The sequence below is a fragment of the Harpia harpyja genome, chromosome 1 (assembly GCF_026419915.1).
Source record: "Harpia harpyja isolate bHarHar1 chromosome 1, bHarHar1 primary haplotype, whole genome shotgun sequence".
In the NCBI taxonomy this organism is placed as follows: domain Eukaryota; kingdom Metazoa; phylum Chordata; class Aves; order Accipitriformes; family Accipitridae; genus Harpia; species Harpia harpyja.
This window is the reverse complement of record NC_068940.1, coordinates 80,751,890-80,823,978: the sequence shown is the minus strand read 5'-3', so window position 1 is coordinate 80,823,978 and position 72,089 is coordinate 80,751,890. Positions and strand designations below refer to the sequence as shown.

Genomic DNA, 72,089 nt, shown 5'->3' with positions numbered 1-72,089 from the left:
GGGGCTGTATCATTTGTGCTTCTGAGACCCTGCTAGTTCTTTTATTATTAGGAAAAAGCCATGGTTTGGGAATGAGAAATAAGGCGTTTTTTTCTCAAGAGACTTCGAGGCGGGCATGTATTTTGAGGTAAAGTACCACCTGGGTGAATACCTACAGAAGGAAAAGAATTTTCATTAAAGATATTTATTGAAAATACATTTGGATTAGAAATAAGACATGTTTTTTTTTTTTCTTTCTTCTTTCAAAAAGGATAAATTAACCTTTGGAAAAAAACCCAAAGAGTTACGGTGGCTTCTGCGTGACTTGTAGTTTTTCATGAAGATGCCTGCCTTTTCAAGGGAGATCTTCAGATCAAGCAGAGAATGAATGACTGATGCAGACATGACCAAATTATGTTGTATGGCTTGTGCTGTGCAGGAAATCAGAGCAAATGATTGCTGTTCTGGCCTTCAAATCTGTGTATTTGCAGTAATCTTTTTGTCAGTTTCATAAAAAAAATCCCGCTTTTTTTCCTCACGTGCTGCCAAATAAAGCCCTCATGGTTAATGAGCCATCACCCTGATTTCAGAATCCCTCTTTGATAGAAATGGGTGCATGACGATGCCTGGATTTGGGCTTGGGACTCTTCATCACTCGAAGGACCAGCAGTTAACCCTAGAGCTCTTTACAACAAGGTGTGCATGGCTGCCCCTTCCTTTTCCCCAGTCTCTATGGGGAACCCACCTGATACAAACCACCAACATGATCCAGGTCCTGCTAAAACCAACAGAAAGGGTCCCTCTTGGCTTCAGTGGGGGTAGATGGATGCTTTGTGTGCCCATGCTCCCTCTCCTCGTTCAATACCTGGAACCACAGAGCTGTAGCTTCTGCCTTAGCCTACCCATTTCGGTACCCAACCTTTAGATACTGTCCCCTGCCCTCTTTCTTCTCCATCCCACTTTGTTGGAGGATTCTGCTCCCATGAGTTGGACTTGAAATCTTTTCTTCCTCTGGCATTTGTTACTGATTTTAGGCAGATCAGGAATCCTTGTCATGCTTGCTGTTGCTCTTTGCCTCTACATACTTACAGCCTGGAGAAGGTATGGGGTGGACCGGTGAGCAGAGAAAGCCATCGCCCCGAAGCCTGTCCTCGGCCTTTTTGCTGTGTTATACAAGAGATGACAATTATCCTCTCTGGCTTTGGAAAAGAAGCTAGATAAAATGCAGAGATTATGAAGGGAGGCAGTCATATTACAACAATTCTGGGCAGTGAAATAATAGTTGTGGATGGAGTGAAAAGATGGTACAGTGTGATCCAAAGGCGCGCTGGTGCCAGTGTGAGTCTTTCCAGCCACAGTCAAAAGAACTTTATGCAGCCCTTTGTGTGCTTACACATCATGATATAAAAGACAAAATCCTCCATAGACCGAAGTGGCCAGGACGTCGTTAGTGTTATCTTACATAGGATTTCAGGGGAGATGGCTTCAGGTGTTTTAGGATCTCTATCAAAATCTGATTCTTCTTTTGGTGAAATAATAGGCGATGGAGAACGGTCGCAGCTTGAATGGAGCAGAGCTCCTTATTGAGGGCTTCACATTTAATCTTTTCCCACTAGGACTTCAGAAAGTAATGGAGTGTTAAAAAAAAAGTGACGATCCCATATTTCTGCACATTTTATTTTTATAATTGTAATACTATAGTGCTGTTTACTCAACCAATATAAGCCTGGTGCTCTCAGGAAATACTTACAATATGCGTGCTCCGAATTTATTCTTTGCAAAGCAGACTTTACACACCACAGATGAAAACGCTTCAGCCTCATTTAAATAGGAAATAAAAGGGATTGTATTACTTTATTTCTTTGCAAGCTGAAAAAAAATAAGTAAAAGGCATTGTCCTCTTTCAGAGTTCAGTTTTCATTTTCTTCAAATGAAGTTGCGGTGGTTAGATTTACAAAACCTCTATTCTTTTTTTTTTTTTTTTCCCCACAGATCTGCAAATTTCCTATCTTTAAAGTGTTTGCACAGAGTCAAAACGAAAACAATAGAAACACAAATCTTCAAGCCAAAAGTTCCAAGCTGGCATGAAAAATGGCAAGAACAAGATTTGAACACTTATTAATACCAGTGTAACCACAAAATTACTTTTAAATTCCTTTTCTCTGAAATTCTGTATTTTATTTATTGGGGCAAAACAGAGCATAAAGCAGAAAAGACATTTCTAAAGATTTTCTTAGACTGTTTAAAGCTATATCTGGAGACATATAGACTATAATAGAAACACATAGACCAAATTATTATTGTGTTTTACATTTTGGCATTTTTGCAAACTTCCATAATTATGTCATTTTAGTACATTAAAACAAACAGCAAGGAAATAGAAAATACTTCTTCCACAGCTGTGTTTACTACCTTAAATGTGTTTTTTTCTCAACCAGGCAACCAGTCTGAGATAAGAAGTTTCCCTGCTGTGTAACACAGCATAATCAGAAGCACACGCAGCTCCCACCTGGAGTATTCCAACATACAAGAGTAGTGGAAAAATTAAAGCAATAGAATGGAAAAGTCAATAGCTTTTTCCAGTGAGACACATTTGACATAGTAATAGACTTACTTTTTGAATATATGAATGTACAGAAGATCTTGGAGAATTTCTTTGAGTGAAAATCCTGTTTATACAGGGAAAAAAAGAATATTCAACCTTCCTTGAAGAAATCAAAATTTTAATTGAAAGGCTTTAAAACATACCACCATTTTACCATAATGTGAAACATGATTTTCCACTTTCTTTACTACTTTGGGGAGTGTATTTTACACAAATGAAAGCCTAATGACCTATTCCTAGTCAAATGGAAATATTTTGTCAAAATTGCAAATATCTGAATAATGTTATTTAGTCAAAATCAGCAGCACCTTCAGAGATTTCCTGAGGAGTTTCAATCTGCTTGAATATCTATTTAGAAATGAAATTGAAATTTTTCTTACCACCATTTTTATAGCAGAAATAAGTTGCAAAATCATTGTAGAAAAATATCTTTCCCTTGAAATTAGCAATATTGTTTTCAGCCATTGCTGATATGAGGTAACCACTTTTCAAAAAGCCCAAGCATTTTAGGTAGGATTTTATTTCACTGGAAAGTCTGATGGATCTTTTGAAAACTTATTTTGAATGATCACTCAATAATTATTCTGAATGTAGTAGAAATCAGAAATTCTGAAAAATTTTTGAGGTCATGTAAAACATACATTTTTCTTGACCTGAAATTAAATAGTTTACTTCAGCTTTGAGTGTTTCTTTAAGGTCTTTGGTTCTGTATAAAGGAAATGAAAGAAATTTGTCATCACAGAATGAAAATGTGTTGTAAAACACCAGTGTGGACTTTTTAGACTTCCATACTATTTTGTCTTTTTTTTCAGTATGGACAGTTGAAGGCAAAAGCCTCTCAAATCAAGTCATGGAATATTTTTGAATAACCAAATTTAGTTTTTGTTAAAAGACAACTTTGGCTGAAAAAAAGTAATCAGAACCTACTTTGTTATTTAAATCAAGCACTGGCAAATGTAGCGTAAGCCCCTACAGCAGACAGGCACTTAGAAAAATTCTTGTCATCAGCTGAAATTTCAGGCAAACTCTTTTGTCTTGTTTGAAGGTTCTATCCATGAACATCGGACACAGTCTGGTCGGTAAGCTTCATTAACACGGTCTTTGCAGCTCACCTTATTTTAGCTGCCTAAAATCCAGGTCTCAAGTCTAGGCCAGCATCCTCAGCCTCCAGTGCTGAGGTGGAGAAAGATGGGAGTGTCTTGAGGAGGGATCACTCTCTCCTAGGAGAGACATCATGGGACAGCTGTGTGGCTACATACCTGACCTATTGCTTCAACTAAGAATACTGTCAAACTCAAGTATTTAGGATGCTAAAATAAGCATTGCATGCTGTATGAATTTGACTTGTCAGGAGCACTTTCCAGACCATCTATAATAGAGTCTGAGTATTTAGTACTGTAACTGCATGTAATCCAGGAGATCCACTGAGAATCAGCAGATAAAAGTGGTTTCACTCTCTGTGTGCATATGCCATGAGTTTAATGTTTGACTCTTCAAACTCGTAGGTAACCAGAGCATCCCCTGGCATGGCTGCCACTCCAAGCACTATGGACGGGTATTCAAACACAGGGACAAGTGTAGTCCCAGGAGAAGCTGAAGTCAGAGTGCTCCAAACAGAAGCGATACCACTCCTTTTGAATAATGAAGGTAATTAAGCCTCAGACACCATAGTGAAGGTCATGGCAAATTCATCACCATTAGCAAATCAAGTCAAAAGTGTTTTGGAGTCAGGCTGCTCCCATTGGTGCCAGAGGGCTTCCCCAGAAGCCAAGTCAGGTCACCACCACGCCTTTGCAAATTCTCAGCTTACCGTGATGTTCTCTAGCTTAGTCGTTGGATGGGGCAGGGATAGGAGCCACCAGTTGGAGCTTTGTGTCTGTGCGCTGCAGCAGATGAGGCTGGCTGCTTGTTCTTGCAGCATGCTATTTCACCCTTTGCTATGTCCTCTGCAGCACTTGGCTTTAAAGAGGACTTTTAGAAGTATTTAGAAAGAGTTTTAGTTTTGAGGTAGCTTAGCAAAGCCTATGTTGCAGACTTAAGGTAAATGCAAAGTATTACCAAAGCTTGGGAGGTCAGTGTTTTACTCAGCTAGCCAGTTCACCTCCCTGGGGGGTTGACCCCGGCCAGCAGCTAAGCACCCACGCTGCCGGTTGCTCACTCCCCCTACCCAGTGGGACGGCGGGAGAAATAGGAAGAGCAAAAGCAAGAAAACTCCTGGGTTAAGATGAAGGCAGTTTAATAGGTGAAGGAAAGAGGAAAAAACAGCAAGGCAAAGCAAAGGCAATGACCCACCAATTCCCACAGGCAGACCGATGCCCAGCCAGTTGGTGAACATAGGCCACCTTGGAAACCAGCTCCCCACCCCTCCTTCTTCTTCTGCCTCAAGTTTTGGTGCTGAGCATGACGTTACATGGTAGGGAGGTGAACAGCTGCAAAATACAGATCCTTCCTGAAAGAGTGTGGGAATTTGTAGGCACTTGTAACCATTACAAGGTAGAAAAAATAGATACAGGGATAGATTTGTCCTACCTGTGATGCCTCAAGGGTCCTTTGTTTAGGATGGTATTACAGACATAGGGATGTGGGTTTATTTAAGGAGGATAACTGGATGAGAAGTGTTTTGTTTTTCCTTCTCTCAAAAGAGAAATGACTGTTTATTTAAGCAAACAATGCAATGAACCTTCCTATTCCATTTCAGAAGAAACCTGGAATTCTGACACTTAAAAAACACTTTCTGCAACACAAAGCACCATTCCGCTCACAGAGATACTTATAGAGGAAATTAGCACAACTTCTTGATAAATCTGTTGGATTAAAAAGTGATGCGGCTGGCAAACGCAGTTTCCCTTTTAAGCTGTTTGAGCATTTCTGTCATAACAAACATTGTCCCCAAATTGTGGCACCCTTTCCTCTCACAAATTTTTGAGTGGTGCTGGAACACACTCTGATATGATTCCCTTTCATTTCTGACACCGTTATGTCATTTTATGGATTTGCGCTGACAGCATTTCATTTCGACATCATTATAGCATCTCAACTGACTTTCCACACTGAGCACACCAAGAGAGTTTTGTGATGATACTATACTAAGAACAGTTAGAATGCAAAATAACCCTGCTGAAGAGTAATTATTATGCATGAACATGATCAGGTTTTCTTGCTTAGATTTTCAGCTGTTGCAAAGTTTGATATTTTCTTTCTTTTAAAAATGGCCAAGAGATTCAAGGTACAGGTGAATCTACCCCAAGGCTGGAGGATGCAGAGCCTGGTGGGTGCACAGCCTGCCGTTATGGCTAGCAAAGGTGGGCACAGCACTCACCAGGAGTCAGTCCATTGTCTTTGACCCCTCGGAAGTCAATTGCCTGAGCTGGGGCAGTGAGGTGCCCAGGTACCTCAGCTCCCATCACAGGCAGCAGAAGGAATCAAAGGGGGTTTGATCTGTCAGTGTTAGACCCGTCTCTTAAGACGTGATGAGATTTTATTGGGACGTGGTGGTCCCAACTGCAGCAGGAGCCTAGAGAAGTGAATTAGCGTCCCTGCCTAACTTTTAGGCAGTTAAAGTTAGGAGAACCTAGTGGCACCCACAGGGGAACAGAAAGGCAACTGGAGAAAAATACCATGGTAGAAGACACCAAAACCCTCGAAACACCCCAACACATCTCTTTTTATGCCTCTCAGTGCTATGTCTTATAGATTCATGCCTGTGCAAGCCAGGGTTTGCAGGGAGTGAGCTGCCTCTGTGGTGTGCGGAGGAGTCCCAGGTGACAAGTCAAAGCCAGGTGCTTCTCTGAGGCCTCTGTGATAAGGGGCAATTAATCCCACCGGAGATGCTCTTGCAGTGACATCCACGCAGGCCAGCAGCACGGCCACCCCAGGATCACACGTCTCCCTGTCTACTGCAGAGGGTGGCTCTGGTTCCCTGAACTCTGCTGCAAAACCTCCAACTGCACCTGACTCTTCCCATGCTCAGATCTGCTCTAAGCAAGGAAGGATACTCAAGCTTATGTACAATTACATTAAAAGTTAAAGAATATTAATTTAGTGGCAGCTCAAATACAGAAAACCTTGGATTTATCAACATGTACAATACTCAAAAAGTCTTCATTCATCTCCCTTACGGAAGTGTGTTCTAACACAGGCCCTAATTACATCATCAACCAATATATCTATATTTTTTAATTGGAACATTTGTGTTGGTGAGGATATCCAAGGCATGCTTAGGAAGTGAGATAAGTCAGTATTTTTACTGTCATTTTAAAATTAGTGATCCTCACCCTTAGCTACTGCATTTGGTACAAGAAGTAGAGTCAGTCATTTCTTCATGATCATTTGCAGGCGTGGGAATTTTCTAGTCTCTGTTGTATGTAAGTGCCTTACTAACCTTGATAACATTTTTCCTCAGGTGAAACAAGATAACGAATAGCATTACCTCCCCTGTTTGAGATGGAAAAATGAGACAGAGGAGACTTGCTGGAGTCCAGATTAAAGTCAGCTCTTTGGGCTCCTACATCCATCCCACCAGCATACACGCCACTGTCTCCACCTGTGTGTGCATGTCCTCAGGCAGACAGAAAACCAGGGCCCTATTTTCTTCTCCTTTACATTTTGTGTATGTTTGACAGTGTCACACTGTAATGAAGTAGTAGGTTGCCTGAAAACAGTGTGTAGAAAAGTAGAAAACTTCCTGATGTGCTTTTAGTCAGTTAAATCCTCAGTTAAATGTGCCAGCAAGCCCTGGCTGCATGGGACAGGGAGCAGGAGTGAGAGGAATCAGATGGGGAAGCACTGATCTGGGAATACAGCTCAAGACAGTGGCTGCATGTTTCTTATTTTATATTCATGGCTCAGCTGATGTAGATCAAAAAAGTTACCTGAGGGCAATTCCGATGAGAAAAGCCAGGTAAGTGTGAAAGTCTCGAAGCAGAGCACTGGGAGCTCAGCAGCCCAAGCCCAGCCTCAGCAGACATTCCTCTACCTGCTTTGGAGAGCGAGCAGCAGTAGGATGTATGACATGAGTGTGGAGTTGTGTGAGGGAAATGGGCATGTCACCTGTAGCCGGACTCATATAAGGCTTATATTTTGTCACACAATTATTTTTTTTGTAAGGGATGACATCGGCATATTACTAAAGACAAGTTCTGTGCTGTGGATGGCTCCTGTATTTGCAAGTGAGTTGATCGGTAAAACAGCAGGTGATGCTGCTGTGATCCTTAAACATGCCCCATGCATCTTACAGCCCAGAGGAAACCACTGCAGTACCTGTGGGCCCCCACTGAGCATCCTTCTGCTCATCTGGTGGAAAGGTTTGGTGGTCTAGATGGCCAAATGGGTCCTCAGTTACAGGGCCTCTCTGCCTACAGCACGTCTCGTATCTGAACTTGGAAACAGCCACAGTTGCCATCCATGGTTGTGAATGCCCCATCGCTGGAAGTGTTCAATGTCAGGTTGGAGAGGGCTCTGAGCAACCTGGTCTAGTGAAAGATGTCCCTGCCAATAGCAAGGAGTTGGAGGTGATGATCTTTAAAGGTCTCTTCCAACCCAAACCATTCTGTGATTGCTCCCCGTGCAAAAGTCTCCCAGGCCAGAAAGGGGTTTTGGTGTTTCCGTGAGCAAGCAAGAGGATGAGCCACTGTCCTCGTAGCTCCCATAGGCATTGCAAGGGAAGAATGTCATTTATCACAGCATCATCTCAGGTTATTCCTGAGCTACTTAAGCTTGAGCAGAGACATACTCATGGAATGGAGCTTGTCCTTTCAAATCCAAGCCCGCGCCTTTCAGCTGCCTCACCCCAACACAGATGTGCTGCGCCCAGCCTCCAGAAAACCTGATTCATGGCTTCATCCACGGCCCATTGCCAGCAAGCAAAAGATTTCCATTGACTTCACTCAGTTTTGTGGCCGGCCCCTGGGACTCAAAACACATTGCAGAAGGCCAGTTCTCTGCTGAATCTGTCAAGGGTCTCCTGTGTTGTTAGAGCCAGCGGAGCCTCGCTGGTTGCTGCCAGTGAGGAATTTGGCCTTACGTGCCATTTCTGGCACGGATGTCGCAAGCTGACTTCACCCTCCGTTCATCTTGTGCTACTTCTTTAGCTTGAGAAATGAGCTGTAATTGAGAATGTAGCTTTTTAGATATCAAAGCCCATTTACATTCATTAAGTTTATGAAATGATGGTTAAAAATAAAACCTAAAATGATGTATCTTGAGTTTTTGCTGATAAAAAATATGTTAGACTTTCTGGAAAACCCTACCTCTGGGATGACTGCCAAATGTTTGCTTCTCTATTGCTACCATATTTTGACCTCAAATGGACCCTTCTAACTACATCACAAATATTATTGTATCATGCAAATTAGGAAGCTGTTAACATAGTCCAGGATAAAATAGCTGAAAAATAACAGGCTGCAGCCACTTTTCATTACACTCTGAAGGCCTAAAAAGTTTGGAAGTATAAATCCTCAGTTTTGCCTCTTCGAGTATTGAAGAGCAGATTACCTCACAGCAAAGCAAGCTAGTTACTTAAAGAAGCTGGCTAATCCACGAGACATTATTTCTGTCCTCTTCTGTTGGCATCTTTTGTAATAGTTTATTAACAATGATTTGTGTCCTGTTGAGTAAGCTGTGTTTGTATAACACCATTGGCACTATATTAGCTGAGACCGAGGGTATTCTGGCTAGTTAGTCACAGCTATCAAATGCTTGGAACTTAATTTTCACTCTTCTCTGACTAAGCATCTTTAACAAATATTTTGCTGCAGGGTAGAAAAAGTTCTAAATAGTCAACAGCATTGTTTGCAGGACTGGATATGCATTTGCAGCCAGATGAATATGTTTGATGTGCTCTTGCGGTGGAAACACAATGACATCTACTGGCCAATGCAGATGGCTGTAGGAGTGTTTGCAGGAGGATTATATGCAGAAAACAGTGCAGATTCGACTCTGTGAGGAAAGGGGATGTCATCTGTCTGAAAGGCGGGATGATAAATCAGAAGAACATCTGCAGATATCTCAAGTAATACAATGGAAATTGCAAAACTGAAAATACAAGGTATTTTACTTATGTACCACTTGTTTATTGTTTGTTGAAAAACAAACAAGCAAAACACTGGCCAAATTCTGTGATGGTGCAAAGCTTCCCTATGGTCTTCAGGAGTGGCTGCCAGACGAAAAAAAGGAGTTAAAGCAACTTACGCTGGGTGTAACCAGCTGAAATCCACAAACAAGAACCAAAATGCACAAACACGCCTCCTCTGCTCTTGAAAAAGAGATACATGTAAGCAGGGGTTTCTGATAAACGACACAGTCCTGATTTCTGCACCGCACTGCTATTAGTGCATTTTTCTCTTAACATGATGCAATCTCTGTAAGTCTTCTGCAGAAAATTATACCTAATCAACCCCAAATGCACGGTGCTCTAGCAGTAAGGTACTTCTCTTGCAAATAGTGTTATTAAAAATAAATAAAGGAGGCAATCAAAACATGTCTGTTTCTGAAGATGTGAATGCTAACGATAGCAAAGAGAATAAATTTCCTACCAGCTAACACTTCTTATGTTTAAAGTGTATCATTTTGAAATCCCTTGTCTTCCATCAGCTCTGCTCCTATAACTTTTAGTTCTGTTGCCTCAACAAGATGACACAGATCAGGGGAACGAGCACCTCTGAAAATCATCATACTTGCTTTCTAAAATACAAGCAAATCAATCCAGAGCTGAGGGATACAGCATGGACTAGATCCAGTCTAGGGTTGTACAGGCTTCTAGATGGTGAGAAGAAAATCTAGGCTGTCCAAAAAGGGCCAATATTGTGCATGGAAGCAAAAGCAGCAAATTTATGAGCAATGCGTTGATATAAAGCTCTGCGTTAAAGGCAGTCACCCTAATCCATGGAGACCTGAGTACCGATGTGCATTGATTTTAGCGGGAGTCAAGAACGTGTTCAAAGTAAAGCATCATCCTGTAGGCTCTGTTTATACCATAAGCGAGGGTCCAAAGCTCTGTACAATTTTGTATGTTACTCTCTCAGATTTCATCACTTAGAGAGCAGAAGAGGGAATGTGAGCAAAGGGGTAGGGAATTGACCCTAATGTCACAACCCCACTGCTCAACAATGGGCTTTTCACAGTGCTGTTTGCAAGGAAGAAAAGAAAAGAAAAGGGGATGGGGGGGGGGGAGAGGGGGGGAGAGGGAGGAGACAGGAGGAGAAAAGGTAGAACACAGAAAAGAAAAAAATGGTAAGGTGTTACTAGTTCAGTCTGTGATTATACCGATCTAAAAATGGTCTTCCTCATAGCAATAAAACAGAAATCAGTGATAAAAATGATCTGACAGTCAAAATATTACAGAAAGTTCTTAGCAGACCATATACAGCAGATGTATCCATCTGTATATCGGATTTAGACATGGCCTGCAGGGGATGCAGAGATGCTAGCAATGGGAAAACTGTGGGCTGGATTTCCCTCCTCAAATAATTTCAGAGCATCAGAATTGGCATTTGATTCCTGACTGGCAGCATTCAGGATACAGGACAAAACAGGAATGAGTGTATCTGCGAAGATGCTTGTTTGGATATGACATCCTGGGTTTTGGTTCTGAATGGTTATATTGTATTGAGAAAAAAAAAAATCAAGAGCAAGAAAATGTCTTCCATATTTTCTGATATGTGTAACTTCTTTAAATAGAGCTATTATGGGATGTGGACTTTCATGTTAAACACAGTGACACCTAATAATGAATAAAAAATAAATCAGATGCAGATTTCCGGGCTGCTGTCCTATGTTACCATGCCATCCGACTTCTGCAAGTGGTCATGTATGTTAGTGATTTTCTTACTGCAGTAACTGAGATGCAGCCTGAAAACTATAAGCGTGACACTCGTGTCCCTGTTTCATGCTAATATAAACCCTCTGCCTTTTATGCTGGCAGGTGGGTGCACATGTGTATGTGTCCACGGGTGTGTTCCACAATAACTCTGGGTAATAATCAAACACTCTGCGGAGTCCCCTAGTTATTCTCTTCCCTCGTTTGACTGACTTACATTTCCCATGTACTTGGTTACACAGGAACTGTTAAAAAAAAATTTGTTCAGATAATAAAGGGTGGGGTTTTTTTATCCAAACCCCCAAAATCTGCTGAGTCTCTTGACCAGCAAGAAAACAGTCAGTGGTAACCTTTGCTCCCCCTCCGAAAAGCATTGCATTGCCTGGGTTATTTGTTTAAAGGGACACTGTGACGTCAAACTGAGACCTAAAGATAGTAATTGTAAACACATTTTTTTTTTAACAAACTGAAGACTCATGGTGATATTTCTATGTTTATCATTTCCAGTGGATACAGGAGATTTTGGTGTATCTTTATTACACATAAACATCTTCCACTCAGCCAATGCATCCCAGACAATGCAGCCTTATGCTTGTGCATGGGAGTCAGGGAGAGAAAATGATGAGAAACTAATTACTTAAACCTGAAATGAATCAACCCATTTTGTTTGTCCAAGTTGGGAGAATGAGGAAATACAGAGAGGCAGTTAAATACTTGAAAAATATTCATAAAGTCTCAGAAAATAAAGGTCGGAGGGTTAAGCACCTTGGTTAAAAACACAGATGGAACAACATTTGTCCTCAGGTGTGACAGATCACTGCTTCTGCCAGTTGAACAGTGGGGAGGGGCCTTTTACATAATTTTCTGTTTTCTTGTTTTCAGTACAGAGGTCTGCTTGCATATGTGGATGTATAAAGATGTATATTCTTCACATACATGTGTAGAGATGAACCAGAGAGCTTTGCATGCACAGAGCTGCAGTCTCCATCCGGACACACTTCAGGAGTAAGCTGGTGTTATTCACCTTTGGGTGCTCACTTTGAGACATCCTGGAAGAACTTGCTTTTCGGGAGCAGAGCCTGTGCCATCCTTAGGACACTTAATTCAGACACTAGAAGTGATGAACACTTTGTTTCCAGCCTTAGAGCATCGTCTGCCAAGCCAAAAGACAGAACTCCTCTGGGACACGCAAAACTGGACATGGGAAATCCCAGGGTGAGGGGTGAAGCCAGGAGAGGGAGGTGAGGCTGCTGAGGCTGCTCTGCTCTTGCCTTGACCTCTTGTTGGCCCTGGGTAAATCTCTTCATTTTCTTTAGCAAGCAGGCAAAAAGGAGACACTTACCCACTGAGGAAGGGATGATTACTAGGTAGTGAATGAGCAAACTGTGGAATGGGTAAACAGCATAGCCATGTTAATTATTCATAGCAGTTTTTAGTCCTCATCTCCTTTTAAACATGCTTTTTTGCCCTGTGGCAACATTCAGCTGCCTTCCTCTGGTCCTGCAGCGTGGCGCAGTGCTGAGATTTGACTTACCACCGCCTGGAGGTGAGATGGATGGAATACAAAAGTTCTATTTTGCTAAATGACCAAACACAAATAGCCATCTTTGACCCCTTCCCATCCTTCCCCACCCTGAAAAGACCAACCAGAGAACAGAATAGGACACACATAAAATATCCTTAACTTGTGACCATCTCCCGGTTGGTGGTGTTCATATGACTTTTGAATGTTTCAGCATATCTTTAGTTCTCTTTGATTCTTCTGAGGTTATATGGGTGGTTACTGGCAAAATTATACAAATACAGTCTTCACAGCTCAGCAATCCTTGGATCCAGATTTGGAGTTCAATGTGGGTGGCATAGGAGTAAATGCCAATAAGAAGGCTAGGACAGGGTTGTTACAAAAACTAAATGACTCAGTATAGAGCCTTTGCAAGCTGCAATTAAAGAGCCAGAAGAATATTTTGTAACTACTAAACTGTAAGGGGGAAACCTCATTTTTTTGTAATGCTGTTTGATTTTCCCTCTTTAATGAATGCTTTAATTTTGCCTTAAGACATATTTCTGTTACTCAACATCAATCAGACACAATCAGTATCTGTCAAATCTTTTGCTGCTAGGGGCATTTGCAACTCTGCTGAGGGAACATCTTTCAGTTCATTTTAGGGTTAAGATTTCAAACCTCAATAACTGCATGTTCCCTTTGTCAAAAGAGCCTCTGCAGTGTATATAGAAAGATTTTACTAAACTTCCCATAGACTTTACATTGGTTTTGTATGGGTAACTTATCACACGATGATGAGGTATTGTCCAAAAAGTTTTAAGCAAAAGCTGTCACATTGACACAGTGTGAATTAATACAAAGTTGTGCAAACCTCAAAGATAGTATGAGCTATTGGCTAAAGCACTGAACTGAGACCCAGGAATGTCTTAAGTTATTGTCCCATCTCTGCCACTGTCTTACTGAATGCTGGCTTTGCAGGATGTCTCAGTTTCTCAAGTTTCCCATCTGTTGAATGGGGATGTAGTACTCACAGGCAGTCTCGATGTAGCTGAAGGCACATTTTGAAATGCGAGCATGCAAAGCAATCAGTGAGTGTCAAGTACACATGTGCAGGGTACAGTTTATATTGTGGGAAGTACTGGGATGAGTTACCAGAAAGAAAAAAAAAGTCACCATATTAAAAACCTTAAAAAATCTGATTACAAAGTAAAACAGGGAAATATGTTTTTGGTACATTACTTCAGACCGCTACAATAACAAAACGGTTTTGTGTGCATTCACGCATGTGTGTGTGTGTGTGTATGAGCATACATATGTGTGCTTGGAGGGGTATGGGGGTGTATGTATATGTATATACATTTATATAAAAATATGTATATGCATGTATATGCACACACTACTGGTGTGGCATATCTGTGGCATACCTATTCATTTTCTTGTACAACAGCACATGTATCATACAGACAATAGCTGAGTAGGAATTGAAAGCATTTACTGACAGCAAGAAAAGTGATTTGTGTTCTAGAATCAGAAAAGCAATTTTTTACTTTGTTTTACTCTTTTCCTAATCAATCAGTAGTGTTAAATATTTCTAAACTGTCTGTTTACCAAATTTCAGTAATGTCATTCGGTAAATTCAAGAGCTGAGCTCAGGATCAGACCGATATATACACCTTTTTGATGGGATTCATATCTCCAGATTTTGCTGAGCTGTTCATGAAAAAACAAGAATCAAAAATTGCTATAAGCAGTTCCACAGAGAGGGAGGAATGACCCCAAATTTGCCCGTGAACTGTCCTGCAATCATTGTCACAACTGAGTTTTCAAGACAATCATCATATCCCAGTGGATTTCAGAGCATATTAAATGCAGTCCTTCCTTGGAAGGCTGAAAAGAATGAGCATTATCTGAAGACCTGCTAGACCAACTGACTTCAGACCTGCATGGATAATGTTGCCCCTGGCTCTGATGAGGTATAACAATTTTCAAAACATGTCAGAGATGTCTGTGGATTTTAGAGCACTTTGAAATCCAGGTCTTAAATGAGAAGTTTTGCTCCCAGGGCATAACTTTGAAAACAGAGTGCAGGAAGACAGTAAATGAGTCACAGCAAAGCCCCCTGGAAGCTGTGAAGAGCACAATTTTGGTATATGAAGCTGAACAACAGAATGGATGCAATTCTTGTCCTTTTGAAGAATTTCAGGCTCATGAAGCATGAGATGTATGCTTGTGCTCCTCCATGCATAAAAAATAAAAAATGATCCCTTGAACACAGTAAGACTTGCCAGATATTAATGCTGGGATATTTTTTAAAGTTGGGCTTCATTTTGGGTATCCATTTCTTAAACAACCTGATGTTTGAAATACAGACTGTACCCTATCAGCTGTCCTACAGAATGCTGTTTGCACTATAAGCTCCAGAAGTACATCATTGCACCATTAAACACTTTGCTTTCAAGACTCGTTGTCAAGGATTTTAAAATATACATTATTTTTTCTACGCTATTAGTTAATATAAAAATGTTATAATTTATATATGGTGAAAAAAAACAAAATAGGAGAATAAACGACGCTATTGTACTTTGTAGTTGCTATCTCCAATCAGTGGAAAGTCTCCAACTTTTTTCTTTTGAAGGGATTGTGACCATCCTACTATCTAACATGGTAGACTGAAACAGTTGATAATTTTTTTCCTACAGCTTGCTTTTGCAATGGAAGGGCTTTGTGCTTTCTATAGCACCTGGAGCTGCTACTGCTCCATAGCATACAAGAACAAATTATCATTCAACATCTCAGTGTAAAATCAAAGCTCAAAGAAGTAAAAAACCAAATGCCACTTTCACAAACTAGTGAGGAGTTTGTGATTGCTAACTTACTTGTTTTTCAGTTGAAAAAATCTTCCTGTGGCACCTTGTAAATAACTTTTATTTTGGTTTAGGAGAAGTGCAAAGCCGTAATTCACAAAGCAAACAGCAATAAACTCATTATTAAAACCCATATTTCACAGATGTGATCATTTCAATACTAAGAAACGCAGCATGTCTTTTGATCGCTACCGATCCTGCCTTCAGGTGGTTTGGGAAGGGGGCGGAGGGTGGAATTGATGAACAGTGATAGCGCTGTTGGATGAAACAGGTTTAAGGAACCTCGAATATTTATGTTAAAGCTGCCTTTTTTCATGTGGTATCCTATAGTTCCATCCTGAATCTCAACCATTAATACATGATGTAATATCAAGAAACCACAAAGGAAAATCCTGACTACCAAGAAATGTAACCCCAAATATTACCAGATCCAGTGAATAATAAACCCAGGATGCGTAACCATCCAGATACTTCCCAGCCTGCAGTGGGGTGCTGAATTTCAGGGTAGGAACACAACAAACAGACACGAACAGTTACAGAGCTACACAGTTTCATGTTGGATTTATTTTCCTGATTGATTACAACATCAGAAACTGGATAGAGACAAGAGATGCCTATCCAGCGCTTCACATCAAGGGTGATGCCAAGTGTTTTAATGCAAGGCCAGTTAAGTATTCCAGTACCTGGCCAGTATGTTAAATTGTCCTGGACAGACTGGATGCATTCAGAGGGCTATCAAAGGGCTAGGAAGAGCCTGAGATGGGAAATTGCTTTGCTGATAGCATATTGTTTATGCCAAAATGATGAATGACGTTGGATTACGCATGCTTCATTTTAAAGAGCAGACAATGACCTGGATTTGTGAAATGCTAACACTTTTATAGCAAAGCCTTGAACCTGAAAACCCATAGCTTCTGAAGAAGGTAAAAGGAGAAATCCAAGCACCCTCAAAGGATGATAAAATTCATCTTTGGCTTCAAATTTTGTGGCTCAGCTCCGATTTCTGCTGTGAAGCGTGCAGCACAGTCTGGGTGCTCGAGCTGCACGTCCTGTGATCAGTGCAGTCAACTGCTTCGTTTCTCTCCCAGTGGGAGGGTATGGACTCTCATACTGGTATGACCCATAGGGCTCATGCTTCACTTGTGGCATGTAATCTGTCAGCTATATATCTTAAAAGAACGAGAAGGGATTTCCAATTGATCTGTGATTGGTTTACTTGGTGGAGGGAGGGAGGGAGGAAGAGAAAGCATAGTCTTCTTCCCAGTCCCCTTTGCCACAGTACTACTGCCAAAACTGAAGCAGCCACACAGAGAGCTGAGGAAACTTTTAAAACTTAATTAGGGAAGAAAGCAAACAAAATAATACTATAGTGTGTTTACTTAGAGCTGTAATGCTGCCAGAGAAACCGCATAGCTTGCATTTGTAAGCTATGCTTTTCATATAAAACATATTTAATTAAAACAGGAGACAGGACAACAAGCTTTCTTCTAACTTTGTTTAAACACATGTTTATGTTGTGTTTTAAATTCCCCTTGGGTTAATGTGAAGCTGGGCTAAAATCTTAGAAGTGATGTAGCCTAGCTAGTTTTATTCCCTGAGTTTAGACTTTGGGGCCCAACGGCGTGTCGTCTGGAGCTCCCAGGATCCATGGATGTTGTTGTTCAGAAGCAGCTCACTTGTGCTCCCCTCCTGATGCTCTGAGGCTGAGCTATGGTTTTGCATTCACACACATATGGTCTTTTCTGCAGCTTTTAAAAATATTATTTCGTTTGGCCATCTTCTCCCTTGTTATGTTTTCCCCCTCTGTTACAACCACCAACATAACAATTTCTGTGCTCTTTTTGTGTTCTTCTGGAAGGAATTTTAATGGATTTGTGGAAACATCTTTGCATGGCTTTAAGTTTTACAATGGCTAAGTAGACCAGGAAAACAAAGCTTACTCATGAATGGAGCACACTTTATATTATATTTGAAATAACAAAACATGCTCTTTCAAACTGTACTTGTGTGAATTAACAGGAGTATATTGCATCCTTTACAGAATTTTAATGCGGTTGAACAGAACAGCACGTGGCAGAGTAACCAAGTGGATTAGTAGTGTATTTACCAAGAAGATTGTTCATAAAAGGAGAAGACACACAGTGATTCTAAATATTGACATTTTCAGTTTCTGTTTGAATTTTCAGAAGTAGAAAAATTGTTTTGTAATATAGGCAACATTTTGGGTGTTTTCTCTGAATGTTGAAAACAGTAATAGCTGAAGGACAAAAAAAGATTTCCAGCACACAGTCTGATTTGGCACCACTGCCTATAAATGAAGGTGGAGGATTTTTCCCCTAAAAATATCTTGCCTGTCTTTACATTGAGTTTTGATGCTGTTTAATCTTTCTACCCAAAATTTTAATTTTGGATCAGTTCACTGAGTTGAACTCTTTTAGAAAATTTCAGCTGAACAGTAGGTGTTTCTGAAAATGAGATTAAACCCTCACAGGTTCTTCACAATCCTTCTTTCTTTCACAACCACTTACCTGAGAAGTGCTGGTGCCTCTGTGCTTTGAAGTCTGGCACTGGACTAGGGAGAGGAGAGTTGCAGAGAGGAAGGTGGGGAGATGGTGAGGAGGAGGGTCCATGTATAAGCCTGCCCCTCCTCCAGCATAAAGCTGCCTGCATTTGGCTTGCTGCAAAGCTCTGCTCACACATGTTCAAGCATAAACTTGATAGAGTTTGGCAGCTAAATTCTCTGAAGATTTCCAATACACTTGGCATCTTTCAAGACTGCAGGAGGCAAGCAGAGCTTCCTCAGGAATTGCTTCTTTTGTCTGTCAAAAAAATCTGGTTTGGATGATACAGATCATATGCTTCAGATGAAAGAACAAGAAATCCTGCAATGAATGAACAGCTCAAGCATAAGCTGAACCAAAGCAGAACTTCCTTTTAATGTCCAAAACCTATCAATGCGCCAAGCATGCAATTGACTGAGGTCCAGAAACAGCTGGCTGACTCTTTCTTCCAAACTTGTCATGTACTGTATTTATTTCATACGAAATACTTTCTATTATTTGGTTTCATCCTACTATGAGAGGCATACATGAGTACCTGAAGCCATCCTGATGAGTTGTTATACCAAACAGCATTTATTATGGCATCTTTTTTCCTCACTGAAGTGGCGCTTTTGAATGAAAACCATCTGTCCTGCTCTCACTGTTCTGTCCTGCTGACCAACCTGGGGCACACCAAGCACAGCCTGTGTGAAGAACACTGCTTTCACCTGGGCCAGACATGGACAGGCTGTTGTTTCTGCAGCCAGCAGCAAACATGGCTGGTATGTTCATCAGCCTGTGTTCTCCCAAGCCCTGGGGAAAAAGCTGGTCCATTTTTAAACAGCATCCATGTATAATAATTTGCATGTCCAACTGTTTGGTGGGTTTTGAAGCAGACCGTCCCATGCTAGGACTGATTTTGCTCCTGTTGAATCAAGGACAAAACTCTACTCCACTTTGACAGAGGCAGAAGCATCCTGTGAATCTCCAGTTACCCATAGCTTTTCCTAAGTCATTTACGAAACTACTCACTTTGCAGTTGTTTCCCACAAAGAAGGGATAATTCTGCATCTTTATAGTTTACGAGGCACACTGGAAGATGCCACAAAATATTTAGCAGGCAATTTGTGCCATCATAACAGATCTTTGGCTTGGCTTCTGCATCAGAAATGGCTGCCTCCATCTGGAATAGTATGCAAAAAGGAACTGTCTTGAACCTATTTGATTATTTAGAGAGTTTATTAATACTTTCATTTCATAGTTCACAGAACTGTTCATAGTTCTGCAGTATGAGATGCAATTTTGTTGTGATCTCTACAATGCAAAAATAGGAAACATGGGACAGGACTACATGCTCTTTTTTTTTAATAGCAGGAAATCAGACTGTACTTTAACATTTACCCACAGTTTAGAGAAGAAGATTGCAGATTATCCTGTTTTTTTAACAGATGACAATACAATTTAGCTTCTTCAGGACTACCAACAGCTCTGGAAAGGAATAGCATGTCATTGCATTCTATATTTAATCATTAATTTTGATTCACAAAAAGAACTCCTCTCAGGATGCTCTTGATAATTTTAAAAATTACAGCAATTATAACAGCTCAATAAATACTTCAGCTTCATCTTCTTTAGTCAACACATTACCGATACAAGAAAAAAATAAACATGGAAATGTTCCTCCAGTCTTTCTACATTTGGAGTTAGGACTGTAGCAAACAACATGGCCACTCTGGCAGATTCACAGGGTCAAAATCTCTCTTCTACTTTTTATTGATTTGCTGCTAGCTCAGAAGGATGGCTAAGCAACTAGAGCACTTTGCATCTATGCTTTACCACAGATTTCTTGTGTATCCTTGCGAAAAGGCTGAGATGCTACTCACACAGTCCCAGCCATGTAAATAATGATTTCATATATCAGCTAAGCCACTCTGCCTGGTTTTGTGCTGTCCTACGGCAGAGCTGATGCTGCCTCTCCAGATCCAAAGGCACTATGGAGTATGATGGTACAGGGGTACTCCGGTATCTTTGTAGGATCCACTCCGACTTTAGCATAACTAACACTGAGCCAGTGCTCAAAAGCCCAGTTGGATACGGAAGAATCTTTTATGGGGTATCTAAATCACATATACCCCAGTACATCCTTCTATTGACAGCTGAAAAGAAGTAGGGATTAACTGCCTCCACTTGCCCAAAAGGGGTGGGATGAATCCCTCTCCTGAGGTGCCTCTTTCTTTGGTGTAAGCTAAGAGGCACTCCCAGGCCGTGGAGCACCGGCAGCAGCAGCACAGATGCCCCAGTGCCCTGCACAGAAGCAGTGCTGCCTGGAAGCATGGGCAGGTGTCTGCAAGAGGCAAGCAGAGGAGTTGCACTCATGCACATTAGCTAAAATTGTGTCTGGACTCAAGCTGTGGCATAGATATTTTGAGTACTGATGATTGAGAGGTCATTATATGGAAATAATACCTCTAACATCTTATTATATCTTAACGAGTTTTGATGGTGAGTCCTTTTGTGCCCATACACACTGGATATGGTGTTCAACTGCCTCTGCAACCTCTCCACATTCCCTGATAGCGCAGAGGCCTTCGAGGACTTTGGGATATAAAAATTGTTAATGGGCAAAGGCTGACAACTTAGCCTGTTATCAAACAGCTTGCTGAGCCTACAGCTCTATCTTCTGCTCCATGGGGAATTTACTGGCAAATTCCTTGCTTCTCCAGCAGCGCCTAGGGAAGGCGCAAGGAAGAGGCTCAAGAGCTGCAGCTGAAGCAGTCCGGAGGTGCACTGATGCTGCGGGAATCCTCCTCTTCTGCCAGGCAGGAACCACCTGCCCCAGAGGATGGGCAAAATGGCTTTTGGACTCTGTGGACAGAAAGATAAGGTGTAAAAAATGTTGAAGGTTACAGAGCTGACTGACGCATCCTGAGCATTTAAGCCACAAAGCAAGTGCCCAGTAGAGGGCTTAAGCAGGCCACTAAGGGAACAGGACTTCTAAAAAAACCCATAGTAGGGATATAGCAAGGAGAAAGCTGTTAACATTAAGTACGGTAGTCATTATATTCAAAAGATTTAAATAAATTCTGTAAATGAATGCACCTTCAGATAATTCGGTGGAATTGCATCACCACAAATGAAACGGATAAAGCAAATCAGTTTTTTAACTTCAGTCTTTTAAAGATTTGAACATATTGAAGGACACAGGGGTAGACAAAATGCATAAAGTCCAAAAATCCTTCCCCAAAGAAACATCTGCAGAACACACAGTTTGAAAATATAGCAAACCCAATCAGTTTGAGGATCAGGCCTCCCCTGCTATCCGCCCACCGAGAGCATCACAGGCATGAAGAGACCTGGAAACTGCCAGTAAGAAAAAGTGAAACTATAAGCGTTTTCTTTTATTTCAGTAACTTTTGTGTTACTGGGAACTTCAGTATTCCATCACTGAAGTCCTTGGGAGAATAAATAAAAATCAAGAAATGGCAGTGAGCAAAATAGTCTGTAGTTTGCTCTTTCCTCTGTTGCTCACATGTAATGACTCGGGCTTTTCAGGAGGCAGTACATTTTTGTTATATTTCTGAGTATCCTGGGGAAGCTTAACACTCCCTGGGCCTACAGAAATGTTTCTTTTTTGTTTTGAAGAGTCAATGTTTTGACTGGCTGGAAGGAACTTAACAGGCACCCGTGATGAGGCAGGACTTTCGCCATGCTGCCACCGCCTGATTTTAAGACTCTTTGCTTTTTTCAAAATATACATGACTGTTGACATTTGAAGATTTTTCCATGTGGGTGGGTAGGCTGTGATGTTAAACAGCTGAAAAACCTTTAGGGAGAGCTGGGGACTTGCAGCTCGGGCTGTAGGTGGGAGGTAACAAAAAGCGGGAGCTCGATGGTAACAACGACGTGGTGGCACAAAGCCCCCAGCAGCCCCACGGAGGCAGTAAGATTTCTTACTACGTCTTGTGGCTCAGCCATGCTTAAAAATGCAGATAAATCAAATTTAAGTGTATGAAGCTTGGTTTTAGTGGACTAATTCATTCGCACCAAATTCCACCCAGGTATAAAGTGCACAGTTTGTTCTTCTGGTGGTGAAAACGGAGCTAAAAATTAACAGGTTTTTTTATTTTTACCGTGATCCCTGCCATCTGCACGCACCTTTTTGAAACAATGCGGATTGCTCATTCATCCTCCACCTTCCTTAAAAGTAGTATTTGCAACTGAATATCTTGGCAACGTTTTAAGCACCGTGCAGATGAACACGGTGCAGATGAATTTTTCCGCAGAAAGCGGTCTCCGAGTTTATTCGGCATTATTTTCTGACGTATAAAGCAGAGCTTCAGTTTCAAGACGCGCTGATACTCTGCATGCAGTCACTGAATCGGCAACCGGCACCCTCCGCCTGCCGCCAGAGGAGCCCCGGCGCGGTCCGGTCCGACCCGACGGGCCGTAACAGTGCCGGCTCGGCCCGGCCCGGCCCGGCCTTGCCCGCCCCGGAGCTCTCTCGCCCCGCCCCCGGTGTGGCCGCCTCAGGCCTCCGCCACCGCCGCCATGCCGGGCGGTGCGCGGGGCCTGTACCGGCGGATCCTGCTGCTGCACCGGGCGCTGCCGGCCGCCCTGCGGGCTCTGGGGGACCGCTACGTGAAGGAGGAGTTCAGGAAGCACAAGGCCGCCGGGCCCGCCGAGGCCCAGCGCTTCCTGCGGGAATGGGAGGCAAGTGCCCGCCGCCCCGCGGGGGTCTGACGGGGGGGGGGAGGCCGCCTCCCGAGCCGCCGGCCCGTCGGGCGGCTCCGAGCCTGGCTCTCGCTGCCGGCGGGCGCCGCGCCGCGCAGCCGCCGCCCGCCTCCCGCCTCCCCCGGCCGGCAGCAGGCGAGGCCCAGGCGCCCGCCCCGGTACGGGGGGACCGGCCTCTCGCAAGGCGCCCTTCAGCCGGCGGCCGGAGCCTCGCTCGCCCTCTCTGCCGGGCCCGTTGTTACCTGTGGCTGCAGCAGCAGCAGCAGCTCGCTGGACTTGGCGTTGTTGAAGGGTGCGTGTCACGGAAAGGGGGATGGAAAACGCCCGTTGGCGCCTTCGCCGCGCACTGCCGCCGAGGTGCCGATGGCTGCGGGTTCGTGTGCTCGGCGTGGCTTCCTCTGGCACGCTCCCCTGAAGGGCGAACTCGTTGCAGGGTTACAAAATCCCTTGGGATTCTGCGTCTCTGGGCCGGTGGTCTTTTATGGTTCTCGTTTCCTCGCCTCATCTATGCGCGATTATAACTATGCACGCACAAGTGTGTGTGACAGAATGACAACAATTACATAATTAGCTATATAGACATGTATAAAATATATACACGAAATGATCTGTATAATTTATAATAATACATTATATAAATGTGTATATATAGATTTAACTACATATGTAGCTAATTGTATAATTACAATAAGCTAAATACATAGGTGTAAATAGCTTCCCCATGAACTTGTATTTAGTTTTTGAGTGACAAGTTTTTCAGAGTGTTTCCTAAGGAAACAAGTCTTAGGTGAACATTGCTTCTCTGCTCCCCCCCCCGCCCTGAACTCGGTGGCTGGTTTCACCAGCGACAGAAGAGCAGATGGATCACAAGTGATTAGGATGTAACAAGTTTCAAGAGCAGCAGAGGAGGGAGACTCTTGAGGTGCTTTCCCCACGTGCCTGAACTCCAGCAGATGCTAGCATATTAATAGACCCCCAAAAATCCACACGGCAGGCAAATGTTACAGACACATCGCAGAGGAAAAACTTCAATTAAAGCATGAAAACAACTGCAAGAGACAGATCTACAGACAAGCTGCCCGTTAATTTTCATGCTCGTTAAACTACTAGTTTGATAGTATTTTTGAATCTCAAAACTATTTTCCTTTCTGTGGAAGAAAATTGTATTCCGCTCTGCCCTGGAAGCTGGTTAGCATAGGTCGTGTCCAGTCTTTCCCTGTTCACCAGCAGAAGGGTAAGGGGGGATGATCTGACCCTTCCCTTCTACCCGCTGTGGCTGAAATCTTGGGGGTAAAGCAGCTCCATTATCCTTGTGCTAGGGCATCAGGAGCCAGGAGGGAGAACACTGTCTGGTATTCTCTTCAGAGGAAACGGATAAGTGTGTTTTAATTGCGTCTTGCCAACTGACAGATCCTGAAATTGGGAAAGTTTGTATCTACCTCTCAAATGCCTGATACTGTTGTAATTCTCAGTTGCCGTTTGCTTGATATTGCCAAGATGTTTCTGCATCGCTGCTTCCAATTTTAACATGAACTAAAAAGGCAAGTTACAGGTCGCTATTTTCAGTGCTAAAATCTTCCTTCAAGTAGTTTTAGAAAAGGAAGAAAATGTTTACACTTAAATATGTTTAGCCATTTCTGTGAAGTAAACAAATAGTGAAAATGTTTCTCAGTTTTAAAATGTTTTAAAAGTAGATTATAGGGAAAACTGGGAAAAAAATTAGACTACAAGGAACAGAAGTTGAATTTTGAAACCTGACATTTAGTGCTATTAGCTATGATATGTTCAAGGAAAGGAAACTAATAACTGTTTTGAGTGTGTGCATATAAAGAACTTTGCAAGTATGTCTGTCTTCTAACAAGATGCTGGGAGATATTAGCACATAGTTAATGTGGGTCTTCTCATCTTTAATTTTTGTTTTGTTCAGGGATTTTTTTTGCCTCAAATGATAATCTGTTTCAAGGGTGGAATTTAAATCAGACTCTGACATTTTTGGCCTGTTGGACTCACTCTGCATCTTACACTATGCTGTGGTTCCCAGTCCCTTGAACACTTGGTAACTGAGGAAGGTGGACTGTAGACAACTTGGATTAGGCAACAGAGAAAGATGCTCTAATTCATTTTGAAGTCCTCTTTGCACTCTTTCTGGGCAGCAGGACACTCTTTTAATCAGAAATAGGCTGGAGGCTCTAGAATGGTTCTTGCAGAACACACCAGTGTACCTGCGAAGCCCCCAGTTCTTGAAGGGCGTATGAACTGCACAGTTGGCAATGTGCGAAGCTGTGATGTGCTACTTCACGCACATGAACTGTAACTATACTTCTTGCCTCCAGGGTCAACCCACCACATCAACAAAACAAAACCAAACAAAGCAAACAAAAAGCCCCTTCAAACAAATCAGTACAACGTTAATACAAAATGATGTTCACATTCCCTATTAAGTTTTAGCCATTTTGGGGGGAAAAATGCAAAGTTACAGCTCTGTTAACAGTATTTTGACATGTTGCACGTGTCAAGCACTTTTCTTCCCAATTTGCTTACTCATTAAGGTACGCCATATACCTTGCTGTATGCACTTTAGTGTTGTCGGTATTCAACTTCCATCTGGAAAAGTTCTTTCCTCATGTCTTCTGTTGCATGCAGGGTGTCTGGTACAGAGTGGTATGATGTCTCATGGTACAGAAAAATAGTATTCATAATTTTATATTACAATAGTATATCTTAATGTATATTCACCAGAGGGCAAAGATTATGGATATGATGATTGCATTGATGTTTCTTGACTTGGAATAAGAACTTCAATATGAAGTGTAATCTTAATAAGCCACCCCATATGCTTTTTGAATGAAAATTTCCAAGGATGACTTATTTTAACATGAAACTACTTGACTTTTGTTAAAACTCTTAAGGCTTTTTTTGGATAGTCAGACCTTCTGTGTGTGCTTGAATATACTAGTTCATAGTCTGCGTTTGTGGTATGGTTTCTTGTCCTCCAATTTAATTTGTATTTGTTAATTGTTTAGTTAACTGGCCTGGCATTTTAGTTGCTTTATGGTTGTACCAAATGATTTTTTTCTCCCCTTGGTATTTAAATCATGCTGATTCAAGGGAACTGGGCACATTGATTGTTTGTCAAAGAAAAGCTGAGCAAATACCCTTTATTTCTTGTGAAACATGGTGAAAAACCTGTAGGATTTTGCTGTTAAAAGCATTAAAAAGAACTATTAAAGGAAGCTTAATTTTACAGGGCATTCAAGCAACTGCAGCTTCTAATATTGCCATCATTCTTTAATATTAGGTTCTGTTCTGTGGCTTTTGGGAAGAACCCAAATCTCAGTGCAGGACCTGAATACTCAGCCTAATTCTCAAACAAGGGTACAGGCATTTTGAATATCCTTATAATCCACAAAAGCACAGCTGGAAAATTAAAGGGAGATTTCTAAGATTAACTTTTAAAAGAAATGGGGGAAAAAAGAGGTAAAAAGGCTCCCAAATGATATTGTCTTAGTATGTGAATGTTTCGTATTGTTTTCACGTAAGGGAGATGAAAAGGAATCCCCTTGTTTGCCATGCACAGGTATTGAGGGGTTTAGTGTTAGAACCCAACTGTGTAGATGGCTAATGTAATTTTATGGGAAACCTAAACTGACCTCTTTGGGTTTACAAAATAGGGCAACTATCCTTTGAATATTCTTAGAAGAGTTCTTAAGTGAATAAGACCAATAGAAGTAGTCTGCAAGTATGTGTACATTTATATAAAAGTAAAACAATGTAAATTTTGTGGTTTTCCTGTCATTGGTGCTGGATTGATAGTTTGTGTCTTAAAACTCCCTGGAAAGGATTAAAGGAGGATACAAAGAAAGCAAGCTTTGTTGTTCAGGAATTATGGTTGTTCAGGTAGATTCAAATTAAGTATATAAATTATTAATAAATGTTCCTTTCTATTTTCTAAATATTTAATATTTTAATTAAAATAATTGGTACTCATTTACAGGAGATGGCTGATATAATTAGATTGATAGTGATTATTACCTCGGAATGCTATTGAATTAATGTTGACAGATATGACAAGTGAATTAGTTCAACAGTCTTCTATATCATATGGTAGCTGATGAGAATGCCTACTTAAGAATAGGTAATATTAAGATAATATTAATTACTTTATTCCAGGTTAAAAATGATATAATGTAGAATATTCAACTAAGTAATTTCAGTAATCATTTGTTTTACATCATTTAAGTTAATTCTTCCTTTAATTTTGAAAATGACCATTTCGTACTTAGCTTGTTTAAAAAGCCTGACCCTGTAAATGGGAAGGTCTGAACTATCTTGAGATAAGCAGAATAATTCTGCAGAATTACATGACATTTTCTCACATCTAATAGATTGAATAAATTGCCTTTGAAATGCTTTGGCTGCTCTTGACTCTGAAAGCCTTTTTATAAGCTTTCAGGTGAACTGAGACTGATTTGGGAGCTGGCATCTGCTGTTATATACTCAGAAGAAAGGTGACATTTTCATTCCTGATAACAAATCTAGGCATTGTATTGGTAAAATTAAGGCAGAACTGTATCTCTTTCTGCCTGGGGAACCTGGTCACGTAGCCTCTCAAGAATGGCTGTTTTTTTAAATCAGTCTGATACTTGATATGATACAAATAATTATCATTCATCAAATTTGTTTTCAGTTGCCCATGTCACTTGCAGTGTTTAGTTTGCTGAGATGGTTGTGGGATGGTCTCATGATATTTCCCAGGACTTAGTTGTCCTGATACATCTTTTTCTGCTTGTGAGTGGATACACTCAGAGAATTTTTTGCTTCTTAATTCTTGGGTTAGTCTGATCTTTCCTCCCTTATTGATTTATTTTTAAGCTTCTGGCACTCAAAAATACGTTGAGATGTTGAAAGAGCAAATAGCCAAAGAAAGTTGGGACGGGTGGAAAAGGAAGCTGTGGCCAGTACTGGAGTCAGACTGGGATGGGAATGGGACATCTGGGTTGCCCTTTGTGCTGTCTTTCAGCAAATATATAGGTTGCATAAGTCTGAAACTGCTGCTGACTTTCTGTATTCTGCTCTCAGTTTCAGTGAAGTACATTATATAAGTGATCTTTTCTTTGCCTGACAAAAAAATACATTTCTTTGGAAGTGAAATATGACTTTTAAGGTTTTTGCCATTTTATGACTTTAATAAAAGTTGTGAAATAGGATTTAAGAGTAGTATTTCATTGTAACATTACCGGATACATTGGAATTTGCTTTTAGTGATTTTTATGGCTATCTGGATGAAAACCTTCTTATTAAGAGTAAATTCCTACTGAGACTTATGTATTTAGCCCCCACTTAGGGTGTTCACTGGGTATTAATTTGTAAGAACTAAATTGGAGACAATTTCCTCTATTTTCTTTGATATTTCTCAAAAGGCAGGAAAGAATTTCTCACTTTTCTGAGAGCCGCGGAGTTGTGGCTCATAAATTGAAGAGCATGTGGGTTTTGGGTATGACCAGCTGCAGGAAATCAGCCTACTGCTTTGACCTGGCATTCCTGGTGGCCTGCTTTGCTGTAAGATTTGAAGTCTACCTGTGTAAGATGGCAATTGTGCCTTGGTGCACCCATGATTTGGTGAGTTTCTTGAACCAGCATTCATGTGCAATTGTCCCTTTGGCCAAAAAAAAAAAGGTTGACCATGGATCCCTGTAGCAAAATTTCATGGTAGTAACATGCTTTTCATATTATGGCATCACTTCCATCCTTTCAGTGCTCCTTCAAATTTGGGTTTAGAAGCAGGACCTGGTGTCCGCTCCTCTTCCACGGAGAATCCAGGTGGTCTGGGAGCTTTCTTATGCAGAGAGACCTGGGGTAACCTGGTGGGTACCCGCTGGCTTGTGCATGGTGCATGCCCATCATGGGAAGGGGCATTTGATAATTCTCATTTGGAGACCAGCATCGTTCTCTTCCAGATTCATCTGCTCACTGCTAAGCCAGTGATTTCTTGTTCTTGTTTTTTTCCTGTGTACATATTGGTGTGAGAAAGCATTTGATTAATTTCTTTTGTTTAACTTTGTCATGTGTAAACACACTGCGTTTTTTTTGTATTTAAAAAATGGTGTGGTCTGGGGTTGATGGAAAATAAGACTTAAAGGCAAATGTGAGGTTTTGTTTTAGACCTTTACTGTATTTTCCAAATTCAAAATTCCATAAGCTGTGGCATCAGTACTCTTAATGCTTCTGTCCAGTTACTATGCCAATTATCTCTACATTATTGTATCTATGATTGCATGTAGCTAGTCAGATGGCTGTCCTGATAACTGTGCATGTCTGCTAGTTGAAGTTTTTATTCACAACTGTTTTGACACAGTGGGAAATAATATCTGACTCATTGGGGTCACATCAGACAGTAATGTCAGTCACTTGCATGTGCCAGTCACCTCAGGTTATAATACATTGCATGGTAAATGCCATTGAAGTGAGGGAACTTTGTATAAATACTTGGTGTGCAAATAGGTTTATAAATTTCAGATGATTTGATCATTGCATGTGTTTGTAAAGTATATACCATGCCTTTGATATTTCAAGTATGGCATTAATTAAACCTCAACTGAAATTTCTTGGCAGAGTACAGCAATTTTTATTAGTTATAACTTAGATTGAGAAGTTTAAATTGCTGTAGAAGTGGGGTAAATCTCTAATATGTGTTAGCAGTTTATTCCTTGCATTGAGTAGCACTAGCACTGGCTTGGGAAATAAGCAGGGCATATTTATGTTAATGCTCTCAGATTCAAAGACACTGTAGAAGTTTTGCGGATGCCTGCTCATGGACTCTCCAAATGAGTACAGGTTTGTGAGCCAGTGTGTGATTAGATCTCTAAATAAAGAAATAGGAATGGTCAGACACAGTAGAAGCAGAACCAGCAATGGAGCGTTTACAGAATTGTCAGTTTAAAAGGTAATTCAGGTTTCCATCTAGTGGTGGTATAAAATTCTGTCCAAGCCATGAGACAGCATATGCATAACCATGCTAGCTAACACACCGTAATACTTGTGTATCTGTTTGAAACTTAGGAAATTGAAAGCCTTTATTATGTATAAATTATATACATAATAGTACATAATTCTCAGGGCCTCTAGAGTTTTTTGAGTTAGAGCTGTAATGATCAGGGATCCATTATTTTGGCAGTGTGCATTCAGATCCCTGAGTACTCTTTGAATCTAACAGTTTATCTTATTTGCTGCAAATTAGCCTGATACTGCTTTTTCAGTGTTCCTTGACAGCCATTTCAAAAAGTTTAACTTGGTACAGGTTACAGAAAGAAAATCTATGTCTTAAAAAGTTGTCTTTAAGTTGTATGTGTGCAAGTATGAGTCTTGTTAGATTTCTTGTTTCCTCTTAGACTTAAAAAAAAAAAAGAAAAAAAAAAGAGGAGGAGATAGGTATTCTGATTGCTTTGCCCCTATCCTGATGTTCCAGCACTGTCTATTTTTATTATTTAAAGTATTTTACAGTAGAATTTAGAGAACCTTTAGAGAAGGTTAGGTTTTCAGATGAAGATAATATCGAGGTAACTAATCCACAAATCTTTTGAACTTTGTTGTATTTTAAGACAATGTTGTGGGTAAGACAGACAAACAGTATGAATTGGAATTGCAAATTTATAAGGATTGTATTTTATAGACACCTTCCTTCTAGCATTTGTTTGGTACTTGTGTGAATATTGTCAGCTTGTAGTGTTTTGTAAGCATGGTAGGTTTTACTATGTTTTCAGTGCATTTCCACTGTCAACACTATAAACACTGCCAACTTTCCACAAGTGCTGTCAAGTACCATATTTTGTAATTACTGCAATAATATTATGAGTGCTGTAATTGCGCATACTGTATAGATGTGCTTTTCTGTCCTGTGTAGACACAAAATTGGTATTTTCTGTGAGTTAAAATGGAATCTGGAGCACATCTGAATAATTGTTTCAGAATTTTTTTTTTCTTCTTTCAGCATAATGTGAGGTGTCCGCACAAGTAGCGTTATACAAATTGGAGGATTTTTAAAGCCCCAGATGTGTGTATCACATCAGAATATAGAGCTGTACTTAGGACACGCTGATGTGTTTGGACCTATTAAGGGATGAAGGCTTTTTTTATACAGTTCACTTATATTAAAGTCAATCAAAAACTTTTTCTGCAGGAAGCTGAACCTCAGATTTTGACTTCATAATCTTGTATTTAGTAGCATCTTTATCAATCTTCATGTTGTTTTAGCTGTCTTTCATAATGCCAAGGGCTTTGGCTGTTTTAATGCTGAAGCTGACTATCTATAACCATACATCTTCTAATTGATATACTGCTGTTTATGCAGCTTGCTCCTGGGAATACAATGAGCAGAAAATTTCTGCTGAAATACTTTTATTTCTGTGTCTCAAAGCTGCTAATTTCAAACTGCATTTTTTGAAGGATATGATTTGGAAAACATATTTAATCATAGTGTCTGAAAAAATGTTTGAATTTATAGGTTTTTAAAGGTCATTTCTAGAAGTAATGTTAATGAGATATTTCTAATGAAATGTTCATTATACTAAAAGTAAGTTAGAAGTGATACTAGAAGTAGAGTTACTGGGTGTTGGTTTTTAGGCTTAGTGATATGTGGGGAGCTTGGGTCCTGTTAATATGCTCCTTTTTTGTTGTTTCAGGAATATTAGTGAGAGACAGAGCAGACTGAGGCAAAAGAGATCATGATGCACTTCTTTTCCCCTGCAGTAACTAGCCAAATCTGTAGAATACCTTCTAAATTGATCTTGCACACATCTTTCAAGACCGGCTAGCAACTGATCTTAAAATGTAGGTGCATATTCCCTTGCTCCATGGGAATTCCTGAATGATGTAAAATTGATACACTACTTTTATGCTATTTTATACTATTTTTTTTTTCTTCCTGAACTATTCTGTTCCATAATTTAGAGGAAATTAACAGATCATTAGGTCACTGGAATATTCTTTTTTTTCCTTTTCTTTTTCTGAATCTGAACCAGAAGCAGCCTGGTGGAAGGGTTTGAACTTGAGTCCCCATCAGCATCGTTTCTTTGGAGATGCCATGACTGAAGGTATTGAATTGTGTTGGTAGTATTGATATATACATGGAATGAACCAGAGCACTTGGTTTATTTTCTGAGGACCACCAAGTACCATTTATCTGATAATCAGTTTCTTGCTTTTTATGATTGCATAGCGGAAGCATGTGGTCTTTGTAATTGAATTGAGTTTGTAAGCTGTTTGATGTATATGCAATCTGTATTGAGGGAAGAATTCACATTACATTAGCAACCTTTGAAACTTCATCACCTTCTAACTGAAGTCTGTAATGCCCTCGTGTGTAGTCCGATAACTGATTTCTGACTTGATAAATGAAAAGTATCCTTCATAAGATTGCAGTTTTTGAAGTGTACACATGATGGCAGCAAATACTTAGATTGAGAAGGCTTGTTCCTGTACTAGAAACAGGTAGGCTATTGAATTTTCTAATATAAACTAGAATTTTCACAGATTCAATTCATGTTAAATTATTTATTAAAATACATATTGAGATTTGTTAACGCACTGCTGCAGATTTTGAGAAGGCTTTTTAATTCAGAAACTTTACCATGGTTTCTACCTGGTTTAGCCATAATATTTTCATAATGTGCTTTCTAGTTTTGATTTGCATTGGGGTAGTTTGCTACCCAGGTAGTGAAATGCGGCAGCTACCCCAATAGTTTGCAGTGTTTAGCATGGCTACACTTTGATACTGTAGCAGGGGAAAGGGCACCTACAACACTCTGTTTTCCCTCGAAGTGTTGTCCTGGCATATCTGGTTCCCCAATAGTGCTGAAGTTTGCTTTTCTGAAGCCCATTTTTGTTTTTCTCTATTGGAGAAATATATCTGATCTCTCTGCAAAGAGATATCGTGTATTCCTCTTTCACGCTTCCTTTTTTAGAGTGCTGATCTCTCATTTTGTGATGCTTTTTACTCAAATTGCTTTTAACAATTGGATTTGTAGATGGGTCAAACCTGCGATGGAGAACCAGCCTAAGATAAACACCCTGCACTAGCCTCGACGATATTTAAAAAATCAAAAAAATATCCTAATCACATTCTAGGAACTTTATAGATTGCCAGCGTATGACTCTACATTTTTCAACAGATACTGGCATGGTAAAAGTCCCTTTTTCCCTGCATTTGGAAAGTTCTTGGAGTTCTTCAAAGTCTTTTTCTCATAGTCTTGTGATTAAATGGTCCAACATGATAGCTTTGCTTCGTTCACTTATCTTCAGGCTTTTCTCTGGCACATTTATCAGCTTAAATACTTTCTTCTTCCTGTACTCCTTTTTAGACATACCGTATAGTATTTTATTCTTTATTTTTCCCCATTGCAGTCTTTCTTCCCGAGTTCTCATCTTGTAATCTAGATCAGTAATGTAAATTTTCCAGCAAGTGTTCTTTGCCCAATGAAATACCCGTAGTACCTCCACCAATGATTGTGTCTAGGCTGCGTATTGGACTCTGCACTGAGGCGTGCAACTCCCTGGTTTTCACCTGTAGGCTTCTAATGTCGTGGGGCTGGAAGGGGGTTGGGAAGTGCTGTGACCAGATCATCAGTGGAGCTATGAGGACACCAGGCTGAGTCTTTCCGTGAGCATGGCTTGTGTTTGCTAATGGTGGCCTCCCTTAATTTCTAAAAGTCTACCAGTTGGATGATTGTTGATATTTCAAATCAACATTGGGTGATGGTAGTTGGATAACCAGCTGGTTCTTTAGCCGCAGATCTGATGTCAGATGTCATATATTGTGACATACATGACATAAAAGCACACCTTTGCTTGCTACTGTGCTATCAGGAAGGGAGATAATTATCACAGTAGCTTTCTGGTCTGGTTTCATTCGACTAACCTGGCAGCTGAGAAGAGTCATTACAAAATTCTGATCAGCCATGCTAATCCCCAGTAGAGCATGCCCAGAGGAGATGGAGCCTTGGTATGTAGATAAAAAACTGTTTTTCAAAATTGTATTTTATTTATTTTATTGTTTTCATAAGGGGTCTATTGAGTTTTAAAGTGATTATATTTTTGGAAGCATACAGTAATAGCCCAATATGCATGGTTTTTTCACCAAAAGAAAAACTTTATTGTTAATAATGCCACATTTTAGATGCTCTTGCAAAGTACATTGGTATTGCATGATGCTGTTGAGTACAAAGTTTTCTTTAAAAATGAAAATAAATATAGTATAAAACTGTATTTATTCCTACTTTCATTTCTGGACATGGGTGAAACATTTAAACTGAATTTCCTTCTGTTTTTTCTGTCCCTTCCAAGACCAATATGGTGTGTGTCAGCCATCCACCATGATATTTTAGGCCAAAAAGCTATAGTTTGTTACAGTTACAGGAACTATGGCTTATAAGAATAGCACCTCGTGGAAAGGGTAGGTCAGCTTTAGGCTGTGGTACAAGCAGGTTGCTTTAAAATTAAGGATATTCTGGTTCATGTTGAAGTGACTTGTTCTGTGTGTGTACTTCATTTACAGTAGTTTAAATTTGATGTAATGCTTAGAACTAATTTTAAGGTGTACAGCTAATCATGATATTCTGTTGCTTTCTGGGTCTCTTGAATTTTTAAATTCAGTTGATTGTTTGCAGTGAAGCATGCTAGCAAGCTTTTTAACATCCATTACAGTGAGTCATTGTAAGAATTTATTTAAGAGATCCATGATGTGAAGAGTTTTAATCAAATAACAAACATATATTATGTCTTTAGTGGTTTACAAAGATGAGATCTTGTATAGCTGTCGGGTTTTTTTTCACTAGTTCTGCTGCTGATTGACTAGTGAAAAGAAATTTCATAGGCAGAGCTAGCAATGTCATTCTGGTTCATGGGCAATTCGGTACCATCACTATAACTGAAAGGAGTTACATTGTTAAGAAAAACATCATCATCCTATCAGTCAAGAAGCAAGTGAAAGTTGCTTTGTGAATACTATGAACTCTGATTTTTTTCCTTTTTTTTCTTTCTTTTTTTAAAATTTTATTTTATTGGTGAATCTGATTTTTGCAGAGTGCCTGTCTGCCAGCAGATGCGTCTCCTCAGCAGCAGACTAGTTTTCCAAACTTGACCGGAAAGAGGAAAATAGTTGTGGTAGACCTTTGTTTTTAGAAACACTGATGGCAGTTTGCCTGGGATTGTCTTTGTTTTCCTTGATAAGAACAACCTATGCTATAAACAATTAAATATTTGTATTTTACAATGGAGCTGTTTTGAAGTTTTGTTTCCTGCTGATGCATTAAACCCCAGGGCTGGAAAAATGGCAGTACATAGAGTAAGATGCCTTTGTTCTTCAAAGTTTTGTGTGGAGCAGTATTTTAGTTGAATAGAGGATGACCCAGAAATCTTTTAGGACTCAGGAAGCTTCATTATGGAAGGATTTTGGGTGGTGGAAAGGTGTCTGTATTGGGATTGCTGAAGAGGTGTAATGAGGAGGATGACTTACAAGCCCAAGTCTCAATGACTTGCAATAGGACAAATCCTTATAAAACCTTTAGGTATATTGAAAAACACCTGGCCAAGTTGTAAGTGCACCTGCCAAGAAAGAACTAGGAAGCTGCGCAGTGAAAATATACAAGGGAATCCTGGGCAAGAATATTATGTTGTTTGTCTTTTCTAAATTTTGGAAAGACATTATCCTGTGATTAGATGTCCGGGGACATGAATAATGGCATATTGCTATCTCCAAACTTTAAACAACCATCTTTTTAACATCTGATGTTTTGGATGTGGGCGAGGCCTGTCTTGGCCTCTGTAGACATCTGCACTAGAAGACTATTTTGATAATTGGTAAATATGGTTGGACCAGCAGACCCTGGACTGAGGTGATGGATGCTGTCTTTCCAGCCCTGACACCTTCCGTCTGTATGGATCCAGTCTGCCAGTAATGGAAGGCTTCCTGGTATGGCTAACGATCCACCTGTGTGTGTTGTTGTAAAGGGTTTAGTTTTATTTTCCAGGTAAGAAAAGATCTGTTTGGGTCAGGTGCCCTGGCTGTGTCCTGTGCCAACTTCTTGTGCCATGGCTGGGCATGAGAAGCTGAAAAATCCTTGACTTTAGCCTAAACACTACTGAGCAACAACTGAAAACATCAGCGTTATCAACATTCTTCGCATACTGAACTCAAAACATAGCACTGTACCAGCTACTAGGAAGACAGTTAACTCTATCCCAGCTGAAACCAGGACAATATTCCACCCCCCACTTTAAAAATAATGCGGACCACTTTCTTGTTCCTGGTGGGAAACCTGTGATGATCTGGGATGCCATTTGAACCCTGGAGAACTAACTGTGAAAAAAGCCATCTCTGCCAGTATCATTGCATTCCTGCATGTTTCCTGGGAAAGGTCTCCTTTAAATTGTAGTTTGGGTTCTACTAGAAATGCAGCCCAAGAACCTGCAGGATTGGAGCAGACCGTGTGTCAGTTTAGACATGGCCCATGCCCGTTTGCTGCTGTCTGGTCCTTGCTGCTGGTTTTAGAATATTGATAGCTCTTGATTTTCCGGAGAGGCTGTAATTGTAAGATGAAAATGTTTTGGTTTGCTTTGTTTCTTAAAATTTAACTTTCTGTGTCTGAGATGTTTCAAAACTAGGATGTTTTAATTATCTTAAGTGTATGTTTTTCCAGTGGTAAAGATTAATTTCTGTGGTCATTTATATTCAACTTACTCGCATGGAAAAATATAAAGGGATGCTTAAAAATGTTTCAGTCCAGTAGAGAATAGCAAAACAATTAAAATGGAAAGATGAAGGTGGAAGGTCAGCATTGACAACTACAGGTTCTTCTCCTGAGTGTATATTGTCTGATTCCAGATAAATAGATATTAAGCTGTTTTGTAAGAAATGGGGAAACATGGAAATAGTGTTTCTGAACTATTCTGAGTGATGTGTTCATCAAGCAGCAAAGGTTTGCTGTGTATTGAAACTCACATCCTAAAATAGGATTTAACTAATGAATTGGTCAAAAGAGGAATGTCACCATTAACTTTTTGAACAAACTCATGATCATAGAGTGATATTTAGTGTGTGTCTAGCTTGAAAACATATTTGAGAATTTTTTATCAGTATTTGTTTAATAATTACCAATAACCTGTTTTCGTAAAGGGTAATATGGAATTGTTCAGGGTTCTGGACCTTGCTTTTTATATTCATCAACTCTTCCTAGGAAATTTTGTATTCTGCATTTTGTTTTATTCGCATCATTTTCAGGAAAAATTTTTCTGACTTCATTTGGCATTACAACAAACTTGCTTCTCTTAAGGATGTTTTCTGTAGCGTTGACTAGTATCAACTATCCAGCGTTAACAGGTGTTTCACAAACTGAATTTTCTAGACATTTAACTACTTCTAACCCTTCAGGATTGTTTTTCTTTGTGTATATGTGTATATATAGATATGCACTATACATACATGGTGTATTTCAGGGGTTTGGCACCATCTACTTCATTGAGTATTTAACAGTTTCGACCTGCAGCAAAGCATGTTGAAATCATAAGATGATTTCAGTGGGTTCTTCTGAAATTGCTCCTGTGCTGGGCAGTCTTCTCAATGGACAGTAGCAATGTAGTGCTGCCTCCTGTAGGCATGTGGTTGAGTCATGGCCACCTAATTGGTAGAATGAGTCACAAAAAATTGGAAAATTTTCCTTTTTTTTTCCTGAGTTCATGTTGGCAGAATTGTCTATCATTGATAAGGTTGGTAAGTCTTTTAGGTTGGAAGGCGGCCAGTTCAGTGGTGATGCCAGTAAAGGGGCAGTGAGTGAAATCTGAAGGAGCAAAATGAAGTGTAACAAGATGTTGGCTGTCTGGATTATGGAATAGTTCCTGAAGGAAACAGAGATCTGTATGAAGGGCTTTTAGGTTAGTAAGAAGGAAAACAATCTTGAAATTGCTGTACTTTTAGTATAAAGTATGTTGGACAAAATAATCAGCATTCCAACACGCTGCAGTTTGTAACACTGTTGGCTGAAACAGAGGCAGAAGTCTGAAGGGGGTCTGTTAAATGCTTTATTGTTTTCTTGCTGTTTCGTTTTGACTTTGCTAAATTGACATACATTGAACTTTCAAACTCTGTTATTGAAAGTATGCTTGATATTGCAGTGACTGGCCTTTTTGAAGACCACTGGGTACTTTTTGCAATTTACTCTATTGTTGCCGAAATCCGGAATAAAACTCCTTAACAGCAATGAGAAGTTAAGAAGCAGGCACTCCTTTATTGCAGCGCTGGGCACACGGGGGATCGCTCCACCTATCGTGTGCACCTGTCTTGTCTAACGATACAGTTAAATACACACCTGTTATACATACTCATTAAGTTTCTGGGAAATGTTATACATAATCATCAACTTTCCAGTAAATCATTAGCGTATGTATATGTCTCTTCACGCAGGCGCAGCAAAGGTCTCTGGTGGTCTTCAGAAGCCCTCTGGTGGTCTTTCATAGTCTTCCTCACTTGTCCGCTTCTTGACCTCCTTTAGCTGATTCTGCGCAGTATGATTCTCATCACTATCTATATTAGTTTGCATAAAAATGTATACTATGTTCTCTTTTGAAATCCAACCTTTTCAATGATTGGTCTTTCAGTTTGTTATCAAAATGGGAAAGGTAGGGAGTTTCCAAGAAGCAAATCTTCTTGGCTTCTTAAAAGAAAATATAAGCCAACGATAATCAGCTAAAAGTACAGTACTGCACATTCTTTAAGTTCTTTATCTACTATAGTTACACACCACAACTCTATATTCCTAATATTTCAGCTGTAATCAGATTTGATTTCTTTTAAAATGTAACACTATGGACAATGACCTTGAGGAATTTTGGTGCTGTATTGTCATTGATACTTGGAAGGTATTTCTTCTGTTAATAAAATAAACACGTACAACAGAATATGAGAAATACTTAGTACTAATGTTTTGGTTTTTTTACTAAGTGGAGTTGAAAATTTGCAAATAGAAGACAACTTTGTATCTTGCTTAAGGAGGTAAAATACTTTTTTTTGTTGTATTCAGTACAGCACAGTTTTAGACAGTAACTTTTATCTAAACTACTCATAAGTATTGCATATATATGAGACAGAAAACTAGATACACAAGGAAAGACAGGGAAAATAGAAAAAAGAAAATAGTGGATTTTTTTTAATTGGAAGTGAGTTGGGGCATTGCTGTACAATAGTAAGGAGGAAGATAGTAAGTATTAACCCACCAATCTCTCGCTGTTGCTTACCTCACTAGCAGGTGTGGAGAACTTGCTGCAGGTGAGGTTCCTTTCAGCTCTTTTACTGAAGTATGAAGGTGAAGTCATTCACGTATCAGAGTATTTGGTTAGGAGAAAGGAGTCTGAATTTTGTAATTGAAGGACTCAAGCATTTACCTGTTCGCAGGTAAACCTTTGTATTCTGCTTGGTAACATATTGCTAAATCCCGTCCCTTTCAGACGATGTACTCTGCCACCCAGAGTACTCACAGGCTGAGTGAAAAGGTTTTGGAAAAAACTATCCCAATACAAAACCTGCACATCACAGAGGAGATTCTAAGCCAAAAAACCAAGCAGTGTGTGAAATAAGCATTTAACTCGGGAATACACCTCTTGCAGAGCACGGTGGGATCTGTTAGTTTGACTGTTTGGCCCCAGCACTGCCAGGCTGAAGCTGTGTCTGTACTGCTGAATTGATGTGCCTGGGGCTGCTTTGCAGCTGGCAGTGGAACAGCCCATGTCCATGCTGTTAAACTCTTATCCTGCAGAGCAGGGTGGCCACATCCAAACTGCCTGCTGGGAGCAGTCCCCGATCTGTGCCAGCTCTCCGGCTGGGTCTGGGAGTTGTTTGGGAGAAAGCTAGTTATCCTTAATCAAAACCTGTGCCAGGGCCTGTGGCGCCAAGCTCCCAGGGTGGGTGGTTGAGGTCTGGTACCTTCTCAAAGCGTTCCCTGGCACTGTTTTAAGTCATTACTGCAGGCAGAGCTCTGACTTCTCTGCTGTCAAGTGCAAGTGCTGCTTTTTTTCTGGATTCTTTCTCTCTTGTGTTATCAGATTCTCATCAACTGTTAGATTTATCTAACTTTCTCCAAATCAAGAGTCGTCATCTCTGGAACCTGTGTGCAGATCTGAGCTGTTCTAAGAAACAAGTTCTGAACTCTCTAGTGCTATTCTGTTGCTGGTCTGGTAAAATAAGGGGAGGCTCTCTAGGCCTTTATGACATTGCATGTCAAAGCTGGGCGCTATGCCTGTACAGCAGCAATTGTGAATGTTCTGCTCTGAATAGGTGGAAAATATATTCCTGGAAAGAAAAGAAAGCAAAAAAAAAAACCCCCTTGCTGTCTTTCTAGCCAGGAGGGATTGCCAGACATGTGTCTTGTTACTCTGCATCCTAGATATGAAAAATGTTATTTGAAAACTATTTCTTTAAGATCTCATTTCTGCTTCAGTTCAGTGAGAGCATTCACTGGTATTAACACTTAAAGTGAGTGTCAGCTGTCATTCATACTTGCTCTTTGCATTGATAAGGCAAGTAAGCACACTTTTTCATCATTCCGTGTCGCATCCCAAAGTTGGAGTGACTCAGGTTCGTGTATTTCCTTTGTCAGAATTAAGGTGAAACGACTCCAGGGGAGTTCAAACAACAATCAACATTTATTCAACCTAGCTAACCTTGCCCAAGTACAAGTGAACTTCTCAATATGAACCTTGCAACATGTTGTTAAGCTGCTGTTTGAGAAGAGAAGGGAGGTGTAGAAAAAGAAATGGAAAAAGGAACATGAAATGTATCAGAAGGGAGCCCTCCTGTTGACTCACGAGGCTCAGAGCAGACCCCCTTGCTTTCTGGACTCCTTCTCAAAGAGGAGTCCAGGGGCGGCTAGATCCACTCCTAGTCTCAGACTTGGTCAACGGTTTATGTTTAAAAGGATGAGGTGTAGGGACTGTGGAAAAGAGAGAAGGAAAAGAGGGAGAGAGAGAAGGAAAGAAAGAGAGAAGAAAAGGGTTTCACCAGTCCTGGGTCCAGTGTTGGTCCAGCCAGTGTAGAGATCCAGTTCCGGAGGGCGCGCGCTGAGAACTTGTTGTCCCTTCTTTTATAGTGTGTTAGTCGATGGTCTTGACATGCGCAGTTCCCATTCCTGGGGTTCTCTGGAATCGGTCAGTGAGCTTTGCGGGCGGGCGTTCATTGCGGAGTTGCCTCTCTTTTTCTGCTGGCATGACCACTTAAGATAGAAGCACAGTCCCATCCCCCATGGGGCCTCCTCCTCCAGGCGCATACACTGTACTCCTTCTCCTGGTCACTTAAGATAAGGAATTGTGGCTTTGGAGAAGTGCAGTCCCACCCTCCGTGGTGCCCTCTCCTCCGGCCACGTTGTCCTGTTCACAAAACTCCAGCATTTTTACAGAGGCCGTTTTCTCCACCAAAGTTCTTAACGAATGTTTGAGACATTGACTATAATTTGTCAGACCATCACATTCCCTTTTACTGACCACCTTCTGAAATGTCATGGGCCAAGTTTAAACTCTCATCGGCCACAGAAGATGAGGCTATGACATTGTGAAGTTCATTGTGTGCAGTGCCTGTAAAAGAGTGTTGTATGGTTGAAGAGCAGCCCGAAGAATCCCCGTTAAACTTGTTTGGGTAATGATGGGTGTAGAGAACTCCCAAGTTCCCTGGAAAAACTAGAGCTACTGTCATCTTACCCAATATGTCAAGGACAAGTAGACAGAAAATACACTTTGTTTCTCTTTGGGTAATGCCAGTTTGTGGATTAGGGCATTTCTAGTTTATGCTTTGTTGTTGTTGCTGAGCCTATTTGGTGAACTGATATCTTTAAGATGTATTGCATGTAAATTTTGATCACATACTTTTTGGGTGCTATTGCATAATGTGTATTGTGTTTCAAGTGGAAAGGAGGTTTTGTTCTTTTCACTTGCATATTGTACAAATAAAGCTTCAATGACTGTTTGATTTAGTGAGGAAAATAATAAATGCAGTCTGTGTTTCTTTTCTGAGAAATAGCTGCCAATGAAGTTTTGTGTTTGTTATGAAAGAATAGGATGGAAACTAGCTTATGCATGCATTCAGTAAAAGCTTGTGTCCTGATACAGTTTGAATAAATCAGCTGATTATTGAACGATGATAATATTCTATTACTAATCTCTTAAGTATGTGAACTTGTCTGTCTTAGTGAAATTTGTAGTTGGTTTAGTTGTTTTTATACATTTGCCTTGGGGGGACAAAAGAGCTGTTTGTTATATAGTACAAATATACTACAAATATACAAAAATATATTCAGTACTGGAACATTTAAAAAAAAAATCTTAAATCTGGTAATCCTCAAAATATAATGTCAGCACTTGTCAGTAAACTGAGATTTGTATTTTAAATATTTTTTTACTTAGGGATAGTCATTAAAATATAACTTGGACTAACCTTAGCTTTTTAATGAGCAGAGTAATAAAGCAGAGGTAGCCTGGAGGACCTTGGTTTGAGGGACCTCTGGAGCCCCCTACTCAGAGCAGGGCCATCTTAGATCAGGTTGCTTGGGGCCTCATCTGGTCACAAATCCTTGTGATTTTTGCTGTTTGGTGTAAAGCATGTGGAGAAAAGATTCGACTTACAGTATAGTTTTCAGATGTTAGCTGAGAAAATTCCCAAAGCAAAACTAATTACAATGATAAAAGTCAGAAAGTCGTAATTTAAATCAGCATTCACAACTAAATGGTACTGAAGTACAAGTGCTGAGTACTCTGAAAGTACGTGATCACTGACACACATTGGTATCCTTTGCCATATATCTAATCACTTGTTTTCAATCCAAGAGTAATATGTCCTGAAGAATTGAAAATCATGCTGTGTTGGGTTTTGCCTAATAATTTGTTTAGTTTATACATAACTCTAACTATGTAGGTGTGATGTTGGCTGTGTGTTTACATTTCAACAATGTTTAGTGTGCTTTAGTTTAGTTTATCTGATGTTACATTGAGACGCAAGTCAGCCATATAAATTACATATGTGGCTGAAATGAGGGTTAATGTGCTAGACAGTATGAAGTGTAACTGTGATGGAAAGACTTTTATGGCAATTAGCAAGGGATTGGAAACCGGTATTACTGGTGTGAATGGTGTCTACATCATTATTAATTTTTATTTTTATTTTTTTTTAATAGATTTGTGCACTTATTTGCACAAATACATACTTTTAATGCATGGTAACAAGTAAAGGTAGGAATAAATTAAGCGTATGAGCTTGTGCAGCTTTTTCTCTTGAAAATCAGTTCTATGGTATCCAAAAGACTTAGTTCCAGTCTTTCATGGCATTACAATTTTAGGATGCATTAGCTGAATTGGTATCTAACAGTGCTTCACTTGAATTTATTTAGTAGTCTAGCAGAAAGCATGCAACAGTGTGTAACGGATTTAATTGCAGTGTGAATGAGCACTTTGAATTTGTTTTATTTGGCTTTGTCTTTTTTGTCACCTTCAGATGTTCAACTCTGTTGTGTGAGATGAAGTTCTCGTGACCCCTTGTACTATTTAGCATATCCTATTTGTTGATTAAGGCTTTTGGTACAGTGATGCTTCTATCACTGGCAAGTTACCAAGTTACTTGCCAAAGGTTTTCTTTTTCCCAAGTAATGGGACTTTTTTGTTTGTTTTCATTTGTGATTAGATTGCTTTTAGGCAGCGTTTTTGAGGGAAGATAGGATCCTAAAGATATTTCAAATAGGTATGATAATTTTGACAGCAATTGTGGCAGAACTTACCCAGGGAAATTCTCCACCCACCTGAGGAAATAAAGCATTACTAAGCTGGGTTCTAAAAAGGAAGATGTTTCGCAAAGGTGTTATTTGTAAAATCACTGCTATACTGAATATAGCAAGCAGTTCAGTGAAGATGAGGAGATCTGTTGTATTTTTTGCATAAATAAATACAGTAGAATACAAATGATCCCATTGCTTCCCCCTCCCTATTGGTGTACAGTCTTCTTTTTAGTGTTTTCCTCTTAAGAAATTAAAAATTAATGTTAAAATGTTATGTTTTGACATAGAGAAGATAGGTTATATTTTGTGCTGGTTTTCTAGGGCAGCAGTCAATAGTAAAGGCTAGTCCTGCACTATAACAGCAAGTGGACTTTATGGTTGAATTTACTGTAGTGCACGTGCCTGTGGGTCAGAGATCCACAGGGAGCTGGGGTGAGCTGGGAAGTGTAATATGGTCAGGACACCAAAGCGATGCCTGGCCATGGCCATGGCCCTGGGACCAGCCCGTGCAGATGCTTTCAATGTCTAGCCCATAGGGACAGTTCAGCGAGCAGCCCACAAGTGGGTTTTGGTGTAAACAACTGTTTATTCTAGTCTACCCATCTTTTCTGTGACAGAAATGGGGCACGTGCGGGTAGAGGAACCCTCACAATCTGATGCGTTCCTGGGCAGGGCCTGCGCTCGGAGCTGTGACCTGCTGCATCTGCGTGCTGTGCTCACCTGCTGCATCTTCATGATACTGGTGAGCGGGAGGCATTTCCACTACCTCACTAAACAGATTTAGTTTGACTAGTCTAAACTCTCCCTTGGACTGGTGGCTTCATAAATGCAATGGGATTGATGTTACTTGGAGGATTATTTTCGCCCCCTTTGCTGCCCTCCCCCATTTAGCAAGCATGGGTTTTTTTCAGAGGCACATGAAACATTCTGCAGGACAGCAAAGCATGTTGTTATTCATCTCCCTCTTAAGACTGAAATAAACCCCTGCTCATGAAGACCCCATAATTTACCATCAGTGTGGTTCAAGGGGAAGCATTGCTGGGTGGTAGGTGATGCAAATGTTATTCAAGATTATTCTGCTGGTGTCTTCAGGCAACTTATTTGAGAGTTTTTTCCTGTTTACTTCTTGGCCTAACTCTATAGTGAATCCTGTGACTAAATTAAAAAGCAGAGTAGCTTAATTGGGAGTTTACCTTAAATAGCTAGCTCTAAAAGCCATCTTGCAGAGTGGAGAGCGAGCCAAGAAGTCATCCTGATTCTCATGTAACTGCCTGCTTGCAGGCAGAGGTACACAAGACTTTCTTTTCCGTATTTTCTTGGCTAGCAAGCAAAATTCATTGATGTATAAACAACTAAAAAATAATTAAAGTTTTTATTGTTCATATAGCATTGCATTGCTTTAAACAAGTCCAGAGTAATTTTAAAGCCATGCAAATGTAAGTTGAGATAATTCCTTAATGTTGAAAAGTCTTGAAACACAAATGAAACCTCTTGAATAGTTTTAGGATTCTCTGACTGGTAGAAACCTTGAGGTAACCTATTTATTCGCATCATCAATGGATGGCAAGCAGAGATTTTTCTAGAACTTATTATCTAGTCAGTTTGAAAACTCATCCTGATCACATATAATAGAAAAAGGACTTGTTTCTTAATACAGTATAAACAAACAGTTCAGCAGTTTGACATTGATGATAATGATAAAAGTATCATTGTATTAGTGTGGAGAGAGCATCTGAGTGGATGCAGATGTACCATACCAAAACGATTAAATGGTACCACTTAACTCAGAGCAGAAGTAGTTTATCTCAGGGGTTTTTGACATAGAAGTAGAGCTAATATGCTACTCTTTCCATTCTTGATATGTTCTCTACAAGCAGGCTGCTTCTGCTCCAAATGATAATGCTTTGCCTGGAGCTGAAGACCATGGTACTTGGCCGTGAAAGCACCTGGGAGGCTGGCAGCCAGAACACAGAGCTAAGCTGGCTTGACCACTCTTAACGTGGTGCATTTGTGTTTCTGAAAGGTTGCCTTGGTATTTTCCTGGCTCTGGTGTTTTCGCATTGTTTTTAAGATGCTTTCCTTTAAATTATTGAGGTAAATTAACTTCTATTCCAGTTCAACATGTGTTTTTGCTTGGAACAGGACAGCCTGTGGTTGCACAGAGAAAAAAGAGAGGTTCTAGGTGGGTGAGAATTTTAGGAATAAGTAGGCAGTCTGGATTTTTGTTGCAAAAGCTTAAGTTTTTGTTAACTGAGTGTTCATTTCAAAATGAAGTACACACAACTCTAAGCTATTTGACTTACTTGATTTCCATCGCTTTATTACTCCCCTACCCTGTTTTCCCTGTCATTTGCTAATTCAAAGAAGACCCCTTTAATAATTGGGAAACCTCCTGCAATATCAGAAACAAAAAAGAAGGAATAGAACAAGATTCAGGTGAGTTAATTTTGAAGTATTTGTTGTATTGAGATTACAGGAGAACGTGTTCAGGCTTGAATTTGATATGTATTCGATCTCCCCAAGAACAGTACAGAGTATTTTATGGAGTTTTTCAGAAGTGCTTTCCAGTTGGGTCTCTATACAGTACTTTATTGAATTTTGAAACTTGTTCAGCAGATCAGTGAATTTTCCTTTTTCCTTTTGTACGCAATCCCTCCAGTCTTCTGTGACAGCCCAGCCCATACTTGCTGTATTGTGACAGATGCTATAAAAATCCTCTTAAATGTCAGAACCATTGGATAAAGCGATAGATAGATAGTGACTTGCAGATGATTACAGAAGTTTGTGGGTTTTTCAGATTTGGGGGCTGTGATGTAGTCAGTAGAGATGCACGCTCCTTTATAGCAGCACTTGAACATACTGATGACAGGTTTGTTTTCTTCAGTTAACTTCTGTGGCTACTTCTGAAGTAGTTCAGAGATTGTGTAAAAATTTGCAAGTTAAAAACCCTTGGTAAGATACATAAATTTGTATGCTTTAGAGTTTTCTGACCTTAAGAAACTGCTAAAAAATTCAACACAATTTTAGAATTACGTTTAGAATGGGAACTTTTAATTTCTCTGACCTTTTTTGTCTGCCCTGTTGTATCAGAAGACTTTCTGGCTGCATATATGTTATATCACAATATTTTAGGAAAACAAAACAGAGTAAGAAACTTTTCTGTTGTAATTTTGAGAGCAGTAAAACTAAAGAAGAAAGAAATGTTGTGATTTGTTCTATTGCTTGGAGGATATGGAAGACCTTTTAAACAATTCGTATTAACAACTTCATTTGTCAGAGGTATGTTTATGTGTATACAAAGTGTATATCTGGTCTAAAACTTGAACATGATTTAGCATCTTTTGCTGCAGCAACAAGAACTTTAAAAATTTGCACTGGGTCTAGCACAGAGACTAATGAGTTAATCTTCTTTGCCTTTTATTAAGTACTATGAGGTACATGTTTATTGTGGTAATAAGCCTTCTTTCCACAGAGTGAATTGACAAATATAAACCAGTATGTTGTTAGTTGCCTTACGGAAAATGTCAGTTACATCAGTATGCATTTATTTTCATAGAGATGCCCTATTGCTGCTATTTAAATCCAAGAAGGACTTTAATTGTAACCAAATGATTGTGGTCAAATACACTGACTTATTTCTATAGAGTAGGACTTTCAAAAGTACTGGACTAAACATCATACTTAGCTAAGTAACGCCCTTATAACAATTCACCTGTATTTCCTAGTGGCAGTATTTTTAAATTTTTGAAATAATAGGAATCCACCTGTATGTAGGCTTTCTTTTATTGATGGCCAGTCTCCTATGTAGTGCTCTATGAAGAGCACACCTCGAAATGTTTGTGTCATGTTGAAGAAGCAGATAGATAAACTTTAATGACTCCTTGCTTGTCTGTTTTAAACGTCTCCACAAGCACCCAGGTAGGGCTTGTCTCTCTCCCCTGTTACTAGAAGGACTTTGGTAAGACTGGCCACGAAAATCAGCCTTTCACTCAGTATTTTCTGTTGCCAAATTAGCTCTGCTAAATTAGTATCCCATGTATTATATTGGAACAGCGAATGTAGAATATGTTCCCTTAAAACTGGGGAAGTTACTGTCTGTTTGTCCTAAGGGATGAATCTGACTTTTAAACTAATGACCTTCTGGTCTGTTTATTAAATATTGCCCATGACTTTTTACTTAATTCATTCAAGTACATTATTCTTCTACAGGTCCATTAAAGTAAAAAATTCAGTGCACCTTCAGCAGAAAGGTTATTTGTGGTGTCAGGGAAATCAATGCAAGATGCCTATTAGTGGATTAAATTTTTGTTTATACTTGAGGTTTTTTCGTTACTGTATTAGTTTAAGGTTTTGGCTCTAATGAGCATATAGGAATGTGAGTAATGGAAAAATAAGAATACTGAGTCTCTTTTGGATATATATGTACACTTGAAATGCTTCATTGGGTATAAATCGAGTAGAAGAACATGTGTGGAAAGTCTTTCAAGTGTCATCATCTGAGATATGTAATCTTTTGCATGTTCTTAGTATCTAGCAGTCTGGAAACTAATGTGGTTGTCTTGGAAACAGGCTTTATTTTCCTTTTGCAAATATCTAGATGTAAAATCATTATCTTCCTTGAAAATCTGGAAGTAATACTTCTGAAAGAAGTAACTGCAAATTTAAGATGCTTGTCCTCTATTTAAAGAATTGATACAGGAGTCTGTAAGTGATGTTTGCATTGTGCGCTTTAATTATAATTGTGTGATTATGTTGTTAAAACAGTCTTTAGGTTTTTTTTAGGTAAAATGCCTGTACTTAGTGTTGATATTTATCTGGGAATTACCTGCAGTGAAGCACTTTGCCAAGATTTCCTAGCTTAATATTTAAATAGAAATATTACAGTATAACCGATGCATTGAAGAAGTTCCTAAAAACGAAGTGATACTATCACTTCCAGTCTTTTCCCTTGCTTTGCTTTAAATTAATAGCATGTGATAAAACCTTGAATATTCTGTGAGATTGTAGCATAATATTTGCCAGACAAAACATCAGTAGTAGACAAAAGTGCACGGGACAGCTTTTTTATCAGCCAAAGAGCTGCCATGCACAGCATAAAATGTCAAAGCAAAATAGAAACTGAGTCAAGAAATAACAGTCTTTCAAATTGCTGAGGATTTATTAGGATTTGTATGAAAATATGAAACAATGTTCTTGAAAGAAGTTTAACTTTTCTGGTCTGTAGCTTATTTGTCCTGTCACAGCCATCTTAGAGATTGGTATTACTAACAGTGTAATTTCATCATAACTTCATGATAATTTTTACAGATGAAGGTGCAAACTGAAGGTCCATGTTTTGTTCTTAAATTGTTAACTATATTAAGTTCTAATGGGGTTTTTAATATATTTCTCTTCAAGTATTTTTGTCTCCAGTACCAATTTAAAAAATTCTCAAATATTGCTAAGTACTTCAGAGAAGAATTTTTTTTTTTTTTTTTTTACTCTTTCATAAAAGAAGTCTTTTTTTTTTCGGTGGAGCTCACACTTTGAATGATAGAACCTATCCAAGGGAAGAGAACCATGACAGGATCTCGTCGAGCCATTGGAACCCATCTGCGTGACCATCTCTTTCATTCTACCTCCCATCAATTCCTCCTGCCCTGTTTCTTGTGCTGCATCTACATTTCAGATTGATCTCTCTTTTCAGAACTTAATTGGTCATTTTATTTTTTCTTAAATGTTGCTTTTCCTTCAAGTATGTTCTGATTTATTTATTTTTTTTTCCCCTTTCTTCTTCCCTAGAACAAGCTCAAGCTTTCTATTTAAGGCCTGAGATGAAGCTTATTAACGTAAGTGGTGAGGATCTTAAAGACTATGGTTGTTATCAGCTGATGCAAAAAGCTTTTAGTGACCTAGATTTTGGCCCTGATGTACAATATTGATGTAAGTATTGTGCATCCAGAAAGAAATAATTAATCACAGCTTGTTTTTCCTCAAATGACAGTAAAGTCATTCTGATGTACTGTAATGCTATTGTGCTCCATTTTGGACTTAATAGCATTTATATATGTTTACCTTGACAGTCAGGCCACAAACTTCCCACTTTCATCTCAAATTATGATCTTACAAGTCTTACATGGAAAAAAGAACATTAAAATAACATGTTATTTAAGCTATAAACAGGAGTTAGTCCTTGAGCTTTTTTTTACATTCCTCTAAATAAATGTCATTTCTTCCAGTTGAACACAGTTTACTAATATTGTTAAAAAAAAGTAGTCCATTTTATACCTTCCTGATCAAATAATAATTCTATGTGCTGATTACTAAGTATTACATAATTATATTCCCTGGCTCCATTTTAGCCAAACAATTTTTCATTCTGTCCTCCCAAACTGCAAACAAGCAAGCAACAAAAAACCCCACAACCCCTTATATGGTAGCAGTTCTGTATAGTTACAGTATGTGCATCATTGTGTTACTGTGATCACTACCCTGAAATTTGGTCGATAGTCATGTATTCTAGCATCCTTCCTGAATCTCCTGTGAAAACATGATATTGTTAAGGTTCTCATGGCTTTTCCTTTCAGATTAACTTTTAGAAAACTTTGAAGTTTTCTGATTGTTCCCATTCTTTATGATCCAGTAACTTTGTCCTGGAGAAATCTGTTTTACCTCTGTGCTTTGTAATTAGAAACAGTGACATGGTCTTTCATCCCTAGAAATTAAAATATACATAATTCAAAGTTTTCTAAGGGTAAAAAGGTACTACAGTTTTTTTGCATCATGTGTTTCACTTCAGGATGTTGTTGAGTCTGACATCAGCAGTGTTAACCAAAGATAAAACAAGCTCCAGGGGAGAGATTATAGATTCATTCAAGGAGAAATGGTATTTTTGTTGCCTTTTGTAATTAAAAAAACACAAACCAAAACAACTAATGAATACTTTCCTTTTACCACAAGAAAGGAATGAAGTTGACTGAAGCCAGTCATCTACAGCCAGTGAGAGAGAGACACGTAGTTGCTTTCGTGGTGATGAGACCCACATCTCTGGAGGACAGCATATCCAGTCATCACATCATGTTTAAGACAGAAGTTTCTCTCTCTGATGCTCAGCACAAAGACAACCTCGATCTCTAGCTTCACTTAGGCTTGTAACTTTTAGATCATTGCATCTAAATTACATCCCATCGCAAGTGCTAGACTATCCCCTTGGCTTGAAATGGCCTCTACAAATCTTTCCATCTAATAATGGACTGAAATACAAAATAGCTTATCCAAACTGCTCTTCACACAACTTGTTTTTAGAACTCCTCATTAATTACAATTGGGTATATTTGTTAGAAAAGGGAGGATTTTATTTCACCTGCATTGTTTTTCTTTGGGGGTAGGAGATATATCCCATAGTGAGATGGGTTCTTCACACTCGTGGTCTTGAAGGGTGCTTGAGGAACCAGTTTGGCCTCTGGCAAACCATGTCATTTTTGTACCATTTGTGATTAAATGAACTCCGTGTGCTGCTCTGCTCTCCCTGTCTTTCCTTCCCTTTCTGGAGTGTCACTGTAGCGGCTGCCTCAGCAGAGGGGCAGGGACAGTGGCTGTGAGTTACCAACTCTGGTTTAGCGCTGCTCTGGGATTTTTTTCCCTTGGGGGATTCCTCAACTGCCCTGTTCTAGAGGTGGTGATGCACAGGGGAAGGACAGGGATCTCGTCCTGGGAGGAATGCAGTTTGCACTGCTGCTGGACTAGAAAACAATACTTTAAAAATTTTATTTTTGTTCTTTAACGTGATCCATTCTTTTAAAAAATTTGTAGGAAAATATGCTTCCCTTTAATTTCCAAGAAGAGTGCTTTTTTTTTTCTTTGAAATAGAGTGAGTAATGTTTCAGCTTTAATAAAAGTAACTCTTTCTGATGTACTTTTTCATTCTTACATATATGTGCTTAAAGTTTCAACTTAGTGTTCTTATGACTGGTCATATAAGCTACTCAGTCTGTTTTTTAAGTGTTTGTGTTTTTATACATAGGTACGTTTCATTCAAAAGTTTACTATTTAATATGTTACATCCTAACTTCTGCTTAGCTGAACCCTTCTATTATTAATGGAAAATATCAAGGATTTCTATAACACGTCCGTGCTGGGAAAATCTTCCTGGTTTTGAAACCAGAAAACTTAGTGTTACTTTGCACGACTCTGCCTCTCTTAGTAGATAATAAGCATTTTGTTGATGGATTCTGTGCTGCGACGTTGGTAATGAAAGAGATGCTAGAACAGAAAACAAGAGATGCTAGAACCTGAAAAACATTGGTTTCTATCATAAATAAGCTTGTCGCTAGTTTTTTATTGTATATGCCTGTTAAATTTATAGCATAACCGTATTTTTATGACAATCATAGAATCATAGAATCATTTTGGTTGGAAAAGACCTTCAAGATCATTGAGTCCAACCATTAACCATGCCCCCTAAACCATGCCCTGGAGTACCCTGTCGACTTGCTTTTTGAATATCTCCAGGGATGGTGACTCAACCACTTCCCTGGGCAGCCCATTCCAATGTTTGACAACCCTCTCAGTAAAAAAAATTTTTCCTAATATCTAACCTAAATCTCCCTTGCCTCAACTTGAGGCCATTTCCTCTTGTCCTATCTCCAGCCAATCAACTTGTTTGTAATGCTTTATTTAACTGGAGCACCATGCTGTTTTAGAGGCCTTACTGTTGCCTCAGAATATGAACATTGTCTGCTGCACTGGAGCTGGAGTGTCTGTGGATGAAACATTTGGCCTCATACCTTTTGGATGCTGGTGTTTTCCAGGGTTACATGTAAAGTCCTATAGCATTTTCAAAAAGAGAATAATCTTTGAGATTTCCTTCTTGTGCTCACACTACAGTCAATAAAAATTTTTTTTTTTTTTGCAAAACCACCCAGCAGTAGCCACTCACACTACATCCTCCAGGCTTTCAGCAGGAGCAGTCTTAAGCCAGTGCTGAATGTTCGTGCAAGTTCCTCTTGGTAAGAGTTGCCTCTGGGTTGCTGTTACACATGTAATGGATGCTCAGGTGATTTAAATGCCAGAAGAGAAAGTTGTTTTTTTTACCTTCTGTCAAGATTTGCAGTAGGAGCTGGACATCTTTATTCCCCAGAGGTCCTCTGCCCTGCTAGGTACCTCAGAGTGAAATTCCCATCTTCATTCTGTTGCCCTTTTCCCAGCAATTACTATTTTAATTTTCCATGTAAGAAACTCTGATAATGTCAGCCATATGTCATTACCTGGTATCATTCAAATACTATTTGATGAGTGTTTCCAAAAGCAGGAGGAAGGCTTACTCACCACCCTTTATAGTATATTGACTTTTTTTCTAAGTGATCATGGTGTGTCCTTTACAAAAACTGATTGAAGTTGTCTGATAATACATTGTTCCTGTTACAGTATGTGTGACTTCACCTAGCTCTTTATTCAGATTAGGTAATTTATTTGACAGTAATAATATTTTATGCAATTTTTAAAATGTTTATGGGCTTTTTTAAAATGTTTATGGGCTATTTTAAGTGGTCTTATGGGGTGAAGTGTAAGTTCTTATGGCTTGATTTGTAAGCAAGTGTATGAAGCTGAGTTTAAGTGTGGTAGAATTTTCCTGGGTTTGTTATTACATTTCTAACTATACTTACAGCATCAGGTAAAATATGTGAAGATGCTCTGGAATTTCATGAGGTGTATCTCCCATTTAAAAATCACTTCTATAAAGATTTTGTCTTTCGCTGATACTCAATTAATTTAACAAACAAAACAGTTTTGTAGTAAAAAATACAGTAAATCAGTTGCAGAATTCTGTCTGAATGTGCATAAAATAATTCATTCAACATACATTTCTTCATGCTACTGTCCTAGCAGCATGTGTTTGATTTTGCTCCTAGCAGCAGCAGCAGAACTTGAAATGCTGCAGTTTTAAGTGAACTTCCAGGGAGTGAGGAGTGTGGCCTCTCAGACCATGCTTGTTTTTTTGATGTCACCCTGAGAAAAATAAATATAAAATAATTTGATAGTGTTTTTCAGTGCCTGACTCTGCCCAGTTTGTTTAACATGTCTCAGAGTAGTGGTTTCTGATCTGGCCCCAGTAATGTTGTCTATGTTATGTTATGTTTATGTTATGTCATAATGATAATGTGTTATCATTAATTTGACTGCAAGTGGAGATAGTCTTTTTGGAATGGATGAATACATTGGCTTTATACTTTAACTGCTTAAGGGAGATTAAAATTTAAACCTTTTTTTAAGAGAAAATCTGGCAAGAAAGTGAATCATACAGGTACTGTGAACAGACATGTCTATCCTGACTTTTTCTATCTAAATTAACCTTACAGAGATTTTTTGGAGCGATTGTCTAAAATGTTGCATTGTAGATGTTGAGGAGGACGTCAAAGAAAATAGAAATGATGATTACTATTCTTCCCAGTGAAAATGGGCAAATGGGCTGTTAACCCATTTAATCTTACGATTAAATTATAAATGTCTATCAGCATTTTGTATTTGCATAGGACATAAATGTCTATCAGCATGCACTGGACCAGGTGGGAGTCTATACATCTGGGAGTCAGGGAGTGGGGTTTTTGGTTGTGTGGTTTTTGCTTTTATTTTTGTATTTAATCCTTTCTCAACTTTGCAAACAACAAGGCTGACATCCTTTCTGTAATGTGTGGTATTTTAAGACCTCAAATGTCACCCGTCGCCTTGCCCTTTTGATGAATTTGTGCATTCTGTGAATGCTTATGAATCAGAGAGCAGAGGAGAACTGTGTATTTGCTTCAGTGAATTTAAATAAAAAAACCCTGTGGTTACTGATTATAGCAAATACTCACCTTCTGTGTTTTTGTAGAAATCACTTGGAGGTTCAAGTATTTAATCATGTCATAGGATTTTAAGAGAGCCTAATGGCTGGATTCAGCGTGCATGCTGTAGGTGCCAACGTGGTCTGTAGGCAGAACCAGTATCTCCAAGGAGCGCATCAGAGCATTCAGGTGAGGCATCTGCCTCCCTGCATTGGTGATACGGAGAGTTTTGGGCTGCCTCTGCGGTTGCGTGTACTTTTGGCAATGCAGGGACCTGGCCAGTCTGCACCTCAGACTGTTACCCTCCTTTAAGACTGGGATGGATAGTGGGAGGAGCGGGACTCTGAGGGTGTCTGTGATACGGACGGCCAGCATGCTGGGATTGAATACTGGATAAATCAGCTGTCTTTTGATGGTAAACGGTCAGGAGAGGTTGTGTTGACTTGAACTTGATTCTGATCCTCTTTGTTTCTGGTTGCAGTCATACACACGGGGCAAAGGCTTTTACCATTCAGCTGGTGGTTTGCTTTTTGTTTTTCCGTGTAGGTGCCCAGAACTGTACAGCTGGTGCAGGCAGAGGATCATTGCGGTAAGAGCTACTTGCAAAGAAACAACCAACCAGCCTAAGAAAACCAAAGATGCAGAGGTTGTCCCTAACTGACCTGCCACACTCGACCATCTGTGCAAGGAGGAGAGCACCTGTGTGCTTCTGCCATCCTTGTGGACGCTGAGCCTGGCTCTGTGAGGGTACAGGTTTACTTGTCTTCCATTTTGTGTCTCTCTGGTTCTGTGAGCAGGGTGCAAACCGTAATTGAAATAAGATGCTGTCCTGGTTTTGGCTGGAATAAAGTTAATTTTCTTCCTAGTAGCTGGTATAGTGCTGTGTTTTGGATTCAGGATAAGAAGAATGTTGATAACACACTGATGGTTTAGTTGTTGCTAAGCAGTGTTTATACTAAGTCAAGGACTTTTCGGCTTCTCATGCTGAAAGAGGCTGGGGGTGCACAAGAAACTGGGAGGAGACACAGCTAGAACAGCTGACCCAAATGAGCCAAAGGGGTATTCCATACCATATGACATCATGCCCAGTATATAAACTGGGGGGGAAGTTGGCCAGGGGGCACCACAGCTTGGCGATTGGCTGGGCATAGGTCAGCAGGTGGTGAGCAATTGTATTGTGCATCAGTTGTTTTGTATATATTATTATTATTATTATTATTATTATTATTATTATTATTTCCCCTTCTTTTTCTGTCCCGTTAAACTGTCTTTATCTCAACACATGAGTTTTACTTCCCCCCCCCGCCCTGATTCTCTCCCCCGTCCCATTGTGGGGGGGAGTGAACAAGCGGCTGTGTGGTGCTTAATTACCGGCTGGGGTTAAACCACGGCAGATGCCCTTGAAAAATCTGCCAGGGATTTGTGTCATGATTGACAAAGGAGTTTTGTTATATTTGGAAGATGTAGTTATATGTAAAATAAAATGAAAGGCAGAAGCAAAGTAATTTTCCCTTGTTTGGGAAAGCTAAGCAAGGGTTTGTTTCAGTTCTGCTGGTAGGGAAGATGACATTAGGAAGTAGTTAAATTCTGTATCTATTAAGTTCTAATGAAAACCAGAGCATATGCAAACATGCTGCTCCTCCTTACTGCCTGAGAGGGACTGGGATCATCATATTTTGTGACCAAAGTTATATTGAAAGAACAAATGTTAGCTTGTCTTTTTTGTTTTGTTTTGTTTTCATTACGCTTTTCAACCTATTACTGAACTTTGGAGTTCAACATATTAAAGTTCATTTGCACTTAGCAAAATGGTGCATTTTCTGTATAGAAGCCAAATCTTAAATTACAGAACTATGTACCAGCAAATTATGTAGTACCTTTCCACAAATCACTGATCACATAATAACAGTATGAATTTCTGAGGGAACAGTAATGTGTTAAACATTTAAATATCCCAAGCTTTGTTCATTCCTCATCTGGCATCACAGGCAGAGAAGGTGTGATAAGCCATATAGTTGATATCTCCAGTGCTTTTGTAAAGGACGAAACATATTTTCTTTGGTGCATCACTGCCTTTTGGTAAAATGAGGTGAGAAGGTTACATTTTCTGTCATGACCCAACCAAAACTCAGCATGTTTTAAGGGTCCAATTTTGAATTTTTGTTCACATTACAAATCGATGTGAAACCACCACTATTGAGGCTTTCTGGCATGTACAAAACATTTGTTCAGCTAGAAGGTGAGTGGGGAAGAAGAGCCAGTGGTGACACATCCAGATGGGAGCACATTGGAGTGCTGCGAAGCAGAACACCTGGCATCAAGGAATAGGGAAATACAGTCCATCACTGTGTGTCTGGATGGAGAGCATCTGTGAGAGTGGGCGTTGCGGCTTTGTTGAGGACCATCACTTCCGAGATCTGGATTCTTTAATGTTGATGCTTTGTGAATGTGATGCTTTGATGTTAGATTTAAAAAAAAAAATAATGCAGACTTTTTACCAGTAATTAATTTCATATTTTTGGAAAATATGATTTTCTAGTCAATAAAGTTTGTAAAATTGTAACCTGTCTTTAAATGGACTTCAGTTATTTCTAGGTACCATAGCCCATGCCTGCAGCAGTAGCCCCAGGCTGCTCCCAGGTGGTTGATCATTAATGGTGGGAAGGACTTTTCTCCCACTGTGGAACCTGCACTGGTAGGACATCGCATGGAGGGGTTCTCAGGGTGTGTACATTTAGTCAGGTCTCTTGATAAGATGTGGAGAGTTTCACGTTGCTTGTTTTCAGTATTGTTTCTGAATTACATGCTCTGAATGTTGTTGTTTGGTATAATGAGAGTTTCTTTTTTGGAGTCCAGAATCAATACTGACGGGATTGTTCTGTGCAGAAATTTGAAGACAGAATGAGGTGAAATAGTTGATGTGTAACATGTTGGTGTGTTACTTGTCTGCTGACAGCTTCAGAGATCACATTTGTCCATCTGCCTTGGTAAATTCTGTAAACCATGAAGTTGAAGACTTTTTAACCCATTATCATTTTTTACCTTGTTGTTACTGTTTGATTCTTCAGTCATTGGGGAAAAACCCCTGTATTTAGTTCTTTCTAAACCTTGGACCAACTCTACTATAAGGTAATACCACTGAGGTGTAGGATTACTGCAGGGATTAACTGTAGTGTCACTGTTACTGAATGCGTATGTAATGTAAAAAGGGGAGAGGTGATGTAGGGGGAACCACCTCAGTATTATGAAACTCTTGTTATTTTTCTTAATAGGTAACTTTAACACAACATGCTACCCCTACAGATCTCTGTAGAAATGAGGAATCAGTTTAGTTCAGAGTCTGTATTAAAGATTTTTGTTTGCCCCAGTTTGTTTGATCTATTTTCTTTTAAGTAGCTATGAATTAAGCTTTGCAGAAGGACTGGTAAGATCCTGCTGACTAGTGAGGCTTGCCATGGTCCATAAACAATGTAGTGTATTTATGTTAGTAAATGTTGTTTTGAAATTTATCACATGCTCGTGAATAATATTTTTCCTTCTCACCCACCTCTCTGGAATTATTAGACATACAGCTGAACTAGTGGCTTTAGTAATTTTTCTGGTAATTGGATTAACAATTCAGTATGCAATAATAAGGCTTCTTTTAGCTGAAAATTGGAAATTAAAATAATGGTTCTATCTCATTGCTATAATCCTGTGCTTTTGAATACTCCCAATATTTGACCCTTTATTTAAAAAAAAAAAAAAAAAAGCATTACCATGTAACACAGTTACCATTCTTATTTATTCAGAATATAGGTTTTTTTAGCTCAGTTTCTTATACTATATTCAGTTGTGCTTGAAACTTTAAGGGTGCTTTAAGGGATATCTTACTAAAGTAGGAGAGAAGCCTGTATTTTTTCCAATAAAAATTAACCTTTGAAATTAATTTCTTAATTGTGGAATTTGTTTTTAAGTTCCTCTTAAGAAAAATGAAAACTTAGGCTCCCTTCCAACCCAGTGTTTAAATCTGTGCTTAACTTTTAAACATCCCAGTAGGTTCACTGACTTCAGTAAGTACATACGCCATGAGGCTTTTGACAAATTCACTCACTACAACTTCTTTGGAAGCTGCTGCAGCAGGACTGGTGCTGGGCAGAGGGAGCTGAGGAGCACACAGGATCCATGCTGATGGGCTTTGAACACTGCGGTGTCAGTGGTAGCACCGCTAGCCGAATTGAATTTGCAGAACCGCTGTCCTTGCAGAACCTCGAGTATTGTAATTTAGAAAAGTCATAATGGTCAAAGATTGCTCCAAAGCAGTGAGAAAGCAATTTTCCAGCTATGCCCACATTACTGGTGTGACCTGTTGGTCACTTCCGTTTCTGCCCTTGAGAAAGTTTTGCTTTTATAATGGTCCTCAGCCTGGTATTGATGTAATGCATACTGACCATTTTGCCTATCCACTGACATAAATGCTGTTACTTAAGTAAACATGGTCCCAATGCTTTCTGTTACAACAGGATTGAAAGTAAGTCTGAACAAAATTATGTTCAAAGCAGTACAGAAAGGGGGTTATCCTTTTCTTTTTTTTTTTCCTTCGGGGAATGAGCACGCAATACAGAGGTATCTGTCCTTGAAGCCCCTTCTTATTCTCCCCTAACTTTGAATTTTGTGAACTAATTTCTTCCAAAACTGGCAGAATGAGAGAAGTCTCACAGTTGCTGAATTCCTACCATCTTTGGAGCAAGCAGTCCAGGGCTGGGTGCAAATGACCTTAACAGTTCCCAGAAATGCAGAGAATGGTTAGGCAGAAAGGCTTTAGGACATTTGTCTAATTATAGATTGCTTTTTCTAATACATTTCTTTGAGAATAATACTTCTCCAGATATATCAGTTTACAAAGTGAATCCTATTGATATTCTGCTAGATAGAAAACATAAATTTTAATAGTTATAACTACATAAATATATTTCATCTGTAATTAAATTCTGTTTTGTTTTCAGTAGTAGTATATGATATGACAATTAAATTAATCTGTACATAGATGATATGCATTTTAAACTAGCTACATAAAATTGACTGCAGATACTACAAATTAATAACTTTTCTTTCTTATAAAAAGTGTATTTTTTTGTCATTTGTTGTTGATTAATAGAATGTTGTAGAAGATTGAGTAAGAGTATGTTATTATGGTAAAATGGTATTAAAAAAAGTTGACCTGAATCCTGCATTTGTCATTTTTGTGACCTTTATATTCCTTCCTCACTAGAACTATGCAGCAGTGATACAGCAACAAATTAATGAGGACAAACAAAACTTGAGAGAAAAGACTCTATATGGAATCCAGCTCACAGAAGAAAAACTTAATGACTTCCGTGATGAACAGATTGGGCAGCTGAAGGAACTGATGGACGAGGCTACCAAACCTAATAAAAAAGTCACCATTTCTAAAGACTCGGAACACAAAACCTAAAAGGTTTTAAAAATTGTTTTAATGCATATGGAAGCATTTTGAAACTTCTTTTTCTAGTTGGACTTGAATGTGGTTTCTGTGGAATAATGGGTGCTGCTGATGCCATAACTTGTCTGAAATGGATGTCTCTGGCTATTTGGCTTTCTATGCAAGAATAAATGTTAAAATGGAATAATCACAACAATTTTATGTTAATTGCAATATTTTTTTTCTTCTAATGGAAGGTGGAGACTTAAAAATTCAGTAAAAGTAAATGGACATTTTTGAAATAGAAAGGTTGTTTTTTTTTTTCTTTTTTTATCTTGGCACCCATAGGGCAAAGAATCTTTCTGTTTGTATGTCATCCTCTGCCTTAATGGAAAAGATGCAATTAGCATTTGTTTTCTGATGTGGATTCAGTAGACGAAGAACAAAGGTATGGTACTAGAGTGGGTTTGTTTCGATGGAAAGAAATGAGCAGTATTAGAAAAACATACTGCTGTTGAAATTGAAGGTTGGTTTTATTCTTGAGCTTTATTGTGAAATGTGCTTTAAAATAAAAGATGCAGTTCATTATTAAATTGACCTTGAAGGAACCACTGGCTTATGAAGAAAATTCTGCATTTTTTTCAAAGCTAGACTAAGATTATTGTTAGTATCTAAAATTTTTAAAGCCATTCATGAGTTGGTTGTGCTGTAGTTAGAATTCAAAGGCTCTTTAAAAGCTTAGTATCCCATATTATTTGGTATTTCATATAGACCAGAATTTGTACACTCCTCAATCACAGAAATTATCCTATTGCTAATACTGTATGACAAACATTAGTAATTTATTTGTAATAGGTTAAGTCTTCCTCAGGACAATGCGTGCCTATTGTAATACTCGTACTATTGGGACTAAAAAAAGTTCTGGTTTTTTATCTGTTAAGAAAAAACACACCCCTTTCTGTGCAAAAGACAGCTTTCATTTCATATTCCAAACCTAGTTTTGTATTATTAGTTTTGTTCTATTTCTGGACCTTTCCCTGTCTGTTACCCACAGCGTGTTCAAGACAACATAATTTCTTTCCTCTTGGGGGATAACAGCTTTGACAAGTAAGCACATTTCCATCTGTCTCAAGTTGTAACAACATGCTGTTTGCCAAAGCTACGCTCCTGGATCCTAACAGGGGGGCAATTTGGGGAGCAGCCTGCTTCTCTTTCCCTTACCTCTCCTCCCAATTCTTTGCTAGGATTTTAGGTTGCAGGTTGCTCATTTCCATTAAAAGTTCAATTGCAAGACTCCTGTGTAAGGAACGCTTACGGTTGCTTTGCAACATTTTCCTCTGGCCGCCCCAACCTCCATTGCCTGTGCTGTAGGAACATCGTTTAGCCTCAAGGGCCTAATCCAAACAGGATCGAAGGGCAGAGATGACATCCAGACTGCAGGGCTGGGGTTTGCAAGTCCCGGTTCTTGGTGTTTCAAGGGCATGGTTGGAGAGAATGGCAGCTCCCTTCTGGCCTGCTATGTACCTAGGTCTTGCCCCAGCATCAAAGTGGGAAGCAGATGGGGTGTGCGTGCAGGAAGCTTGAAAATTGTTTCTGGTACTACCATTCACACATGCCTCAAGCTTTTTTCTTTTTAAACTTCAAATGTGTAAAAATCTAATCCAACTCCAGAGTTTAGAGCATAAGGATGTATTCTGTCGCACTTCCATCAGATGTACAGTAACCAGTAATTTGCATCACTAGATCTACTCGGTTTTAATACCAAAAAGCAATGTTTGGGTGTTGACAACAGAGTTTGTTTCCACTCCTTGACTGCTGGTACATTTGTGCCTACTTTCCAGTCAATATCCAAGCTGCTTCAAATTTATTTCAAGTACTGCAATTTAGAGCACAGTTATTTTTATCAACACATTTAATGAAACTTGTTAGTTCAATGAAACTAGTTAGAATACTTGTTTTGCATCTGTCTACTCATGTATGTACCTAGATGATGCACATTTCTAGAGGCTAAATTAATTTATAATGAAAAAGTGCTATTTGGTGTGAAAAATTTAAGCTTATAATGAGACCTAAGGTGAGCTGGAGGTGAAGGTAAACATCGTTACATCCACAGTCCCTTTTCTAGTAAATCCAACAACTTTTTTCTTTCATTCCCAACGGTAGCTCGTATTTTGTACAATGTTTGTATTCTTGCTTAGAACAACTCTTACAAAAGCCAAAATTCCAAAATAGGAATGAAACATCTTTAAAGATTGCTGGCTTTAAGACAGCCAGTGCTAGTAGTAAGGCATGCTGTGACCTGAGCAGTGCTTATGCAAGTGGTGGGCACGGGTGGCCCCACAGCTTTGCAACACCAACACCACTATGCATTAGTGAAATTCTTTGATTTACAAGGGTTGTTAATGACAGTAAAGTTGAGGAAGACAATGGGCTTGTCATCCTGTCCACAGAAGGGTAGAGTGACAAAGATGCTTTTTCTTTAATTTTATTTTTTTAAGATACAGGATACTTTTTGTGGGGAATTTTACACAGGGTTTGATGGATGATGAACAGAGGAAAGTATCCATCAAAACTACTTAAAAACTACAAGCAGCGTGCTATTTCAAATGGCAATAGAGTTGCTTGGAAAAAAGATACTAATCACCTTATAATGAAAAATAGCTATGATCACTTCAGAAATGAGTACAAAGTTATAAGCTGTGTTCTTTCTGTGTGTGTTGGTATGGATTGCTGTTATACAACTAAACACTGAAAAGTGCCTACCACCCTTAAAAGACCTCTCTCCATTCTGCTTATCCATTAAGAAAGATCCTTTGTATTTTGTTGATCTTAGATCCATTTGGCTCTTCTAGAACTAAAAGAGAGTGATAAAATTGACTGGTTAATTTGGCTAAACCTTGTCTGTGATAACACTTTATGTGATCGCCTGGCAGCTGGTAGGAGTTGGAGGGAACTGAAGTTTTAGATAGCTGGAAAAGGCATGAGCTGAAGTCTTGTCAACAAGCAAACAATTTTCAGAAACTTGTCTCATTAGAAATTACCAGTTTTGATATGCAAAATACAAAGTTATACATCTTAAAAAGAACAAATAAAAATGTCATTCTTTCAGTGTTTTATTATTTCTTTGATGTTGGTTTATGCTTTTTTAACTGGCTGTCCAGCAAGAGCTATTAGAATGTGATGTTTCTTGCTTAAAAATAAATTAATAATTTAACATACTGAAGGTAGGATTTATGAAGGAGTTTAATTTCTCAGCTATTTGGACTTTAATCTTTTTGAATTATTAGTGGACTTTCTATTTCTTCATCTTGATATGTATTTATGAGAGGCTGGTTATTTACCGATGAGGCAGTGGCCAAGTTTTCACTGGCTTCTAGGTAAAAATATTGAACAATTAATGAAGGAGCAATACCATGCCTTTCCCTGTCTGTTATTATCTATTTTAATTTTACTCTCTATAGCCAAACTAATAGCAGAGGAAGGGCTGAATCTCTCAGCAGACTGATTTACTCCAAGTATAAACACAGAGGGTACTGTTCTGCTGAATCGCTGTAAAAGGCATCTTACATTCTAGGGCAAAAGAAGTCTCTATGTGCCATCCTGCTTAACTGTTGATTTTCAGACCTCTGGGAAAGGGTCTCAAGGTAAATTCTTCCTGCTGGAGGGTATAGATGCAGGAACACAGGTTTTGCAGGGCTTGTGTGATAACAGAACTGCCTGACCCACCTCCTACCAATCTGTGACCCGGTGCTGGAACAGGCTTGGTGCACCTGCCAGCGTTTGGTGCCCAAGAGCCTCACGGTGAGGAATGGTGGTACTGGGAATTCTTCCCCTTTGAACCGCATTGGGAAGTTCACTGTAAAGACTGATGCAAATCAAATGGTTGGTGTTAGAAGTGACAATAATTGCATTTGTAAATGATCTGCTCTTGTGCATGGAAGTTACGTACCTGCTGCAAAACCACTGGCTTTGGTAGGAACGTTTTCAGCAGTTTCAGTGGCCACAGCTCTGCCCTGGGAACAGACTTGACAGTGCTGAGTCCTTCCAGCTTTTCCAGTGGTTTGTGTCTACTGATTAAGGAACATAGAGATCACAGAATTTAATTTTATTTGCATGCAACCATTATATAATACAGAGTATTCTTTGTTCATTGAAATCGAGAGCTATAAATCAACGTATAAATTCAATGTATAAATGACTAAGAACTGAATGGTTTTGCCACTTCTAGCAGTGTGTGTTACGAGTAAATGTCAGGTGTTTCAACAAGCCCATTTACATGATATATGATCCTACGCAACAGATACTTGTGTCTGGGGAGTTCAGTGTTTAATCTGCTCTCTAACAATTTCAAAGCATGTACTTGAGACTATAAAATAAGAATCTGTTATTTATAAAATGACCTTTAGTTACTGAGTATCTGTCAACTTGTTATAAATGCTGAGGAACATCGAGACAAGTGTGTATTACTACTGTAAAGCCCTTAATAAGCAGTTTGTTGAAATACCACCATTTGCAACACCATTTCCAGCACAGATGAGCCTTCTGTTTTATGCCAATTATGCTCCTTGAGGGATGAAGTGAAATTTAAATCATCTGTTAAGTGAGCTAACATATTTACCGTTTTTTTCCCCATAGGTTCCTATTTCTGGTTTTGACTGGAAAAACAACTAGTACAGAATCTAAAATAGTGGTATATGTTTATCCTGAGAGACTAACAGCAAAACCAGTAAGATACGTAGAGGAAAGTAAGCTGGCAGTACTCTGTTGGGGTTGTACCAAAGGCAGGATATCACTTAGCTTTACTGTGGTGGAATAATGTACAGAATCTACAGCATAGAAAGTCCACCAGAGCAATGGAAACTGGCCATGATCTTCCCTTGTACAGTAGACCCACATCAAAAATAGGATGGTGCAGTCAGGAATCAGTGAGTAACCCAAGGGGACGATGGTCCATGGTAGATCCTTCCAACAGGCTCTGCCAACCAGACTGGGGTTTAAACTGCGCGTGGCTGAACCCAAGGCATGCTGTCTGCCAGCATCCCATCCTAGGCATGTGGCCCTGCTGGGGTTGAAGGCGGCTGTTAAAAGAGTGAGTTTTCCCTTTTTGGGTGCTGTAGAGAGGCAGTAAAGAGCTGCGGAGCAATTCAGCTGATCACAGTCTACGTTTCCTACTCACAGAGGGATTCCCTCCTGCTACGTCCCCTCTACTACTCGAGTACAGGTTAACAATACCGTGCTGTCTCAGTGAAGTCACCTTTGATTATGATGCAGTAAGTTAAAAGAACTTTTCAAAGCTGAAAAAAATATCCTGTTAATCAAAGACCCAGTTAGAACTGATTCGAGAATTTCTATTTCATTCTATTTAATTTTATAATGTGAACACATGCTACTGGGTGGTGGGAAAATTGACCTGACCTAAATATCTTAAAATGACAGTTTCTTAGCCTCTTGGTCAAAATCTTGCAATCCTTTACCACTGGAAAACTTCAGCTTAAGGTGGTGGTGTACAGTGCTCCCAGAATGTACCCTCGGGTACAATAAAAAGGAAAAGTTATTTGGGGCTTTTCTTTACAAATGATGAAACTCAACTCTTCTGCTTTTTTTTTTGAATTAAATTATGCGATTCCTGTTCAGTTCAGCTATTCCAGATTAACATAGTCAATTGGAAGATCATCTTGGAAAAGAAATTAAGTACATTTTTATGTGCATTGAGATGCAATAAAGTTTGTTCAGATGCATCTGTATTTCAGCCTGCTTTTGTCGTCCTTCTTGTCGTGCTGTTAATTGCTGATTTCATATGGTGGGACTTTGCTCAGATTGTGAGAAACAATACCTTTTAGACAAATGACCTGGATGCCTTAACGACGTGTGACTAACATGCGTTGCTGCAGTGCGGGCAGGAGCACGGCGCATACAACTGCACATCACAGCCCCTGCCTGCTGCTCGCCAGCAGCCCCTGCCCAGGAGGCTGGCAGGCAGGCAAGGAAAGAGGGTTTAAGAAAAATTGGCTTTACAAACAAATAGAAGGGTCCTCCAAGCACCTCTTGGTACTTTAAGGTATTTTCCCCCAGAGAGGCCTCTGCCAAGCACTAATCCATCATGCAGAGCACCAAAGCCACGGCAGAGGTCTTGGTGCCAGAGATTGACTGGGACTGTGGCGTCCAGTCTTCCTTAGGCTCAAAATTCTCCAATCTGTCCTGGGAAATTCAATTTGTCCATCACAGGTTCCTTGAATTTTTCTCCTGAATGTTCAGCAATTTTAGCATTTCATGAACACACAACGAAGTATGAAAACCACATAGCTGCAGGAGACAGCGGTTGGTGATGGCTCTCGGCTTCCCTGAGCTCGGGCGCACAGCATTGCCTGTGCGCAGCGTGCACTCTGCATAGCTGTGGTGGGTTCACAGCAGTAACCTGGGACAAGGTAATTGCTTTGATTTTGGTGCAGATACAGCAATGCGGCCCCATATTCTCGGGGGAGTTAGTACAGTGTTGCCTTCCTGATCCCACGGTGGTGGGACGGTCAGTCTGAGGAAGAATGGCACTGTATAAGGTTATGTTTTCTCTTCTCCATCATTTTCTTTGCCCTAGGTGATTTGTGCCACAGGAGCATGCCTTACTGCATGCAAGTCCTACAAAGGTGAAAATGCTACTTCCCACCTGCCATTCCCAAGCCCCTGTCTCACATCCTGGAGCTCAGGAAAGCTGCTCGGGTCTCACTTGGCCCATGCTACTCATCCCAGTAGCCCGCTTTTAAAACTCTGCAGCGAGCAAGTAATTTAGGAAACATTTTAACCTCTCGCCAGGCCTCAGGTGAGACTATAGGGTTGGAATTGTAAAACTAAGGAAGGAAAACACTTTTCATTGTTGCTATGGAGACTGGAGTTTATGTAGTGATGACTTGTTCTGTTTCCCATCTCCTTGATCTTATGCCAAAAAAAGAGAACACCACAAAAAAATCACTGACAAAACCTCTGGTACGTGAGATTACAATTTGAGTGACCTCTCAGCAGTATCACAAAGGAAAACAAAGATGACAGAAAAAGGAAAAAAAAAAGGTCTTTGTGGTAAGACAGTCTTCTTTTGCAGAGAAGGAACTAGGAAGAGGCTAGAGAAGGAACTAGGGCCATAGTGGACACAAAAGCCACCACCTATTGCAGGTCCTTTGGAGGATCCAGTGTTCCTCATCCAGAGCCACTGCTCCAGCCCCTCAGCTCATGCACTCTGGTCACGATCAGATGCTCAGAGAACAGTGTGACACTTTCTAAGATAAGACCTATCCACATTTTCCTCTATAATCCATGTCTTTGGACAAGAGGGATATGAATTCTGGGACTTTACCTTCTCCTAAATGGCCGTGGGTGAGATCTGCCCTTGCTAGTCCACTATCTGAGGCAAAATCTGCTGCAGGAACTGCATGGCAGTGTAGCGAGGCACAAACACGTACCTGTTCCTTGTCGGCACAGGATCAGTATGGGTATGATGGCACTGCATGAAGTCTGTACCCTGCTCTGTTGCAGATCAAAGCACGAAGTGTGTCTGATCACACTGCTATAATAAATAGATCATTGCAGTATTGCTTAGGCATAGTTTTGAAAGCAGCTCTAAAACTTCAAAAAATGACACATCTTAAGCATAATAGAGTGCCCTTTCAAAAAAAACCCATATCCACACCAAAAAGTGAGACTCTGCCAGACTAAAGCTATTTTGATGTCACAGGATTTAAGCCCTGGAGCGGAGGCACAAGGCATCCCTGACACAGTGGCCAAACAGGTTTCAGAGCATCATGGAGAATTACCCCTTTTGGTTTACGAGCATTGAAGTCCTGTGCTGAAGAAGCAAAGAAGGTGGCTGCACGGCCCCATTCCTAACTGTTCAGATCTGTCAGCAGTCAACATCTGGTTGTCATGATTCAGGACATACCTGAATCCCTGTGCTTTCCAAGAGTAATGTGTGTGTTAGTCCAGAAAACAGCAGCCCACCAAGTGGAGATGCTTCAGGACAAGTAAATCAGATGGAATTAGCTTCTCCATTTTCTCTTCTTCTTCTCTGTTCACACTGGCTCTGCAAAGCCACAGCTGGCTCCCAAAGCAAGAGGTGCCCTCCTGGCTATTCGTAAACATCTTCTATAGCCTCCATGCATTAAGAGCAGCCAGATTGAGGGTGTATGGACTTCTGTGCTGACTGGCAGTTATTTAAAGACTAGCCAATGGCTTTTAGAATCAAAAAAACCAAACAGAAGTGAAATGCCAGGAGACACGTTATAGGAATTTACTAGTTTGATCCCTAATCCCAAACTGTGGTAGGGATTTTACTAGATATCACAATAAAAGCTCACTAAAAGCTATACAGTGAGACAAAGCAAGCAAGAAATATGGACCTGGAGTGCCAAGGGGGTACTTGGAGTTAGAGGCAATCCTGTAAAAGCTATTTAGATATTATTAACATCCTATGATGTGGATAGTTATTTTGAAACCAATATTCAGCAAGTTTATAGGCCACAATATAATCTCCCCCATCTCAAAAACTGCATGAGCTCTAAAAGTCCATGTAAATATCAGTCTCGAAGGGAGAGTAAAGCAGCTCCTGAGAAAACATCTAGAGAACTGTAAGGGGGATGTGGGAGATGTGCAGGAGGTCCTTCAAACCCCAAGGTGTCTTCAAATGCCAAGTGCAAGTTCAGAAATTGATGCTACCTTGAAGTCAGTTGTTCTTGCCTGTTGGTGTGAAGTACGGTGCTTTTCCTCTGTGGTGCGATCCAGGCAGAGCAGGTTGCACGCGGGCTGGAGCTGCTGGCTCTCTGCTCTTACTTGTGACAAATGTTTGCAGCTAACAGGTGACCAGGGATTCAAAGGGGCTTCTGAGAGCAAATCCCAAACTGCAGGGTGAAACCTGCTTTGCCAACTTTCCGTGAATTGTGGTAGTCAAGCTGTGGCATGAATTTCCAGGTAAGTAACTTCATCTTGACCCAGCTTGTTTTCTTGGTTATTCCTACCAAGCTGTGGTGGTGGTTTTGTTTAATTCTACAAAGTTGAAATTACCCTCTGGTTTGGGAATCCCAGATGATCAGCTTTGCTGGTCTTTGTATTTGACTATGCTTAATTGAGCCCTTTATTACCATAAGAACTACTTGATGACTTAAAAATTGTAGCTATTTCTTTTCAAGTTCAGGAATAATTAAAAAAACTGATGGCAAGGGTTCTTAAGACCACTATACAAAAGTTCCTATAAGTAACTAAGGTGTTAGAAGTCTGAAAATGCCTGGGCTATACTCCAGAAAAAAAGGAAAAGGCTTAGAAAATGAATAAAGTTATTGCCTACTCCTGAACATAATGTATGTAGCGAGATATCAGTGCAGCTCTTTGCATGTGTCACATGAACCTTACATCTGATCTGTAATCCCTTCTGGGTGTCATCATTACCACATAACCCCTTCTATTATAACAAACTGATCACTATGTAATTAGTTATGGTGTAGTCATTTGTAAGAGCAAAACTTTGTTCCCTGCCTAAAGGGAGCTGCGGAGAGCTATAAACCTGAAATATCAGTGCTACCTGTGGGACTCAATTGCTATTTTCCAATAGCTGTGATGCTTAACAGCGTATTGCTGTAGCACGGATGCTTCAGGAACGCAAGGCATGATGTATAGCCGTGATTGAAAGCTAAACCACATGCTCTGGCTTTCGTTTGGCTTCTTTCTAAATCAGGTATCACTGTATGTCGCACCCTTGCAGTGTCCTCCAGGGCCCAAAGGAGTGCTTGTGCTCATGGGAGCCGGGGAGCATCCCCATATGGGAAAGGGGGAACCCATCCGCAGGGCCATTCCCTGTGGTCCCCTCTCCCAGCACCTCCCCGCGCAGCGTGACCAGCTTCAGGGGGCTCTGGACAGCCACCTCCGTCCTCCGCATGGCAGGGAAGGGCACTTCTGGCACAACACAGAAAGCCACTGAGGGAAATCCTGATGTTATCCTGCAGGGATTTGCCCATTGCCCTCAGGGAGCTGAGGTTTGGACTGCAAAGTGTTCACTTCTTCCCCCTGTTAACATACCAGCGAAGCATCTCCTGACTGCAGTGGTGTGCCCATAGCTAGAGCTAGCCTTTACCTTTCCCTTGGGGGGAAAATACTGGAAGAAACTGAAAAATGGCATCAAACGAAATCCGGTCCCAACTGTGTTTTTTTCTGACTGTGGTTTTTCCAGTCCCAAGGTGGCATTTCTTTACCAGAACTGTTTGCTTTTCAGCTGCAAAAATGGAAAGACTGGCTTGGAAAAAAGACAGTCCTTAGCTCTTCCCCTTTGCAGGTAAGCCAACCTACTTAAGGTTTGCAAATCTGGTTAAGGTGATTAAAATTGATGCTATTTTACTGCAATGTCTGAAGCTTCAGATCCACTGCACTGGGCTCTGCACAAAAGGTCTCCTCTGTCCAAATGGGCAGGGGCCTCCAATGTCACTCCAAGGCATCTGTGTGGCTTTTCTGACTTATTTTTAACATGCCACAGAGGGGATTATAGAGGAAACTTTGTACCGTCTCTCTGTCCTGGACTGCAAGTGAGCCTTTCTGGAAATTACGGAAACTCTGCTGTGGACAGGCTGCTCAGATGTTGGTTTCCTGTGAACTGTTTGTCCACCAGCTCAGGACCCAATGTGCTATTGCTGCCTCTCCTCAGGCATTTACAGATTGGAGATCAAAGCATTTCCACGTTGTTTTTTTCAGCCTCAGGGCACTGCATAAGACCTGTAACAACAACATTTTAAAGAGAATGGCCTTAAAATGCCACATCTTTAAATAAAAAATGAACTTTTTAATGAACATTGGCAATAAGCCCCAAAACAGGCTGCTTATTTTATTTTTTTTAGAAACAATTCTCACTCCCTGTGCCAATGGAACGATCTATTACTTATCTCAGAGCGAGTACCAACATCTGCTGTGTAAAAAGCACAGCTGCTCAGCAGGGGGAAAGGGGGCAGGCACAGAGGTCACCCCTGGAGAGCATGGTAAGGGGTGGGGATAAACAGATGTACGAGGCTGCGGGGGGTGTTAAGAGGCACTTGGTAGAGCTGCTCTCTGGGCATCCTGCAGCTTGCACCGCTCTGCCCTTGCCATCCCTGATCAGCCTCCTTCAGCACGCAGGAGAAGGCTTCCCCAGCCCCAGCAATGGGGCTCATCGCTAGACTCAGTCTCTGCTGTAAATATGAAGGTTTTTTCCTACTCTTTCCATGACATTCTGCCCAGATTGTGTGCCATGAAAATTCAGAGCTGTCACAGAGCCTTGGGGTGGCGTGCTGGTGAACACCTTGTCTGAGCAAGGTTTTAAGTGTATTTTCTTCCCCTTGCCAACAGATGGGACAGACAGCTCCTTTGTCTAGGCTTTGGACCACAGGCCTTGCAATGCCTTTGGTGCACCATGCTTTGGTGGCATTCGGGAGTGGCTGTGTGAAACGATTTATAGTGCTTGGCATCTTTCTATGAAATATTTATAGAGGTACTATATTCCAGTGAATTGTATTGCTGGCTCATGCAATTCAGATGATAAAAATGCCCTTTGTAATCTGCGGAAAAGGAACCCATCAGCACTGTAGGAATAAGATTTGCAACCGGCAGCGTCATCGACTAGCTGGAATCCAGGACATGGGCAAGCACCATTCCTCCAATAAACCCCCGATACAGGGGAGAAGGTGGCAAAGTTCACCTGCGCCCACAGAGCCAGGCTCCCTCTGCTTGCGTTAGTGATGGAGACGGGTCAGCGCCTTGGCCCGAGAATGAACCTGGACTTCCAGTCAAAGCAGTGACAGATCGCGGCCAAGGAGCAGCATGTCTCACCCTTGCATAGCTGGCGTAGAAAAAATCCAAAAGCCGCAGACAAATAAATTCACAGTCTCAGGCTCCTCTGCTGGAAGGTAGAAATTGCAAGGATCCATAATGTCTGTCTAGAGGCAGGAACAATATTTCATTTGGTTAAGGGGAACTTTCCCGTTCCCTGAGCACACGCATAAATGCTGGTGCAGAAACCCCCCCCCACGAATGAGTTT

The 72,089-nt window shown here is 40.0% G+C and overlaps 1 protein-coding gene and 2 long non-coding RNA genes across 4 annotated transcripts; 2 read left to right on the top strand and 1 right to left on the bottom strand.

Annotated features, from left to right (window-relative positions):
* Positions 1-16,309: 16,309 nt before the first annotated feature.
* LOC128148169 (uncharacterized) lies at positions 16,310-22,583 on the bottom strand. The gene is made up of 2 exons (XR_008237201.1): positions 22,463-22,583; positions 16,310-21,172 (listed from the first exon to the last, which is right to left on the bottom strand). It is a non-coding gene; the product is annotated as an uncharacterized LOC128148169 (long non-coding RNA).
* Positions 22,584-22,656: 73 nt separating this feature from the next.
* On the top strand, positions 22,657-65,801 carry SDHAF3 (succinate dehydrogenase complex assembly factor 3). The gene is given in 3 exon segments (XM_052801681.1): positions 22,657-22,793; positions 22,795-23,017; positions 59,887-65,801. Coding segments are annotated over 3 exon segments (549 nt in total). The 5' UTR covers positions 22,657-22,671; the 3' UTR covers positions 60,091-65,801.
* LOC128148175 (uncharacterized) lies at positions 31,721-51,778 on the top strand. 2 transcript variants are annotated; one of them, XR_008237202.1, is made up of 4 exons: positions 31,721-31,864; positions 32,056-32,127; positions 49,615-49,661; positions 50,773-51,778. It is a non-coding gene; the product is annotated as an uncharacterized LOC128148175 (long non-coding RNA). The 2 variants fall into 2 exon arrangements; XR_008237203.1 differs by lacking the exons at positions 31,721-31,864; positions 32,056-32,127 and adding exons at positions 44,452-44,575; positions 44,745-44,878 and having other exon boundaries at positions 50,777-51,778.
* Positions 65,802-72,089: the final 6,288 nt, after the last annotated feature.